The 59608-nt window shown below is 37.8% G+C and overlaps 5 protein-coding genes across 7 annotated transcripts; 2 read left to right on the top strand and 3 right to left on the bottom strand.

Annotated features, from left to right (window-relative positions):
- Window positions 1-17381: 17381 nt before the first annotated feature.
- Window positions 17382-21674, bottom strand: dimt1l (DIM1 dimethyladenosine transferase 1-like (S. cerevisiae)). The gene is made up of 12 exons (XM_056259563.1): window positions 21481-21674; window positions 20909-20982; window positions 20700-20786; window positions 20520-20581; window positions 20339-20432; window positions 19511-19560; window positions 19082-19205; window positions 18795-18887; window positions 18652-18716; window positions 18483-18546; window positions 17958-18064; window positions 17382-17855 (listed from the first exon to the last, which is right to left on the bottom strand). The coding sequence occupies exons 1-12, from the start codon at window positions 21536-21538 to the stop codon at window positions 17813-17815; spliced, it is 921 nt and encodes a 306-aa protein (XP_056115538.1). The 5' UTR covers window positions 21539-21674; the 3' UTR covers window positions 17382-17812.
- Window positions 21675-22031: 357 nt separating this feature from the next.
- On the top strand, window positions 22032-31500 carry pola2 (polymerase (DNA directed), alpha 2). Its single transcript, XM_056259556.1, has 18 exons — window positions 22032-22182; window positions 23153-23277; window positions 23396-23481; window positions 23578-23635; window positions 23875-23984; window positions 24203-24396; window positions 28168-28256; window positions 28377-28529; window positions 28662-28724; window positions 28823-28877; window positions 28959-29083; window positions 29279-29317; window positions 29409-29482; window positions 29573-29681; window positions 30142-30248; window positions 30889-30945; window positions 31077-31203; window positions 31305-31500. Exons 1-18 carry the CDS (start codon window positions 22101-22103, stop codon window positions 31455-31457), a joined length of 1806 nt encoding a protein of 601 aa, XP_056115531.1. The 5' UTR covers window positions 22032-22100; the 3' UTR covers window positions 31458-31500.
- Window positions 31501-32072: 572 nt separating this feature from the next.
- cenph (centromere protein H) lies at window positions 32073-34079 on the bottom strand. Its single transcript, XM_056259565.1, has 10 exons — window positions 33929-34079; window positions 33713-33835; window positions 33485-33540; window positions 33356-33392; window positions 33198-33266; window positions 33059-33115; window positions 32909-32972; window positions 32731-32782; window positions 32374-32531; window positions 32073-32248 (listed from the first exon to the last, which is right to left on the bottom strand). The coding sequence occupies exons 2-10, from the start codon at window positions 33823-33825 to the stop codon at window positions 32162-32164; spliced, it is 693 nt and encodes a 230-aa protein (XP_056115540.1). The 5' UTR covers window positions 33826-33835; window positions 33929-34079; the 3' UTR covers window positions 32073-32161.
- Window positions 34080-34144: 65 nt separating this feature from the next.
- mrps36 (mitochondrial ribosomal protein S36) lies at window positions 34145-36412 on the top strand. Of its 2 annotated transcripts, none has more exons than XM_056259570.1 (5): window positions 34145-34236; window positions 35070-35138; window positions 35506-35569; window positions 35699-35907; window positions 36093-36412. In XM_056259570.1, the coding sequence occupies exons 2-5, from the start codon at window positions 35088-35090 to the stop codon at window positions 36108-36110; spliced, it is 342 nt and encodes a 113-aa protein (XP_056115545.1). In that variant the 5' UTR covers window positions 34145-34236; window positions 35070-35087; the 3' UTR covers window positions 36111-36412. The 2 variants fall into 2 exon arrangements, with proteins under 2 accessions (XP_056115545.1, XP_056115546.1); XM_056259571.1 differs by having other exon boundaries at window positions 34146-34236; window positions 35073-35138.
- Window positions 36413-38550: 2138 nt separating this feature from the next.
- On the bottom strand, window positions 38551-47504 carry mier3b (mesoderm induction early response 1, family member 3 b). Of its 2 annotated transcripts, none has more exons than XM_056259558.1 (13): window positions 47424-47504; window positions 46701-46725; window positions 46201-46346; window positions 45931-46065; window positions 45727-45850; window positions 45400-45473; window positions 43124-43196; window positions 42345-42490; window positions 42146-42227; window positions 41967-42058; window positions 41006-41133; window positions 40769-40920; window positions 38551-39622 (listed from the first exon to the last, which is right to left on the bottom strand). In XM_056259558.1, exons 1-13 carry the CDS (start codon window positions 47430-47432, stop codon window positions 39171-39173), a joined length of 1638 nt encoding a protein of 545 aa, XP_056115533.1. In that variant the 5' UTR covers window positions 47433-47504; the 3' UTR covers window positions 38551-39170. The 2 variants fall into 2 exon arrangements, with proteins under 2 accessions (XP_056115533.1, XP_056115532.1); XM_056259557.1 differs by having other exon boundaries at window positions 41967-42061.
- Between the last annotated feature and the right edge of the window lie 12104 nt (window positions 47505-59608).

Here is a 59608-nt window from a genome sequence, read left to right on the forward strand (position 1 = left end):
AAATATGATGTAATTAAATTACAAGCGGTTACTTAGGAATTTAATAAAACCATTATGAATTAGTCATGTTAGTGACCGAAGGGTAGAGTCAGTGATTACTGCATTTTGCTGTATTATGTTATGCTATTATGTTAGATTATATATAACAACATTTCATTTATATCAGGGACAAATGGGGAAAGATGATGAGCCTTCGGTAAACTTCAATTTTTCAACCTCCACTTTGACCCATGTAAAAAAAAAAAAGATGGCTATGGTTAGATGCGAGTTATTTTTAGTCTGCTGACTCTAGTTTGCGCATTATTCAGGGTGCAGATAGGAGGAGGTGATAATGGTGTCATTTGTGTCAGCGGCTTTATTAGGAGCCATAAAGGGAACCCAGGGGCAGGGTGACTCGGTAGCGTGTTTTTCAGAGAGGTGAGAGTAAAAGCGCAGCAAAATACATTTCCCCAGTTGCCATTTTCTTCACCTGGGTAAAGGACTGAATTGAGTTTGATTGCAGGGCTTATTAGGGGGTAAGGGAGCATCAAACCGAAGCAAGGCACACACGCATGCAGAGAAAATGATCTATTACAGATACAATCAAATTGCACAAAGTAGTTTTTCAAAAACTTCAAAAAATATATAATTAAAGTGGTCCATATAGTGAAGATACAGATGAACGGTTTAGTTATTGATTCATGCATTCATTTGAAAATCAAATGTTTATCATCCTACCTTGGACCCCTAAGTGAGTGCAAGTTTGTGTTGTAATTAGAGTGATTATTGGTTGAACTGCCTCTGTGTAATTGGTTAGACTGGTCTCTGTGGACCTGCGTGCAAACAAGGACAAAGAAAAAGAGAGAACGAGATAGAGTCCAGGGATGTGGCCCATATGGCCTTCATCATACAAGAGTCATTATTTATCATACAACAAAAACAGAAAGAGAAAGAGCACAAAAAAGCACAAAAGAAAAACTAACCATACAGCCAAAGGGGTGAGTTGTGTGCTATTCCAATTGTAATTCCAATTGTAATGAAATTAAAATACATACAAGTGTACTATGGAATCTTCTGATACATGTTTGTTTTTAGAACGTGTGGTTGTAGCTCATTGAATATACTGTATTATATAAAATTAAACATTTAAATAATGTTTATAATATTTTCATAAAATTCTCTCAACGTTAGGTGTGTAATGGATCACAAAATTCACGGTTCTGATCACATTACTGTTTTAAAGTTACGGATCGGGTTATTTCTTGGATCGGCAAAGAAAAGAGAAAAAAGGGGGGGGGGGTTGCGACAAATGTAACTTTGCTTTCCATTTACTACTTAAAACACTTTTCTTCGATACCCCATCAAAAACTACCTAACAAATGAAGTTCAATTTTATTGACAAGACAACTGAACAGTCAGTAATAAAATAAGAACTAGCATAGATAAAAACAATAAAAATCAAAGTTACAAATTCTAACAGTACAAGTATGGTCTAACAGTAGTATTCAGGTATAGAAATATAATAATTAAGTGTAAAATAACACTGCCTATTTGTTGTTTGATTAACATTAAAGCTGCAGTCCGTAGCTTTTTTGGGGTTAAAATTTTTCCAAAATACATATTTGAGAAAATACATAACCAGCCAGTATTCAAAACTATCTGCTTGCCTTAGCTCGATTCAAAACGGTAAGCTTGTAATAATGTGTTTAATTCCAGTGGTACTGGTTGATTTCCGTGGGAGTTCACTTTATTTATCGTTCATGTAAACACCGTGTTCAGATTCATCAATCGGATTGATTTCATTCCGATTGAACCAAAAGGTGTCCATGTAAACGTACCTAGTGACAACTAGAGATTCAACCGTTGTAAAATGCAAAAGACTTCGGAGTGGCTACTACAGAAAAAAAGAGACTGCAACCGGCTCATGCGAAAACAAGGATACATATCGGAAGGACATTACATGTAGTCACGCAATGCTGACGTTGTTATCATTAACAATTTGAGAAAAAAGTATAATTTGCACGGTTTTGCGTCATATGATAAGCGATTATTAGATTTAATCAGTGCGATTTACTGCAATGTCAGAACCAGAACAAAAATGGATGTTTCTTACTTGTTCAGATGACATTTTCCGGTGAAAATTATTATGTTGGTCATACTTCCAAAAAGAATAATCTGTGATTCTGAATGCCATTATCCACACCGGCGCGGTGACTGACAGCCGCACACTCTCCTCAAACATTGAGTTCATCCGCGCTGTGCCGTGTCGAGGGTGTTGAAGTACAACTCACGTAAAGTTGATAATTCCGCGAATAACTGCAATTGCAGATTTTGAATAGAGATGGCGACAAAGAGGAAAAACTGCGGACTGCAGCTTTAATGACAGAGAGCAGCAGGTATTTATGGGCTGCTGTCACTTTAAAGTGTTAGTCCACCCAAAAATGAAAATTCTGTCATTAAAGGAGTAGCTCACTTTAAAATGAAAATTAGCCCATGATTTACTCACCCTCAAGCCATCCTAGGTATATATGACATTCTTCTTTCAGACGAATACAATCGGAGTCATATTAATAAATGCCCTGGCTCTTCCAAGCTTGATAATGGCAGTAGATTGCAATCAAAAGATTGACGCTCAAAAAAAGTGCATCCATGCGTCATAAACAAACTACAAACGTCTCTGGTAGGTTAATAAAGGCATTCTGAAGCAAACCGAGGAGTTTGTGTAAGAAAAATATTCATATTTAACACGTTACAAAGTAAAATTCTAGCTTCCGGCCAAACGCAGTCTACTTACTCCTAATGCGCAACTTATGACGTCGGAAGTAGCGTAGTGCGTCATGGTGTAGCGTAAATATCAGCAGTACGTCGCATTACTCGCATAAGTTGCGCTTTACACTTAAGTCGAATCCGTATGTTCGTTTGGCCGGAAGCTAGTTATTTTACCTTGTAAAGTTTTAAATATGAATATTTTTCTTACACAAACTCATCATTTTGCTTCAAAAGGCCATTATTTAACTCCCTGGAGCCGTTTGGAGTTCGTTTACGATGGATGGATGCACTTTTATGAGCGTCAATCTGTTGGTTGCAATCCACTGCCATTATCAAGCTTGGAAGAGCCGGGACATTTATTAAAATAGATCCGATTGTATTCGTCTGAAAGAAGAAAGTCATACTAGGATGGCTTGAGGGTGAGTAAATCATGGGCTAATTTTCATTTTAAAGTGAACTAATCATTTATTTACTCACCCTCACGTCGTTCCATAACCGTAAGACTTTCATTTATCTTCGGAACACAAATAAAGATCTTTTTAATGAAATCTGAGAGGTTTTTTGTTCCTCCCCTGAAAGCTACACTACTACCACTTTCAAGCCGCAGAAAGGTAGTAAAGACGTAAGTAATCCATGTGACTTCAGTGGTTTAACCTCAATTTTATGAAGTGATGCTTTGTTTGCGAAAAAAACAATTTACCACTTTATTTACAAAATATTAATCTCTGATCCAAGTTCACGAGAGCACCACGATGCGTATTTTGAACATTTTGTAAATAAAGTGGTCATTAAATTTTTTTTTAATTGAATTACTTTTTTTTTTTAAAACAACAACTCAAGAATGGAAAGAGAGTTGGTATTTCAGATGCGTTATGTTATTGTGTGCCTGTGTGTTTTTCATTTATATTTCTTCTGAGGTTGTGCAACATGAGCACCAAAGGACAGTCAATGAGAACAACATGACCAAATAATTACTGATCTTAAGACTAACCAGGAGTCTGTGGTCTTAGTAAGACCACCATAGTGGATGGCTAAATAGTGCCGGAGATAAACTGTAAATGCTTTCTCCCTTTCCACACACACACACACACCTTGAGCATAGTAGTTGAGCAAGAGCGGAAGGCCCAGTGGTTACCTTCATATCTCATGTAAAAGCTATACATCGGCAAATATAAGTAAATGCTTGCTCTTTAGGTTTGACCATATTTTGCTCTGGATCAGTCCCTGCTTAAGAACCATAAATTCACACCAGAGGCTGAATTTGAGAAGATTAGCTGTGTCTGCCGAAAGGCTGACGCTACGAGTCCACTGGTATGGGAGAAATCTGCTCAATTGTGCAAAACATATCAAAGGTCGGCGGTTTCAGTCAAAATTTACTATAGTGGGAGTGTTGACATTTCAGAAAATAAACTGAAAAACTACGTATGCACAATTACAGTTGAAAAAAAATGCACATTGTATATCTGAATTCCCAAAGTATACATATTAAGGATTCAATTGAATACATCTTTTTTAACCCAACCACTGTAACCATGCAAACTGCTTTTGAAATCTGAATTAAATATAATAATATGTAACACTGTAATTTAAGGACTAAATCCACTACACATTTTAAGCACTAACCCACACTACACATTTTGCTGCCCAAACAAATCTTTCTTCATTGACTTCAAATGAATAATTGAATAATAAATCATTCAAAATAAAAGTTTTTGCAAGCAAAATATATACAGCTAATTTTTCATTACATTACAGTAGATTTTTAGCAGTGGCCATTTGTTATGTGCAGCTCTTAAAAGCATGAAATAGATTAATATTTTTCACTGCTCTGATTTGGGATTGTACATGTCCTTGTGGTGTCATCAGCAGTGTCATCCCGTCAGGAGTGAGCAACACTTCAAATTAAATTGAGATTGCATTTATATTTCTGAATCAATTATTAACTTTGAATTGAGGTAGTAAACAGGATGCGGAATTAAAATTCAAAATGAAATGTTAGGACGTAGAAATAAAATGAATTGAAATTCAAATATATTCATAACTTGTTTTATAGTTGTAAAAGACAGACAGTATGACTGACAAACAGACAGATAGGCAGGCAGACAGACAGAATGACAGACAGACAGAAAGAATGACAGATAGACAGATAGATAGTGCAGACAGACAGATTTCCTAGCAGAGTTCCGAGGGCAATGACCGCGACCATCTGGCAGTACTATTTTATCAACCCGCAAATGAAACATTTTATAAGCTTTAAATTTATGTTATGCTGATGCACGTCGCACCTCATTTACAACAAGGGCATTTCAGCGATGAATCAAACCTGAGCGCTGGCTGCATTACTCCAGCTAAAGCCAGGTAAGGAACAAGCACGGGCAGGTCAGTGTGATGGGCACAGAGTGTCTTAAATGGCAAGCGGAAAAAACATGGCCCATTAATTTTCATTCTACATATCAGCTTTACTGGAACTGCTTTTGTCCTTAGCGATAAAAGACTTGATGTCAAAGTCATGGTTTCTGTGTGGTCTCAGTTTCTCAAACACACACTCTCTAATTCTTTTTTCACTTTCTGTCTCCCTCTCTCTCCCTACAGATTAAATGCCATTAACACGCAGCCAATTATGGTTGGAAAGTTGTGAACGAGACTTCACGCACAGACCGGTATCTGCCTCAACCTGCCTGCCCATCCCCACCAGTTTATCTGAGCGCCACGCAAGGCCAGATGTGTTTGTGCTGAGTCTAAGACTCTTAACAACATCAACCATCCCTCTTTCCATTCACTCAAAAAACACTCAGAACAAATTATCTTGACAATGCAAAGACACATATTTTAACACAGTTGGACAAGAACTCATGCAAGACAGCAATGCAAAACTTCTGCCTATATCAAAACCAACCAAGGTTTCCACAAAAAGATGTTTATAGCAGTTTTTTTTTCAATTCAGTTTCAAATCCAGGATTTGAAGTTGACAGCAGGTGAGTATCGGGGGAAGGGAAAGGTGAAGGAGAAGATGAGAGAAGAAAGAGCTCTACAGATGAGACGGTGTGACCTTGGCTTGATGTTCTTGGAGGGGATCCACGCCCACCTCATAAATTCAAGGCTGGGGCCTCCAGATAGTTTTGATGATCAATAAAACATAATTGAATTTCTTCATAGATTTTACTAAATGTGTTATAAAAGCCAATGGAAACAGTAAATTCCTGCTTTAAATGCCAGTCACTGATACCTATACTAAATAAATCTTCCAAAAAATTCTCACTCTTGATATTTTTGATTATTAAAAGTTGCTGAACCTGGATATTGATTTTCCTTCAAGATACTATAATCAATTTCACATAAAGTTCTATACTACCACTAAAACAGATGATCTGAGAAAATCACACAAAGTCTCATGTGACAGCATATAAACAGCAAAAACTTTGTCTTAGCCAATCAGAAAACTTGGCAATCATACACGTTCTGCCTGTTAATCATACTGTGCATTAGGGATTGCTGACGTGTATTTGGTGTGTTTAGCATTCCTGTAGATCAAACGACTCTAGCAACACCAAGGTCATTGGTTCGATTCCCTGGGAACGCTTGAATTGATCAAATGTATAGGTATACCTTGAATGCAATGTATGTGAATGCACTTTGGATAAAAGCTTCTGTCAAATGCATTAATGTAATTGTAACTACATGACTGAAATTAAGCAATATTTTCTATATTGTAGCTGATTTTAGGTAATGTAACTGATTTTTTGCTAAGCCCCACCTTAAAAACACCTTACCGACTATAGAGCTCCGGAGGCTGACGTCACACAATCTAAACTCCGCCACAATCTAAACTTTTGGCAGGCAATCATGTAGTAGACAGGTAAGTAGAGGATCCAGGTGGTACTTTTTCATTCTGCTTGTTATCAGTTGCGATCACTTTAACATGAGGCTTTTCTTGGTTTACTCTGACAAGTGTTATTTTTTTCTCAATACTGATTTGCAGTGTTTGCGATTTTTAATCATGTTACTGCTTAATTCCACAATTTCTCATGAAAATGCCAGATAAAAATGCTTCACAGTTCATTCCAGCCCACAAAAGAATGTAAGATACGATTTTACTACTTCATGAACACTAAATTCACTGTCACAAATCACAAAAAAAAACTGTCAGTTGCTTTTCCTTTCACTACAATCTGCTGATCCCACGTATTAGGCCTCAATGTTTTTTTATAAGAACGGTGCTACAAAAACGATCAGACATCCCCCACCCCACCCCCGACAGTGAGAAAGAGAAAAAGCAGCTCTGGAAATCACATCTGACAGAGTTTGCTGACGGAACACAGTGATCAGAGACAGTAACGACGTCTGCGTGTGGCGGCATGCTTTGTTTTTGCTTGCATGCTTGAGCGTGGGTTGAGACGCGCCTTAATGAAGCACCCCTGTGGGACAGACATCCTTCAGAAATGGCAGCTGTCTGCGTGTCATTAAAAAAAAAAAAGTCAGTGGAGGCAAGAGGAAATTAGCCTGAGGTCAACATCCTCCCCACACACACACACTCACAGACCAATGACGCGCAGTGATGGAGAGTTAACGAGGCGGCTTAGCATGAGTTTGACCTTCAGTCTTTGAACCTACAGAGAAAAACTTTGATACGAGGCTTAGCAACCAAACACCTCTGCTTGACGAACGCCTACCTTTGAACTCCACAGCCTCCCAGACGGCAGGCCTGACTGTAACAGAGTCACCTTGGAGTGATGTTTCTGTAGTCTAAAGGGTTGAACCGGAATAATTTTACATATTTTATACCTTGCATTAAAACTATGATCGAAAAAGGTACCATGTGGGCATACATTTATGCAACTTGAAATGTTAAAACACTTATTTAATTTTAATAAACGCTGTAAAACTATTCTTGATTGTTAGTTGCAATACATAATGCATTAACTAATATTACACACAAACTCTGAAGGGTAAGGTTAATCTGTTAAACGTTAATTTAGTCAACTTTTAGTAATGTGCTAGCATATAAATGGCTTCAATGCTAATATAAAACACATGGAGTAATCTGTGCAATTTACCTGGAACTGGCCCGCTCACGATTTGTGGGACGTGGGAACATGTCCGATTAAAGTAAGCACACACGCCGCAGCTAAAGCAGCCTGACAGTCAATTAAATAACCGAGATTCCCTTCCCCTTGCTCTCCTGGAGACATTATTGCTAACTAACAGCCTATAGGCCTTGGCACTCAGCTCTCCCGGAGTGGATTTAATGGTGTTATTCAAGAAGAGAGTTGACATTCCTTCACACCTGGATTTTAAATTGTCAAGAAGATATGCCTCTCATAGACGAGGAAAAATTACTGCATTTTTGTTTGCTCAAGTACACTTACCTCAAGACAGAAGATTAATATCATAATGAGATGCATAAAATGAACCTTTTACAAGTAAAGTACTATGCTGAGAGAGCTTTATATGCAGAGAATGTTGTAACAGGCCTACAATATCTCTTTCTTTATCTAATATGTTTGTGCTTCTTGTAAAAACGTCTACTAGGGTCAAAGAGAAGATTCACAGCGAATAACAACTTAAACATTAGCCTTTTCTTCACACAAAGCTAAATGACTATTATGTGACCACCAAGTCATACTACTTTTATGTTGCTTAATTGTAATTTTTTGAGCTCGACATCCCCTGGTCATCATTCACTTTGATTGCAAGGAAAAGAGCAGCGTGAACATACTGCATAATTGTCTTTATGTTCAATGGAGAGAAAACAAAACAAAAGTCATACAACAACATGAGGGTGAGTAAATGATGACAATTTTCATTTTCTCATTATTTCTACGAAATAATCTCAATTCTAGATCTCTCAAATCCAACTGTGAAAGATGTGTCCCAGTTTTGGCCGAGCTGGGCACATTAATACGAATATAAAATCATCTCGTCTTTGCCACAGGGGAGAGTTTATCCCCCTTAGTCAGGCATGAAATGCATAGAATTCTCAAACGAATTCATCCACGGTGGCATTCTGCAGCATTCTAGAACATTCTAGACGACAGTTCTAGAACTTGTATCCGGGCGAGTGGGGTTGTTCCGGCTGGCAGAGCGCGGGCTGCTCACCCGCTCCCCAGACGCCTGTCCCATCCCCTCTGGAGGTTCAGAGGCAGCCTGCATTAACCACAGCCGGGGGCAGCTGGGCGTCTAGAGGACAAGCTTTCAAAGCTTCTCGCCATCAAAGAGGGAGCTAATTCATTCAGAACCACAGTGTGAAGAAGAGAAGAGAGAGAGGAATGGAGTTTACATGGCAGGTTCAATTTTATTGCCAATTTTAAAAGCTGAATCCTGATTGACTGGAAGTGGAAATTGTGCAAGTAAAAATTGTGTAAGTAAAATGAATAGTGAACAGAAAAAAGTGCTATGTTGAAGAAAAGTTGATAGCTGCTACTGTAAAATCTTAGTAAATTAAAATGGAATCTCCTTTAAACTTCTAAAGAAGCTTTCAGAATGTATTTTTTATTACAGTGGCAGATTATACCATAGTTTAAGCAATAACTGTAGCATTTATGGTATTTTGACAGAAACTACATATACTCACAAAATGCACACACAAATAGTCATAATTTTGAGTAAACATAGTGGTAAATGGAAACTATAAAAAATAGTATAAAAAAAAAATGCATTTGCCCCGAAAGCAAAAAAAAAAAACAAAAAAAAAATGATAGCATTTCTATGACTTCCCAAAATAGGGGGAAAAAAATATTGCCAGTTTGATTACGGTGGTCAGAAGAGAGAAAATTGACACATTTGGCGGCACTCCCTCAGACATTCTACAAGAAACACTGGCGCTAGTTTTCTGAAATGTAATGCAAAGGTAATGTAACACAAAGTACTGTGTTAGAAATTAACATTGTAAATCTATCTTTACGTTTTTTTATATTTTAATGTAAATAACTCTAAAAAAAAGTCATCAGCCTGTGAAAAGGGTCGATATCCATAACCATATCCATATTATTTTGATATGCTGGCCAGCAAGACTCATAAGTATTGGGAATGGAATCCTAGCAGTAATTTTAGGCTGAACAACTAAACAATAAGCATTATTCCATCTTTCAAATGTCACATGGCCTTATCATGTTACATTATTGCCACCCAGTTATCATCTTCAAAATAAAATAAAATAAAAATAAACTATTTTCTATTTTGAATTCACACTGATCAAACAATTACACTTGATACAAAGATTGCAGTTGTAATGAGTTCTGGAAAAGTGAGGTCAAGTTGAGCACACTGGATTGTGGGAAACAATAAACTGTGCAGTGTTATACATAACACATTGCAAATGCATCTGGGTATTCTAAGCATGAGAAATATTTGCACACTGTGCACAATATGCATACTATGCACTGCAGAAGTAGTAAGTTTGATAGTATGCTATTCCGAACAAAGCCTGAGTTTCTTGTGCCTAAAGGGTACTGATGTTTAAATCATGAAAATGAAAGTTGCAGGGTTGAGAACGAAAACACTATTTCCATGGAGTGTGTGCTCTAACTGATTGAGCTTCACGGTCTCATAAAAAGCGTGCCTGTTATAGTCAGTGAGGCGAACGCAGGAAATACGGCTCTCCATTCAATCTGTCTCTCTCTCTCTCCCCCTCCCCCTCTGAGAGACCGCCATGCCACAGCCTCATGACATCCCTCAAACCTGCTTGAAAGGGGCTGCCCTGACAGGTTGCTGTGGAGAGGCCTGTCACAGCAAGGCTGGCTCTCAAAAACTCCAGATCATCGTCTCCCATGGGGAAAATCTTTCTCTCTCTCACTCTCGCTCTCTCTCACACACACACACCTGTCAGGATCTCTTAACTGGTGTCTGGCTAACCTTGGGCAGCTGAAAAGGCTGAACAGCATTTTTTCTCTCTCTCTCTCATCCCTCCCTGCGGACCATCAATAATGCAGCGTGAATCCCTCCCTTATATGATTTATCAGAAGCAGGAGGGAATGAGGCTGGCCTTTTTGTACGTGAACATCTGCAGACATCAATATCCGACGGGGGGCCCAGGTCAGCCCCCCAGCCGCGCTCCTGTGCCACGTCCCACTGAGCATGCGGGGAATACCTCAACGTACAGTACATGCGATAGACTGAGAGAGCGGGAGAGGAAATATATGAAGAGACGACAGACAGTTACAGGCTTAATCATCAGTGTGAAAAAGCTCTTAAGAAATGAACTTGTCAAAGGGGTATCATTAATTCAAAGGTCCAGTGTGGGATCACATTAAATTAACAAGGGAGTAATGTCAACAGCATTTAATATTTAAAAAAGTGAAATATTTAGAGGGAGAATAAATTCTCACAGTAGTTCAGTACATTGCAAAAAAAATACTTCTTGGTCTAGTTTTTAATTAGTCTTGAGTGACTTGAGTAAAAATTGTAAAAATCCTTAAAACAGGATAAATTTACTTAAGAAGACGAGCTGCATAAGAAATTGCAAACTTGTTCTCATTATTATTGGTGTATTTGTCTTGCTGCGCTGGCAGACTTTTTCACTTGTTTTTAACTAGATTAAAATTAAGCATTAAGACAACATTTAATCATATTAAAGATACATTCTCTGAAAAAAAAAATCTAATTTTATCTTAAAAAAAGTGGACAAAAACTGAAGATCTAGAATCATTTATGTTATGCACAGGGGGGGGGGGGGGGGGGGATTGCCAATATTTTCTTAAGCACAACAACACCTTTAAGAAAGGACAGGAAAGTTATGATGAACTATATGCCATTCTCCACTGACTTTCAATGTGGTTTCAAATAGTTTCTAAAGATGCTGATTTTTAGAAGGCAGCTACTGACTTTGAGATGGGCGAACGGGAACAGTTCTGATACATTGACTTGTAGATGACCCTGTATAATTCACTCTTCCTCTTCTTCTAAGTTTCTGGTTCAAACATATATGACTGAATTAAACCGATATGTCCACTTGCCATTGTGTAGCGTTTACTACAGTTGACCGAGTGGATCAGGTAGTCCAGGCTGGTGTGAGTGAGTGGAGGCGGGGTCTAATTTACATATGGATCCCGTATACTAAATGAAGCAAGGGTGTAGAGTTACATTCAAGCTATTTTAAAGGCCCACTGAAGTGCTTTGAAACGTGCAGCATTATTCAATGTGTTGACGTTATTCCACTGAAACAGGAAGACAGGGCGGGACATCTCGATCAGCCCCTCACCTTTTTTTAAAAAATAGCCAATAGCGTTTCCTTTACATCACAGCTCGGCCAGAGCCGTTGAGCTCAGTAAAGCCGCAGTTTCCCCCTAATCTCTAACCATTTCTTCTACCAATCGCCTCCATATCGCTTTAAATTATAGCATTCTGTGCAGAATACAAATGGGTACGATGCATTTACGTTTACCGATACGATATGTTTTGTGGATGCCCTTGAACTTGACGCACAACGTAATGACGAACGCGGTTGCCCAGTCCCGTTTGTTTAAACCGCGACAGGCCTCAATTGCCGTCATTACGTTGTGCGTCAAGTTCAAGGGTTACTCTTTTGGCTTAAATCGATGCGTAAGGCCGTCTTGCTGGAAGCTAGTTATTTTAGTCGATAGAGTTTTAAATGTGGATATTTTTCTTACACAAACGCATCGCTTCACTTCAGAAGGCCTTTATTAACCCCCGGAGACGTGTGGAGCACTTTAATCATGAATAGATGCGCTTTGATGGACTTCCAAAGACATACAGCCATTCACTGTCATTATCAAGCTTGGAAGAGCCAGGACATTTTTTTATATAACTCTGATTGTATTCGTCTGAAAGAAGAATGTCATATACACCTAGGATGTCTTCAGGGTGAGTAAATCATGGGCTAATTTTCATTTTTGGGTGAACTATCCCTTTAAGCAATTTTCAGAAAAAAAAAATGTTATACAAGATTAAACTCATTTTCTTAATTTAGTGTAATGTAATTTAAGTTGAAATGACTTACACATCCAAGTTGATTGTACTTAAAATTTCAAGGCAGCAACTTTTTTTACAACGTAGAAAATAGTAAATGTGTGAACAAGTGACCGATTTTAGCCGCAGCTTCAGCATCTATTTATAATGTAGGGGGCGGGACTCTTTAGATTCTAGAGAGCATTTGATTGGACAGAAAATCTGATGAGAAGCTGAAGTGCAGCATGATGTCATCAAAATCATTGATCCATTGGCGGAAGTGAGAGACTAAGTTTTGAGTGATTATATCTTCTAAATGCAAATTTTGTCATTGTTTTGGAGCACACTGGCTTATAAATAACAGTAAGGCTAACATATTCACACTAAAAGCCAAAAATATTTCATTTTAATTTCATGGGGATTTTAAGAGGAGAATAAATCATTTTCATTTTGATGATCAAAAATGAGTTTTAAGGGATATAATTATTGACTGTAAGGGGACTTTTGATTCTTGAGAAATATAAGATTTATGCTTAAAACAAGAAAATGATTTGCAAATAACTTGCCAACTTGAAGTCACCCAAATATGAATATATATTTAGTTCACTCAAATGAAAATTCTGTCATGTATTCATTTCGTTCCTAACCTGGAATCGCCTGTGGGACACAAAAGAACTATTTTGAAAAATGTCTGAGAGTGTTTTTGTACTTTTGCCCCCATTTCAACTTTTGTGAGCAAAGCTAGTTTTAATCTGATGCATGTCTTCATCATTCTATGCTCTTCTCCACATCATTTCCTTTTCTCTCTTCCCTCCTAATAATTAAAAGGCCAACTATGAAAAAGAGAATCTAAGACGCAAGATCCATGACGGATGCCAATATGATAGAATAAAATCATCACTGCCAGCCAGGAAACAAATTCAATACTGTGATGGACGTTTCTTAGTGAACCCTATGATGGAGACCCCAGTAAGACAAGCTTATTATGGCATCAGTATCTGGGGGTCGTAAAGACCGGCCCCGCACCATTGACCCTGACAGGCGCTAAATGCTACAGTGAGTATTTATGGGACACAACCACACCAGCCAATCAGAAAAAGCCACTATCATCTGGCCAACAAAACATGAAGGTCAGTGAAGGCAAGAAAAACTTCTACAACTATAATGGTAAGCAATAGTGAAGTTGAGTCATCAAATGAAACCCTTCAACAACTGATGCTTGACCCGCAGGTCAGATATTTCCCATGGCCTCCAGTCGCTCAGAGTTCTGCTTTATTCTCTTTTAGAGAGCGTGATCAAGAGAATCTAAGCGTCTGCCTCAAGTGAACAATTTAACAGGATAAAAGAGACAGATACAGTAGATAGATAGATAAATAAATAATTAAATCTAAAAGTCAAACACGTTTCGCAGGATCAATGTGTAGATACGACTGGCGTGTCCTCCGGGTGTCAGACTCAAAAGCTCTCTCGCTTTACTTCAAAGAAGGAAGACATTTGAATTTCTAATCTCGATCCTATCAGCAGGCCCAAGGCTCAGCGACTGGCAAGAACCTGCGTATACAGGAAAACTAGGACAGTATCTGGGCTACATGAGAGGGATTCACACCTAAAGCCCAATTAATTATCTTCATCAGGACTTTAGTAGCCAAGCAGAAAACAGAGAGTCTGCGCTATAGGATAATGGAGGGTGTGTGACTCAGCCGGAAAGTTTGCAACACCGCTGAAAGCATTTTGCCGTAAGGCCACATACATTTCTCAGACAAGTCAGTCACACCTGCAGACAAGATAAAGCGATACGCTATGAAACAGTTAGACAGGGATCTGTACAAATGAGCAGGTGTGATCCAAAAAAAAAGAAAGCAGTTGCACAGCAGGACGTCCTGCAATAGGAGATACACCTGTTCATGTGACATTTAGCTCTGGAAATGTCAAACATGACTGTTTGTGCTTCATAATTTCATGTTTTATGCATCACGTTAAAATGTCTGCTTTGTGAAAAGTGTTGAGAGTCAATGTGGGAAGTTTCTAGAGTTTCATAAAACTGAATATTCATCTGCATCTCCGTCTATGCACCACTGATTTAAATCAGTGAATTAATCAAAATGTTTTATATAAGAATATTACTGAAATGAATACTTTTAGACATTTCTTATGTTACAAAAGATTTATAATACAAATAAATGATGTTCTTTTGAACTTTCTATTCATCAAAAAATCCCGAATAAAAAGGTATCACGGTTTCCACAAAAATAGTAAGCAGCACATCTGATATTATGATAATTGATAATAAAAGTTTCTTGAGCATCAAATCAACATATCAGAATGATATGTGAAGGATCATGTGACACTGAAGACTGGAGTAATGATGCTGAAAATTCAGCTCTGCCATCACAGGATTAAATTAGATTTTTAAATATTAAAATAGGAAACAGTTATTTATTATAGTAATATTTAACAATGTTACTGTTTTTACTGTATTTTGATTAAATAAATGCAGCCTAGGTGAGCATAAGAGCCTTATTTCACAAACATTTTTTTAATCCTACAAACCCAAAATGTAATGTAGATTAATAAACTACAATTCTGTCTTATCCGTCTATTCTTCCACAGACCCTTACAATGATTGACAGTAGAGGCCATTGTCACTCATGTGAGGCTGTACACTTGTGACGCTCCAAATCTTAAATCAATTTCTTCCTGTTCCCTGTGGAGCAAGACACTTCACCCTATAATACAAGTCCCTGTCAGCTATCAATCAATAGGATCTGTCAATACTTCTACGGTAAGAAACTTCAGCCCAGACATGCAGTGACATTTTGGTGTTGGTAGGAGTGAAAAGAGCCACTTTTGTGAGCGGGAAACATGCAGAATTTAATTTCATTAAGTTCAACAGCAAGTCAAAATCTAATTACCATATGACAAATCTACTTCCCTTTTATCTTTATTTCTTTTCTAAAGACATCACTGTCAGAGAGAAAGAGAGAGAGAAAGAGAGAAAGAGAGAAAGAAAGAAAGAAAGAAAGAAAGAAAGAAAGAAAGAAAGAAAGAAAGAAAGAAAGAAAGAAAGAAAGAAAGAAAGAAAGAAAGAAAGAAAGAAAGAAAGAAAGAAAGAAAGAAAGAAAGAAAGAAAGAAAGAAAGAAAGAAAGAAAGAAAGAAAGAAAGAAAGAAAGAAAGAAAGAAAGAAAGAAAGAAAGAAAGAAAGAAAGAAAGAAAGAAAGAAAGAAAGAAAGAAAGAAAGAAAGAAAGAAAGAAAGAAAGAAAGAAAGAAAGAAAGAAAGAAAGAAAGAAAGAAAGAAAGAAAGAAAGAAAGAAAGAAAGAAAGAAAGAAAGAAAGAAAGAAAGAAAGAAAGAAAGAAAGAAAGAAAGAAAGAAAGAAAGAAAGAAAGAAAGAAAAAGAAAGAGGGATTAGCTGTCATGTACGTTATACTGTACATAAAATATCTGTAATGGTACTCGAGAGCCATCTAGTGGTCAAATAATGTATTGACAAAAAAACAACTTGAAAGAGTCTGAAACAGCCACAGGAATAATCCACTCATTTAATCCAACAACCACCACACAAAACAAATTACACTCGTTTAATCTTGGCATGTGAATGACCACTATTAGCATTTGGCAGTAAATCTATTTAGCATTAGCAGTCTGGAGAGTGTGCTTGACTGAAAGAAAGAAAAAAAATGGGTTTAAACAAGTCGGACCAACTAAAATATGCCCAAAATCCTTTCAAAACTGTCCAACAGACCAAATAAGACCAGGGCCCAGTTTCATAAACATATCCACTATGTTAAGACTGTTTTAAGAAGACTGTTTTACTTTTGGGATTCAAATGAGACCAATCTAGCTTTTTATGGTTTATGCTGTTAGTTTGTTTTTTTCAGCAGGGTACACTCAGTATCTGAGGGATGGTCCACATTAGTATGGTGCACAAAAGGGCCTCATTAAAGTCATTCATTTGTATTCATATACACAACATAACACAGAGTATGTTTATAGTCTCCGTAAAAGGTATTGGTCAGCCTAGCATAACATAATCAAAAGCTTTGAACTTTTTCCTCTGTGAGAACAAGTCACTGCACCAGTAGTGTATTTTACTGTTAACTCAAGTGTTGCTTATCATCATAGAGCAGCAAGAAAAACATTTTACAATTGTTGCTTCAAAGCAAATTTTTCTGTTCAGATTTCTATCTTTAACTTTCTTCCCGCACCAAATCGGGAGGATCTGAAACACTGCTTTACAGAAAATTTGAAAGCAGTTGAGAGCATCTTTGAACAGTTCAAAGTGATTCATAATAGAAAAACACTACTGAAAAGTCACACATACATTTTAAAGCGATTTTACACAAAACACGATTCTTCATGGTTTTATTGAACTTGTGCAGCTAAACCTTCCTAAGAAACATGCCTTAAATGAATCTGAGAATAGGTCAATCACCTATTACATAATTAACTAACATTAACTGTAGGTAGAATGTTAATAAAGATTTATCGGTAACACCTTGACAAGAAGTTTCAACTTATGAATAATACTTTCACACCATTTATTAATTACAATTTTTATACAAGTTAATTTATCATAAACAAACTTGAATTAGCAATTAGTAATTATAAATTAACATTAACCTAAAAATGCTGTAAAAATAGCTGCTCTTTGTTAGTTGATAACAATGAGTTCATGACACTTAATACATTATCTAATGTTAACCAACTGAACTTTATTGTGAAGCAGTTTATTTCTCAATTTGACAGTTCAGTATTGAGCAGTAGTGGGCAGGATAGCGTTTTGTGTGTATACTGCTGAGATTGATGGGGATGAAGACCAATATTCTTTACAACAGCATCAGTTGTATCAAAAGTAAACTGGTGTACTCACAACTGAAGAGTGCATATTAAATGAAAGCTGTAAGAAGCCATTACATATGTCCTCTTCAAAGCTGAGAGGAATAAAACTAAAGTTTTACCTCAGAAAGAAGTCCGGAAATATTTCATCATTCAGCAAAGGCACAAAACATTGCCAGCCTGAGAGATTAAGTGTCCCACTGCATGTCCATTGAAAAGAAATGCCATTCATTTCTTCACATGGATGAAAGCATTAACCAGAATACGAGAAGACTGTGACATCACTTCCTGTCAACCTAGTAGCTGTTCACTGTTCCTTAAGTCTTAGGAGAAGTGTATCCCGGCAGAGTTGAAGGCATGAAGAAGCCTAACATAAAATATGGATGCAGAAAAGATGCTTAATGAAACGCCCTCCCAAAAAACAAACATTTAAAAGCCTTTTTCATTGAGTGAAGTATGTCATACTCACACCATGAAATCATCAATATCCATGGAACGTGCCCTCTTTTCATTAAACTTCGACTCTTGAAGGATGCTATCAATTTTCTGAGTTATGTTGAAATCCTGTTGTACTTCCTGTAGTACAATTTGGAAATGTATTTTAATATAATTGTGTATCACGTCAAGTATAAAGTGTCTAAAACCTTGTTCAGACTGTCAGTCCAAATCCGATTTTTGTGCATATCCATTTCAAGCTAGCTACATATGTGGTTTGAATTCCTATTCAAATCCCATTTCTGGGAATCCGTTTCTGCCAACCGTTCTCGATTTTGCAAAGCTTTTTTTTTGTTGCTTTTGTCACTTTCTCACGCCACATAAAACGTATAAACACATCAGACGTTGTTGCAGAAACACATGGTCATATCATACAAATCAGATCCGAACAGATAGGATACAAAGTGTAGACAGTCAATCATTTAGATCAGATTCCAATTGGATACACAAATAATCGGATTTCGACTGACTGTGGACTTAGTCAAAGTGAAGCACTCACTATATTGTTCACAGAACAGTGGATTCTGTAGTTCTTCTCTAATAATTGCTCAACTGCAGAAGACCTGCGTTGAAAACACAAAAACATCAATCCATTATCAAGACTCGCCAGCTTCTTGAACTTATTACTATTTAAAACTCAACAAAAACACAATTTAGTGACGTCTTACTTGAAAGCAGCACTGAGCGTTTTGTTCTTTCGGACAAATGCAATTCTGACAAGACCATCCCATTCCTTTAAATGTGGGGAAAAAAACTGTTATATTATTTCCAATAACTGCACAGACAGTATACATTTTAATTATACACTTACCTGGAAGTTGACAGGTGGCGGAGGATTTTTGGGCTCTATCCTCACCACGCTGGACTCTACTTTTGGAGGTGGTCTGAAATTGTTCTTTCCCACCTTTATAAGCATAACATTTCAGTATCTCTACATATAACAGTTACAAACTATGCATTCCACACACTTGAGGATTTATCCATTCTCAAGCAGCAGTCATAACTTGTTTTTACATATTTTCATATGCATAAGAACAGTAAATAAATGAATACAGACACCAATAGCAGTCAATTAATGAATGTTGGGACTCTCCAAACCTTCATGAGATGGTCCACGCGGGATAGGAGCTGTGTGTTGATGGACAGTCGGCAGTATAGCTTGTCTCCAGGTTTAGCCACCAAACGCATGGCAAATTCCCTCTGAAACATCAGCACGGCACATCTACAGACAGAATAGATACAAAACTTATCACTATTACTGGCATGGCAATAAACTCATCCTCATCTGGCTCTGATCATGTTTACATCATTTATGTTCCATTGTAATGCAGTGTGTTTTAACTGGTTTGTAAAGTCATAGGGAGTACAAGGGGAGAAGACAAGCCACTACTAGCACAAAAACGTAAATTGTCGAAATCTTAACACTCAATATGACAGCAGTAGGAATTAAAGTCCCATCGTTTGTTTTCTCTATACTGCACTTACATTTAATGAATCAGACAAAAAACAGTTTATCAAATTTCTTACCTAAAAAATGGCCTGTGAAGTAACAGCTTGAACACGAAAGGTGATGATATCTAGAAGGAAAAAAAACAAAATCTCGATTAGATGATTAGCTGTGATTGGGTAACACTTTACAGTAAGGTTCAATTTGTTAACATTAGTTAAAGGTACACTATGTAACTTTTATGTTCAAAACTAACTAAATTTAAATAAGTCAATACAATATCAATCATTCTTCCAAAAAGTGTTTATATTTTAGACCTGTCAGGATGGTTTTAAAGGGAAATTGCTCAGGGTATGGTGTGGGAGTAGCATAGGTTAGTTGTCATAAAAAACGCCAAACAGAGGAGAGTCTGCTGGCAAAGAAAGACCGAGACAGAGCGTGTAATAAAATGAGAATCAACATTGACTTGGCTTTTCAGAAATTGTAAGAACTGAGGGATTTGAAAAGCAAAAGTGATGTGGAGATGGCGTTTTTATTACTAAACAGGTGAGTAAGGTATTTTATTGAACAGATCAATTAAATTGCCATATGCATATAGCTTTCTAACAGAGTTTATTGTAAAGCATTATCTGTTGTGAAGGGTCATTTCATTATGGTTGTTGTAGAGATGTGCTAGAATTTTTTTTTTTAATTTTTATAACTGCTAGAGGGCCAAAAGTTACATAGTGTACCTTAAACTACATTAACATGAAATAAAAATGAAAAATACTTCTAAAGCATTTATTAATCTCAGTTAATGTTAATTTCAACATTTAGAAATACATTATTAACATCAAAAGTTGTATCTGCTAATATTATTTAATGAGCTAACATGTCAGCAACCAAAGAGAAAAATCTCTGAGCAATACCTGATAAGGCAAGTTAGCCACGCACACGTCAAAAAAGGGGAGCTCCGTCTTTAGGACGTCCCCTATGAGGATCTGAAGCTTGTTCTGCATTGGACTGATCGAGAAAACAGATTTTACAATCAAACAGATGTTGAAGTTGTTGCTGGAGTATTGAAAATGATAGCAATGAATCTGTATTTACGTGCACTGGACTCTTTTCTGAAGCTCAGCAACAAGCCTGGTATCCAACTCACATGCAACCACCTTTGAATTATAGTAAATTAAGTAATTAAGTTTTGTTTGGGGGGGAAATAAAAATAATTTTAAAAAAAATCATCACTACTTAAACTCTAGCAATAAACATTCAGTGTAACTTATTTACTTTCTTGGCTTTCTCCAAGAGTTTGACAGTCATGTTACCAGTTCCAGGACCAACTTCCAAAATCACATCTGTTGGTCGTAATGCTGCCTGGAAAGATATTTTTGTATTAAATCAATACAACGATTATAGTGTGCCGTGACAATGTGGTCAAGCAAACAGAAAGCTCATTCAGAAATTTGCCAGAAAAAGTCACATTCCACATTACTGACCTTCTCTATGATGGCATTGACAATCAAAGGGTTTTTCAAAATATGCTGACCAATACCAGTATTGAACATAATTCCTGAAACACATGAAGAAACAGAGAGTTTTTGCGTATATTATTTATGGGTGGACTCTAACAAATTGTATAGATGTGTTAAAACATAATCCCATAAAAGTTTTTTTTTGTTTTGTTTTTTGAAAAATTAAATAAAATTGTGACAGTATTGTCTTTACAATAAAGCACATAAATTATATGTGTGTGAGATATATATATAGTGCGATATATATATTATGAATATACTCATAACATCAAAAGTCAAATGTATTTTACGCGTTATACAGTGATGAGACTGTGGATGAAAATGTGCTTAACTGTCAAGAAAGTAATGTCACAATGTTCTATGGTCAGAAAAATAAGCTTCATTTCAATTATGTGACCTGGACGTGTTGTTGACAGGTTTCTAAAGGCTCTCCCTTAATCCAAATTAGATTTATAACATGTTTACCTTTCACTACAGATCTAGACTTCATTAAATCGTCAGACAGCATGAGTACAAAACATCTCAACGAAACCTACCTTGACTCTTCACCTCCTGATGTTTTCGAGATTTTTTCTCGGTTTTAACCTTCGGCATTTTGATAAGTAATGGCTGAGATTCCAAAGAGTGAAATTTACTGTACAAATATGAGTATACGTTCAGGGTATTATAAACACGTGTAGCACCAACAGGCTTTGGTTCCTTTCAGCTGATCGGATGGAAATTCATGTAACAGTCTCGAGCTCCCTCTGGCGTCTTGGAGGGCGCGTGGGAAAACCGGAAGTGACCCTTCAGTGCTGTTTTGCTGGTACTTTTTCGCGGCAATCCAAACGTGATGCTAAGACTGTTGAGAGGAATATGACAGCTGATTTTTGACGTTAATATAGAAGGTAAACTTTCATATTATTGTATTATCCGTGTTGAAGGTACATTTCTTAATTCGAGCTCTATGTTCAGCTGAATAAAATTGTATTTAGAAAGCAAAATAAGTTATTGTATTTAGCGCCAGTCCAGTGAGAATCTAAAATTTCGTTCTGTTACAATTGCGATTAATGAAATGTGTGAATCGGGACGCGTACATCTTATTGAAGGCGTTTCTCTTTTTTTTTGGTTTACAGATTTTTTTTATATTTGAACATCAGCGGAAACAACAACAACAATGGCATCAGTCACTGCAGAGGACATCAAGTCTGAACTGGACACTTTCAACGTAGCCTTCAACAATGACACTGTGGACAAAAGTAAACGTCAAGTTTCTTATTTTTTGGTTTTTGTATATAAAATTAACATGTTAGCATGACATAATGCTCTAAAAATTAGTATGTGCCGTATTGTGAAAATATAAATGTGTGGAAAAAAACAGTAATATTGTGAAATATGATTACAATTTAATATTATGGGTTTCTATTTTAATATACTTCAAAAATATAATTTATTTCTGTGATGCAATGTTGAATTTTCATCAGTCAATACTCCAGTCTTCAGTGTCACATGATCCTTCAGAAATCATTCTAATATGTTGATTTATTATCAATGTTGGAAACAGTTGTGCTGCTTTATTTTATTTTATTTTTAATATCTGTGATACATTTTTTCAGGATTCATTGAAGAATAAAAAGTATCAAAATAGAAATCTTTTCTAACAATATAAATCTTTACTATCACTTTTTATCAATTTAACACATCCTTGCTAAATAAAAGTATTAATTTCTTAAAAATAAAAAACTGACCCCAAACTTTTGAACGGTAGTGAACATTGTTACCAAAGATTTCCATTTGAAATAAATGCTGTTCTTTTTCTTAACTTTTTATTCATCAAAGAATCCTGAAAAAAGTATCACGTTATAAAAAGATATTAAGCAGCGCACAACTGTTTCCAACATTGATAATAAATCCGCATATTAGAAGGATTCCTGAAGTATCATGTGACACTGAAGACTTGCGTAATGGTTGATTAAAATTCAGCTTTGTATCACAGAAATAAATAGGCTATTTCAAAGTATATTCAAATAGAAAACCATTATTTTAAATAGTAACAATATTACCATATTTTCCGTATTTTTGATCAAATAAAAGCAGGCTGGGTTAGCATAAGAGACTTCTTTCAAAAACATTAAAAATGGTAATGTTTCCAAACTTTTGACCGGTATATATATATATATATACACACACCTTACAGTGATCATATGCTGTAATTATTCTTTCTTGTAGTGTTGGAGCAGTGTTTGTGTCACAGGCTGAAAGGGGATGAGATTGTATTCGAGTGGATTGCTTTCAGCACCTCTAAAAACCAGCTGCTGCTCACTCTTGATAACCTGGACCAGTTTGAACATGAAGTTAGTACAAGGCCATTATAAACGCATACTGCTGCATGTCTCTTGTTCATATGCCTTAATAAATAAGATACCCAATGTTTCCCTGGTTGATTTGCATACTGTTTATGTACTCTTTCAGATACTGAACAAGAAGAAAAAGTCAAAAGGCTCATCAAAGGGAAGCCAGCTTAACAAGACTAGAGACATCAACTCTATCCAGGAACTGTATCCTTTTAGCTCAAACCATCACTAGTTTTAATTTGACATCATTTCAGTTGGTCCCTAAATGTTCACAGTGGTCTTCTTAACAGAATCTCACAGAATTCGAGCAGAAGAGGAAGAGGAGAACCTGTTGGATTCCTATTCAACACCTGCCAAGGTGAGAAAAATGGGATACAGATTAATGGGGGAGACTTACTGGAACAGATAGAAATGCATTATTGGTTCCCAATGAGAAAGTATTGTATAGCTCAGCTCTTAAAATTAAATCAGTCTTAACCCAACTTTTATTTGAACTGCTGTAATTTGCAATATATTGAAATGTGCTTTCTTTGTAACTGGATTGCTAAGAAATTGCAAATGTAATGTATAACTGTCTTCATCTCTGTGTTACCACAGGGCTCTCAGAAGAGAGCATTGACCACCCCAGAACATCCTCAGTCCAAGAGAGGTGTGGCCCGACTCGCCAGTCCCAGTCTAATGCTGTCACCTGCCAGCTTCTCACCAAGGTAACCAATTCACCAAACTTTTACTTAGATAGCTTTAAATATATGAGGTCTTTATAAGGCAAACAAACCATTAACAAAATCACCAAGCCAACCAAAAGTTTGATCTCCCAGTAAGTACCCTAAAGACAACATAGAATAATTACCATGACATGTCTTTTCACTTCAAGATGATACATTACATTTAATCTAATATAAAATTGCTTTATTTGTTTGTGTAGTGCAACACCTTCTCAAAAATATGGCATGCGTGGGGGACGAGGAGAGGTGGTTTCGTCGTTTGGGACAGTGCAGGGTCCTCGCTGGACGGGAAAAGGACAGACCAGTGTGAGGGTGGAAATGCTGGGAGGAGGAGACAATTCACTCATCAGCAGCTACAAATACATGTTCCAGAGACTGAGAGACGTGCGGGACGGTGAGTCCATGTTCTCATTGCTGCCGTCAGCTAGGGATGGAACGATTACCGGTTTCACGATAAACCACGATTAAATGTCCTCGCGGTTAGTATTATCGTTTAAAATTACCAGCATTTCTGTAGTACTGGTAGTCAAGTCAAGATAGCGCTTTTTACAATACAGATTGTTTCAAAGCACCTTTACAGTGAAGCAGCTACAGGTAGCACAGAGTACTGGATATATTCGGCACCCGCTGACAGGCGGCTGCTTTCAGTCGTCTCCGTGTTTATCTAAGCGCAGGGATCCAGACTAACTGACAACAACAAGACTATTTAAATATGAATCCTGGATGTTCTGCGCATCTCTGTGTGAAAGGTGCAGATGCGCGGTTTCAATTACCACACACACAGACACACTGAAGCACGCGTGACGTTCGCTGTGTTATCAGCCTCTTCCACCTCACTATATGAGGACATGAATGCATGCTAACTAACTTCATCTCCAGAGCCGCTCTGGGTCTGATTCACTTCATGAGCATTTTACCGTTTCATTTGAGAAAAAACTATCATATCATACACCCACAGAGGTCTTCACAGCAACCCGTCAAAATAAAGGTTTGGTTTAACTTGAAGAAATTGACAGAAATATATTGGGCTACTGTTGTACTGTAGATTTAGCTATGTCTCAATGTAATAATAATACTAACACTAATTATAATTATTATTATTACTAGGTGTGTGTAGAGGGTTGCTTATGTTTTACTTGATCTTTTTTTATAAACAGTTTACTTTTAAACAGTATGTACCCTTCAAATGTTTATATGTATTATTTACTTATAATGATTACCATCATAAATAATAAACTCATTGAATTTAATATTTTTTTCAATAAAATAGTTAAATAGTTCCAACATATTTTGCTGTGGTACCGAAATTGGTACCGAGAACCGTAAAATTTTAATGGTATTGGTACCGACTACTGGTATTTTGGTATCGTGACAACCCTAGTAGAGAGAGCACTATGAATTATTCTTCACGCGCACAGTAACTGAAATTTACAACTGTTAAAAGAAAAGGCTCAAACTGTTGCATAGATATGATCTAAGCATCAATATCTCTTCCCCTTGTTTTTTTTTTTACTTTTTAATGCGAAGTGCTGCGTGCTGTGACTTCATGTTGCTTCAAGCGCATCATTCTGCGCACGGGATGCACATAAGCGCTTTGCCGCTCTGTATTCGAGCCTTTCATATTAGGCCTATAATACTTTTGCACATTGAAAGATTAAGATTATTAATAATCTTTCTTGTTCTGTCCTATCTATCAAATGTTGTTGCCTCATGAAAGAGCTGTGCTATACATTTAAAATAAATGAATTTTTTTTTTTTATAGTATATGTAGGCTAAATGTATTTATTTGTTTTTCATCAATGTATTTTATAATAATACAAAGTCAAAAGTCAAAGAGCAATTTGGAAATTTTCACTAAAATAACATTTGCTGCTGAATTATCCACTAACCTCATTTATAATAGCATTTTAATGAAACGAGAGCGCGTTCGCGGTGATAGAAGAGATGTGTGCTGTGTTATAATAAATGCGTTGCTATTGACGACGGTCATATAATTTAATGTTCATGGTTTAAAAAAGTGCATAGAGCTGCTAATTTTATTTATTGTTTGTTGATTTCCTTCCAAATATATAAATTGTTGAAATGTTTTCAGTGTGCATATCTTTTCTTTTTGAACATTTTCATCTCTTTTTAACAAAACCGTGATAATATTGATAATCGTGATAATTTTGGTCACTATAATCGTGATATGATATTTTCATACCGATACATCCCTACCGTCAGCACTGACTCAAACCTTCATACAAAACTTTGTTCTTTCCAAGATATGCATTGTCATGATTGTATGATTGTTTTACATGACAATTGCTGAAACACTTCAACCTACAAGTCAGGAATTTTTTTTGTGTGTGTGTGTGTTGTTGCATGACATACAAATGGTCATTTTATGTTTAAGCATTTTTTTTACTTTCTAACTGTTCTGTAACCTAACTGTTTTTTAATCCCTCAATGGCTGCACAGATTTTTATATATATATACACTCACCGGCCACTTTGTTAGGTACACCTGTCCAACTGCTCGTTAACACTTAATTTCTAAGCAGCCAATCACATGGCGGCAACTCAGTGCATTTAGGCATGTAGACATGTTTAAGACAATCTCCTGCAGTTCAAACCGAGCATCAGTATGGGGATGAAAGTTGATTTGAGTGACTTTGAACGTGGCATGATTGTTGGTGCCAGAAGGGCTGGTCTGAGTATTTCAGAAACTGCTAATCTACTGGGATTTTCACGCACAACCATCTCTAGGGTTTACAGAGAATGGTCCGAAAAATAAAAAACATCCAGTGAGCGGCAGTTCTGTGGGCGGAAATGCCTTGTTGATGCCAGAGGTCAGAGGAGAATGGCCAGACTGGTTCGAGCTGATAGAAGGGCAACAGTGACTGAAATAACCACTCGTTACAACCGAGGTATGCAGCAAAGCATTTGTGAAGCCACAACACGCACAACCTTGAGGCGGATGGGCTACAACAGCAGAAGACTCCACCGGGTACCACTCATCTCCACTACAAATAGGAAAAAGAGGCTACAATTTGCAAGAGCTCACCAAAATTGAACAGTTGAAGACTGGAAAAATGTTGCCTGGTCTGATGAGTCTCGATTTCTGTTGAGACATTCAGATGATAGAGTCAGAATTTGGCGTAAACAGAATGAGAACATGGAACCATCATGCCTTGTTACCACTGTGCAGGCTGGTGGTGGTGGTGTAATGGTGTGGGGGATGTTTTCCTGGCACACTTTAGGCCCCTTAGTGCCAATTGGGCATCGTTTAAATGCCACGGCCTACCTGAGCATTGTTTCTGACCATGTCCATCCCTTTATGGCCACCATGTACCCATCCTCTGATGGCTACTTCCACCATGTCACAAAGCTCTAATCATTTCAAATTGGTTTCTTGAACATGACAATGAGTTCACTGTACTAAAATGGCCTCCACAGTCACCAGATCTCAACCCAATAGAGCATCTTTGGGATGTGGTGGAACGGGAGATTCGCATCATGGATGTGCAGCCGACAAATCTGCGGCAACTGTGTGATGCCATCATGTCAATATGGACCAAACTCCCTGAGGAATGCTTCCAGCACCTTGTTGAATCTATGCCACGAAGAATTGAGGCAGTTCTGAAGGCAAAAGGGGGTCCAACCCGTTACTAGCATGGGGTACCTAATAAAGTGGCCGGTGAGTGTGTATATATATATATATATATATATATATATATGTATATGTATATATATATATATATATATATATATATAAATATATATATATATGTGTGTGTGTGTGTGTGTGTGTACTGTATATATGGTTGTGAATACTGATGTTAACTAGTACTGCTATTATCTTTTCTTACATTGGATTGATTATATACATATAAATTGTTATTTTATCTATTTGGTTATCGTATAAAATTATATTAATACTAAGCAATACAATTTTTAACATTAATTTTACTTATCGTATTATTGCATCTAGTGAGGAAACTGCAAGTGAAATTTCGTTGAATGGGTGCAATGACAGTTGTATGCATACAATGACAATTAAGAAATTAAATTCATTTTATATGTTTACAAATTGTATGTATGTTGTAATTGTATGTATATTACATGATACGTACAGACAGTCTCTTTATATATTCTTATACATTTATTTATGTTCTTGTCTGTAGTTCTGACTGAAAAGATTGAAGAGCTTGGAGAGGAATTGCGGAGTCATTTTAACATAGAGGAATTCTCTCCAGTTTCATTGCCAGTTCAGGTAAAAGCACATATATCATCATAATGGCTCAATAATTCAGTTTTATCAAAGTGATAAAAAAAAAAGAACGTATTTATGGCATGGTTTTGCATGTCTGCGTATTCATGATCTCACTCTCAGGATAGCATCACAGTACTGGGGCAGGTGTGTTGTGACAGTAACGGGAAGCTCAATTCCCAGTCTGTGCTGCTGGAGGCCGGACAGGAACAGGGAGGCAGACAGGTGCCTGTGGATCTGTCTGAGCTCAAAGAGTTCTCACTCTTCCCTGGACAGGTGAGATATACACCTATGCACATACTGCTTTTTTCCTCTTTTTTTTTATGTTTGTTTTTAACGTATTGCTATGTAATATTCGATTACTAATCTTTTTTTTGGGGGGGCATACATTCTACATTTGTTTTGTAGGTTGTTGTCATGGATGGGATGAACACCTCTGGGGAGAAGTTTGTAGCTACCAAACTATACGAGGTATCTCACTAATACCCTTTTTAGGTCAGACTTGTTTAGGTTAAGTTTACAATTTGTTTTATGAATTATATTTATTCAGTGATTTGTTTGTCCACTAGGGTATTCCCCTGCCTTTTTACTGCCCTTCTGAAGTGAAACAGGAAATGGATGAAGGTAAGATTGGTGAAAATGTATTAAGAACATTCCTGATGAGATCATGGCTCACATTAAACCCTTCAATACACACTTTTTCAGTGTCTGAGCCTGTGATGATTATGATGGCTTGTGGACCGTACACCCCCTCTGAAAGTCTGACCTATGACCCTCTGATTGACCTCATTACTATCATCAATAAAGATCATCCTGATGTGTGCATTCTGGTGGGTACAGCGTTGTGCCCATTTCTGTGGTGTTTAGGTCCAACAACCAGCTTGTTGTGATAAAACCTAATTTATCTTTGCAGTATGACTGCTTTTCTGGACATTTAAACAAAATATGTTTAAATGTCAAAAAAGACATTTAAAAGAAAAACTGTGACATTTTGGCTAGTAATTAACTATTTATTTATCTCATAGTTTGGGCCATTTGTTGATTCCAAACATGAGCAGATTGAGGTAAACCAGATTTCGTATGCATTTGAAATTCCTGTATTAACAATTTTTCGTCATGGCCACAAATTTAAACACTTTCTGCCTTTTTTAACAGAAAAACCAGGTAACAGAAACATTTCAGTCCATCTTCAAGAGATGTGTGGACAGCATAGTGGAAGGAACCAAAGGGTGTGTGTCTATATATATTTTTTCACAGCTTTATAGAAAGTGCTCACCAATGTATGATTGTGTTTTCAACGCTTGCATTTTTTACTATAGGTCGGGATGCAGGTTGGTGTTTGTGCCATCTCAGAGGGATGTCAATCATCATTACATTTATCCTCAGCCACCCTTCAACCTGACCAACCTCAGCAAAGATGATACAGCGGTGAGATGATTAGCTAAATTCTCTGTTTATTTGAATGTATATGCCTCTCTTTCTTCAGAGAAGAAACACTAGCAAAGATTTTTAGGACAATAATCTGAGCACATATATTGCAAGTGAATGGCTGCTTCTCCATTGATGCTTGAAAAACCACACACTGCGATCGTGACTGACTCATCCACTGCGGTCATATAATGTCCAGTGTTCCTCTACCATTGTTTTGGGAGGACGGCTAAGTCCTTAAAACTTAGTTTGTGTTTTTCTGAAGAAAGAAAGTAATACTTTAGGTATGACATGAGGGTGAGTAAATGAGAGAATTTACATTTTTTAGGTGATCTGTCACTTTAATTAGCAAGACATGATTTTATTAAGTTATATTCTATTATTTGTATATTATCTTATACTGAATAAGTTAAACTATTTCTATTACTTCTCTTGTTCAATACTAATTTTTCGGCATTAGCGAGTGACCTTGGCGAGTGACCCCTGCACGCTCCTCATTGGTAATGTGACTTTTGGCCTGACATCTACAGACATTCTGTTCCATATGGGCGCTGAAGAGATCAGCAGGTAATACCACTGAACCAACTGGTAATTATAGCGTGAACACAGCCTACAACTGACATGTACATTTACACTGTGACTACTTTATGCCGAGTTCATACTAAACGATTTTAGGCCTGATTTTCGCTCGCCAACAGGTTTTGGGAGGTCGCACAACAAATGCCCGAAAACACAGGCAAATTGTTGCTCGTTCACGTGAGTGACAATCACCCAGTGTGAATTATCAAAGACGTGATCTGAGAGAATTGCCGACAAGTCGCCTACGCCCGTGACATTTGGCATGCTAAATATCTGGAGCTGTCGGCGATTCAAATAATCTGTTAATAACTCCTGCATAATCTTGTTTTTTTTTCTTTTTGCTCCAGATCAGCGCACAGACAATTTGGATCGCAAGCTTCTTGCAGGCTATCATTTTTAATAACAATTTCAGTCTCGTAGTCATGCAGTGTGAAAAGAACAGTGACCCGACTACTTTTAAAATCGTGCAGTGTGAACTCGGCATTAGCACAAGAGTAAATGAACTTTTGTATAAAGTGTACTGTTTTCTGATTCATTATGTCATTGACGTTCATTGAATTTGAAAATAAATACTCCTTCAGAGGAATGAGTGCGCAGAAGCACTGATTTGTCATTACCGTTTTTGCAGTGGCACTGGCACAGAGCGTTTCTCACGGATCATGAAACACATGTTGACCCAGAGAAGGTTTGTAGAACATCTCTCATCTTTAAATGAAATGACCTCGGTCTTGGGTAGCAGTAAAATGTTTGTCTTTACCCTTCTTTGCTGCTACAGTGATATCCAGTTTTAAATCTTTAGTTGATTTGTTCTTTTAGCTACTATCCTCTATATCCTCCTGCGGAGGAAGTTAACATGGATTATGAGAAGTTTCAACAATTCAGCCAAATGAACCTCACACCTGATATTCTTATCGTTCCTTCTGAACTTCGGTATTTCATCAAGGTAAATCAGTCATATTTCAGAAAAGTTTATTTATATACCATGTAAAAGAAAAAGTGTTTTATTTCAATTCGGACTGAAACAAATTTGCCATTATTTCCCAGGATGTTATTGGCTGTGTATGTGTCAATCCTGGCCGTCTCACTAAAGGACAGGTGGGCGGGACTTATGGACGTTTACTCGTTCAGCCGAACCCTGTGCTGGTGGATGGGAAGAGAGTGAGCCCATGTATAGCAGGACAGGTGGTGAAAATATGATACAATATACATTTTCTACTGCTTGAACTTTATTAAATCATGTCTGTATGTTTTGTCTGTATTAAATCTTTCCACTTAAAGTGGATGGAAAATAAAATGCTTTGTAAAAGGCTTTTTTGTCCAGTGAATGTCTAGTTACTATGTTAAAAAAAAAAAAAACACAGTGTCAACATAAAATCAAAACTAATCTTGCACATTCTCTATTGTGAACAATTTATCAGTGCATGTTATTCCAAAAGAAATTATCTGTAAAATTGAATGAAAATGTAAAAACTTGCTATTCCTTTTTCCCATTCGGCTGATGTTACGGCAAACCGCACAAGCTATTGAATAATATTTAACCAAAAGCCAACTAGCCATAAAGGCCGTTTTTCTTATTGAATAACTTGTTTCATTCAAATGCATGACGTTACAGAGATAAAACTCGTGAACATGGTTGCATGTTACTTTTATTAAGCATCAGTTTGAAGGTCATTTCATCTGTAAATGGAGTTCATTTAATCTAATATATCTCATTCAGGATGTTTCTAAAATATTCTATACAGATTATATATAAAATGGGCTGTTATGAAAATCTTAAATATACATTGTGCATGTTTCAGTGAAACATCCTTGACATAAATGTACAAGAAACCATTACACTGAACATGGTAACAGGTGAACTATATACATTAATTAGAGAACTGTGTTCAAATAGGTCCTCTTTAGTTAGGTATGTTTTCTAGTCCCATCGCAATGTCTCTTAATTTAGGATCATCCCTCCAGTTGACTTTACTGGCCAGTATAATTCCCTGAAAAACAAGATTTTTATTACAAAGAGGTTCAAAATGCATAGTGATCCTAAAAAAAACAAGGCAAGACATGTTGAAATAAAAATGCAGACAAGTACACAAGCAAACATTGAGATGTCACGTACCCGGAGCACATTTTGTAAAATGGTGGTGACTTTCTGGTATTTCTGTAGAACCGCTTCAGCTCTTTCCTTGGCTCTCTGCTGAACCTCTCCCTGATTTTCCTTCACCTGTTTCAACTCATTTATCTCCAGCATTTTTTTCTTAATTCGTCCTTTAAGCTCTAGGAAAACATGAATGAGATATGGTTTCTACTAACCCGCATACTGAAAACGTGAGAGTAAGCTTTCTTTCTTTTTTAACAATTTGACCCATCAGATGTTACATCAAAATATAATATTAAAGGGCTTTCATTTGATAAATCAGAGCAGAAAATACTGTCTGAAAGGTCTATATGATTCCATCTGGGTCTTGGTAAGTACCAAGTCTTTCCTTTTGAACATCTGTGATCTGGTCCTGAAGCTCTCGTGTTTCCTGGAGGGAAAAAAAGATAAGCAATTAAGTATTCCATGGCCATAAAACCGTTTAAAATTTGAATTATTCATATATATGAAAATGAATTTTTCTAAAAAACCTATAGCAGAACAGGGAATGTCCCACCTTTAAAATTGTCATGGTCTTTTCACAAAGCTCAGTGTTCTGATTGGTCAGTTCCTTTAGTGGCCTGTATGATGAAAGATCACCTTACTGTTGGGACAACTGGATATCGGACTACATAGATTAGATTTATTTAAATTAAGATTCACTCACTCAGCATCTGCATCATTCTGAATCATCTTTTCAATGATGGCATTCCAAATCTGCATTCTAGAACACACAAAAACATTTTAACATGGACACCATCAGAGATTGTATTGCAAAAAGAAGCTTGATACCACAGCATCTTTACCTGTTTAATACCAGTGTTTTGTTGAAGTACGAGAGTCTTGCCTGCTCTATTGCACTTTCATACTTGGATCTACAGATTGGTAAAAAGATGAATGTTGGATTATTTCATAACATACAGTATAAACATACAGATGTATTCATAAATTCAAACACACTTACAAATCTGCATCAGCTTCACATGACTCTTTGTGTTTTCCTAAGAATTAAACACAATTATCATTAGGATAATTATTAGTGGTTAATCTTTACATAAGTGTGTTGTTTATTCACATATAAATGTAAGCTTACCCATGCTGACTTTAACGTTCATTTCAAAACACTGATTTTCCATTATTTCTTTCATTCTTGAAAAAAAAAACAAGACATACAAGAAACAGAATGAGCACAGTAACACTGTTATCTATAACATATGCTGTATATACATAGTACATAAAGTTGTACACTGTTAATTTGTACTCTTCGAATCGGTGCAAGACGATAACAACAAACCATACAAATAAAAGAAAGGAAAATCACTTTAGCAAACGTGTGGGTGTCACTCCATCAGAAGTTGATGATGGATCAGACAGGCCGTTTATTTCAGCAGGGTCAGTATCTGAAGAGGGTCCATCATGGCTACTGGAACTCATCTTTGTGTGTCTGTGCAGGGGGGGGAACATAATCCCATTCAGATATCTGTTGAAGAGACCCCAGACATAAAACGTATATAATTAAATAAATTATATCACTTACTGTCGCTTCCGGTTCTTGCTCTGGATGTTTTTGTTTACTAATATTACTTTTTTTGTAACAAGATTCCAAGCCGCGAACCTACTCCGAAACTGCCGCCAGGAAGTCTTGGCGTCACGTGACAGTCATGTGACTGGGTGATCCACAAAACCCCGCCCATCTGCATCAAACCAAGCATGAGCAGAAATAAAGGATTGGCCGACGGCCGTTCACAGTCACACACAGGCGACTATCTTGACGGTGCTTAGTGTGTCTCGGAGGTCAACATGGAAAAATAAGGTTATATTGCTCAGCTAGATAGCGTATTGATGGTAAGAATATATGTTTATTGTGCTTATTATAAAGCGTGGATCTGTAGATTTGTAAATGTAACGGTATTTTAATAGCAGAGTAACGTTAACGTTAATGAATATTAGCAGGGTGAGCTAGGGTAAGGGTAAGTTACAGTGGATTCATTTTGCGTTTGTTTTTTTCTGCATTAATGTATTATTGATGTGTGATATCAAAGCTCATGAATTCGCATGTATATGATGAATTGACGGACTGTTTCAAGTAACTTACATATGTTGATGCAGCCAATTTGACAGATTATTTGCCACAGACTCGGACATGACGGTTGTTGTTACTTCTGGATAATTAATGCGTTATTTAAACAAGCCTTTTATGATAGTCCTTACACATGCCCTCGTCTGGTTGCCAAATGTAAACTCTTCTTTTGGGTCGAATCTTTTCAGTGACTCATTTGACCCGGTTCGCAAAATTGGTCTGAACAATTCGTTCGCGACTGGTTTGATAGACAGTTGGCTGTAGCAGCATTATTATTCATATTATTATCATAATCATAATTACTACCACTATTATTAATATTAAAACATGTTATTTTATCGTTCAAACAAGTTTAAGCCAAACGATCTCACGTAGTAAAACCAATTGATTTTTGAACCAGTTCTTTGATACGAACTGTTCAAAAGAACCGATTCGCAAAAATGAATCGGACTTCCCATCGCTATTTGTCTGCCGCGTTTGTCCCATAGACTGTAAAAAAAATGTTGTCCTTTAAGTTTTAATACGACAGTGCCCTCCTCAGGTTGCTAATGTATTCACTTACGCGTCTTGTGTCTTGTCTGTGTGTTTGAACCGGAAGCAGTGATCGGATGTCGTCATGGGAAGCAAAGTGAGTGGCAAGATGGCAGCTGCCAGTCGGGTCGTACAGGTAAACACTTGCTTCAGCCTGTATACCGATCATATTGCTTTGACATCTCGCTCATTTGTGCTCATTGTTGAAACGGTGATCTCTTATGCGCATAGTATTCAGTCATTTTGATCTTGGGTGGTTTTACTTCACCAAAATGCATTGATGTCACTGGTTTGGCAGATGCCCTTGTGGACAGACCCAGTTTCGGCTCTGTTTATCGCTTTATTTCACATCTGTAAAGCACAATATCTCAGCAACACGTTAAGCATTGTGTACATTAAATGCAATCCCTAAATATTAAAAGTATGTAAGTGTCTGTGGTTGTAGATATGTCACTGCAGAACTGTTTTGTTTAATTTTTCTCATTACATGTGTTCCTTTGCAGGTTGTACGACCTCATGCTCCTTTAATTAAATTTCCAGATCGAAACGTCGTTCCTAGGCCGAATGGTAAGTTGTGTGCATGTTTAGCCTACTTCCATTGGTTTAGTTTTAAAAATCATAGTAGCAAACTTTAAAGCTGGCGCTACAAGTTTGTTGGTAATTATTATATTATTATTTTTTCTGCTGTATTTCCAGTACAAGAAGCACTGAAGGTGCTTTCAGCCAGTCTCCCACAGATCTCCCCATCCGCACCTCCTCCTGCAACGTCAATATCACCTCCACCCAGACCACCGGCACCCATCAACCGACTGGCGGGAACCCCTGACAGTGTCTCTGTTGTTAAAGATTTCCCTCAGAGATACCGCAGAAGAACCCTTGCATTAGATGAAATGGACTACATCCAGGTTAGTGTTCATTTGTTTGTTCAGATCACCATTTGATTGCATTTCACTTTTAACAATCTTCTATATCTGCACTGTTCTGGAGCTTGGAGAAATATAAACACATTTATAAATGTTGTAATGTTCAGAACAAAAATAGACCAGATTATGAATAAACCACTGACCATAGCTTGTTTTCTCTTTTGCAGCGAGGCGGACCAGAGTGACTCGTCTGGTCCAGTTTATTCAGACTCCTTATTTGTGGAAATCTGACGACTTGCTTTTTTTTTTTTCTCAGTACAAGAGGAGTTCATAATGTCATCTAAATAAATTATAGTTATATTGTACATACAGATTATCATTTGACATTTGCTCTGTATTTACATTAAAATGCAAAACTCTTTGCCTTCCTATTCTTCAATCCATCTGTGTTGTATTGGCCACTCTGTCCAGCACCTCTTCTGACCATCATGAACAGTTGATGAACTTCATTATGTATTCTGGATTCAGAGAAAAGCATTCAGTGCCAGCTGTCTACAGATCCCTGAACAAAATGGATCACAGAGTACTGCAAATCAGAACGATTAAAATATGTACTCATTTTTGAAAGGTTTCAGTTGTCTTTTCTTATTTAATCTAATCATAACCACCATCTTTGTATTTTTTATTTTCCGAGTAGGATGTTTTCAGTCAAATTACCACATTTGTTTCCAGAGCTTTTATTTCTGGAGCTTTTTACACCAAGTAATAAAGTACAACAAAAATACAAAATAATGAAAAACCAGCCACAAAGCAATACAATATGTACATATTTTATAAACAATAGAGATATCTGAATAATTCTGTAATGTTATGATTGTCTGTATATATATGGATATACATTTATAGGATTTGTTGGTTTTATTCACAAGTTTTACCATTGTCCTCCCCTCCATGGTTGAATGTGAAAACCTCTATTTAATAATTCTTTTAAATTTCTAAATTAAATACATAAAACACGCATCCACTTTACCAAACGTTTCTCAATATTTTTAAGATGTAAAACGTTTTACTTCGATAGGTCAGAACAACCTGTACATTCTGGTATTTTAGTTTGTCTTTAAAATGAAACAATAGGCAAAAGGGTGAAACTACTGTCAATGTACTTCAGCAAATCTAGCTGAAGTTCACGGTTTCATTTATAAAAAGTACTAATACAGAATAGTAGGAGCACAGAGATATTTTTAAGTATGAAAATAAAAAAACTTTTTATGAGCACCAAGTACTACATTTGTTGTGCATGATAAAGTTCTCTGCTTGATGTACAGACACTGAAAACATTTTGAACAAAAAAGATTGACAGAGATAAACTCTTTGTAGTGCTTTCTATCCAGTCGAGGAATAATAGCATCTATGGATCCATTTCAATCAGCTTTTGTAATCGTAGCTCCAAACATGCTACCAACGAGTACTTCCCTATGTTTAAACTATGTAGATGCACAAAACTCTTTCAACTCAAATTATAATTGGAACTGCAGTGCATTCAATAGAAAATAGACTCTTCACATTACTATTAGCAGCCGGTAAAGTATTAAGGGTGTAAGAATCACTGTGAACGAATGAAAGCAAAGAGATGAACAAATGGGTTTAAATGGGAGTGTCCAAAAAGCATGTGCCACACAGATTTCCATTTCTACACACCTCTCTCTCTCCAAAAAGAAATAATAATAATGTGGTATTTTTGCAACGACAAACATGAGCATGCATGTTTTTGACAGAAACAAAGGCAACAATAAGATATGGATATTGTAAGACTTACAGAAGAACAACCATCTATACATATCTACATATTGCCATAAATCAAAAACTTTTTTTTTAGCATTTTGGCATTACCCCAATCAAGGGCTTTTAATATACAAATTAATTTTATGGTAAATTGTTTTAAATGCAAATAACAGGAAGGACTCGAGCTCAGAGGCAGTATCGGTTTTGATACAGTGTGGCAAGCTGATTGCTTTTTGGCATTTAGTATTAATCAGCTTGAAATATGTCAAAGGATCAACAAGAGTCCAATCTGCTTCATGCATACGATATACAACAATGGTAAAGAACTTAAGATAGAGAGCTCAACATAAAAAGAGGTCCAGAGTGATAAACAATTAGCTCAATTAACATTCAGGTGTTCTCATTACCCCGGCAGCTACAAAATATACATAATGCATAGCTGGAAAAAAAATAACACTGGTTCAATTGGTACAAAAGCGCCTGCAGTTTAGAGCAGCAGACTTTGTAAAATATGACCTGTATAGGTAATGACTAGCATGTAAATAGCTTTGCATGCTCAAAGGGGAATCATAAATGTCCTGCACACTTCTCACAGTTTAATATTTATACATGATTTTATGCTAATACTGTAGATTGCAGGCAACTGCCCCATAGAGCCAATCGGTCTCATAAAATGTTATTGGAGGTTATATTATTACTAGTGCCAACTCTTGGACCAAAAAAAAAAACTATAGCGGGACTGGAAAAATCTACATGTCTGAGAACGATTCAATTAGTGTTCTTCTCAGCCAATTGTGAAACTTGAGAAAAAAGAAAAATGTAAATAAAAGAAAACTTTCCGGCAAGATTTTGGTAATACATAAAATTGAACAATTCTGCAAAAAGATCAAACCCCCCAAAAAACCAAGTTATTAAATGCTCGGATTACCACAATAAATTGAGTTATTAAAGCTTATACTTAAAACATCCTAACTCGAACACCAACCAATAACGAGATACAAAGTGCTCTGTTTAAACGTAATACTCCTGCTCACTATTTTCACTTACAAAAGCCAGTTTCCTGATATACAAAATGCTACATTTCCCAAGTCTATCTCAGGGGGTGTAAACTCTGGAAAAAAGTACCCATTTTTGAAACAGACACACACATGAAAAGCCTAAAACAACAACAAAAACGCAGTTTTGGCAGCAGCCATTTTTTCGTGAGACGATAAAACAAAGATGCAGGCGTTGGGATGAGAACAGTAAAAGACTTTAGCTCCAGCATTTAGGTTTAACTGTATATCACCGAAGACAAAAAGGATATTAAATATCTGAAGGACCAGAAAAATAAATGGCTATTTAAACTCTTGAGAAATCAAGATTTCTTAGCTCTGTACAATAAAGACATCACTGATGTCATATTCCAAAAACAAAAAAACGACCAAAAGGTATATTCATATATTCATATATATATTTCTTAATTTTAAAAAGAACTAATAGTCAGTGAGCAGATGAGTCAGTGTCTGGGTGGCAGAAAGGAGTCAGTCAGACTGAAGTGCAGTGTGTTGGTGGTGTCGTGAATGAGAGCTGATGAAACCGTTGGCTTCACCGCTCCCTATGCTGCTGAAGTCTGTGACCGACACCGCCATTGTGGTGCCCGTAATGCGATGTGCGCGTCTGCCCTCGAAGTCCACGCCCAGGTTAGTAACAGACACATCGTTCATGAAGGACTCCGAAAGGCCCATCTTGAGCCTCTTGGAGGGCCGTTCGCAGTCTTTGGTGCTGCACACGCTGATCTGACCCAGATCTGAGCGGTAGAAGCCAGAATCCAGCATGTTGAGGCAGCCGCTGTCTCCGTTTGTGGCGTAGCTCAGCTGATCATCATGGTTCATGGCTCCTCTGTGTAAACTCTCCAGAGGAGGGAAATAAGGGGAGTCCATACAGCTCATGTCTCCTGGACCGTTGCACACAGTTGCTACGCTGTTACTAAGGGCTGCAAGAAAAAGAACAAAAAAGCATTTTATACATCAGACTATTTATCATTTTGAATCTTGTCAAAATGCATGACTGCGGTCAAAAGTTTGGAATAATAAAATGTCATGTTTTTGAAAGAAGTTGCCAAGGCTGCATTTATTTGATCAAAACTACAGTAAAAACAGCAATATTATGAAATATTAATACAATTAAAATGAACCATTTTCTATTTAAAATACATTTACAAATATAATTTATTCCAGTGACGCAAAGCTGAATTTTCAGCATCATTACTCCAGTCTTTAGTGTCACATGATCGTTCAGAAATCATGCTAATATGCTGACTTAGTGCTCAAGAAACATTTCTTCTTATTATCAAGGTTGAAAACAGTTGTTCTGCTTCATATTTTGTGGAAACGTGATACACTACCATTTAAAAAGTAATAATTGAGCACCAACATTAATTGATACCTGAGCACTAAATAAGCATATTAGAATGATTTCTTAAATATCATGACACTGAAGACTGGAGTAATACAGCTTTGCCATCACAAGAATCAATTACACATAAAATATGTTAAAATAGACAGTTATTTTAAAATGCAATAATATTTCACAATATTACTGTTTTTGTTGTATTTTTGATCAAATAAATTCAGCCTTGGTTAGCATAAGACTTTTCAAAACACCCCCCAAAAAAAAAAAAAAAAAATTATTCAAAACGTTGACCACCAGTGTACCATTATACACTTGCGTAAAATTTCTGAGGAAAAAAAAGGGATGTATATTAAAGAAATTCTTGCTGACAGGCAGCATTGCAATAGTGTTTTTTCCTACTGAAATATTTGGATAATTTCTTTTAATGTTTTAAAAAAAAGTTTTAAAAAATGTATTAAAATAATCCAAAACAAGAAAGACAGAGGCAAATGTGTTTTAACAACCTTTTGTTATATGAATGATCAATCAGTCAGTAAATTACTCGTATGATTTAGTAGCTGCTCTGATTGATTCAGTTAACTCAGTGAAGGGTGCATCTGATTCAAACTGCTAACAATCATTTTATCACCTTTTTGAGTGATTCATTAAAAGAACCAGAATAAATGACTAATAAATTCCTAAGAATAAATCATTTGTGAATCATGACTATTGTAGCAGTTGAGCTCACCTGTGAGGTCGCTAGCAGTGATGGAGTTGAGCAGTCCGAGCTGTTGCTCTGCTGACGCCTCCATCCTTCCCCCTGCTCCTGCTGAACACACGGATAAAGAGCTGTCCACCGCCAGACCCTCCGCCTCATCCACCAGCCTGTCCATCAGGTCTCTGAGGACACAACCAACACTTACTTTCTTTGAAACACACATTACTCAACAGGCAAAAAGCACCAATTTCGCATCCCAGCACTTACGTCACACCCGGGTAACAACTGTACTTCTTCTTGCCGAATCGGTTCTGTTGAGCAAAGAAGTCAAAACGTTCGGACTTTTTCCACATGTAATAAAAAGCCACACATTCTGCTACAGTCCGTGTCTGAACCTGAAAAAAAAAAAAAAAAGCTATGAGAATATAGCCATGGACAATAGAATGGACGATAGAAAAAATAAAGTGCATAATGTCTGCATAACTGATCAAACAGAGTTACTTTTACAATGTACAGTTATCACTGCATATTAATTTATGCATATTTATTGCATACGCATTAATATAAAAAAATTCCACAATTTAACAAATAAAACGTAACACTTTTTATGCGTTTTGGCTGTTCATTTACACACACAAAAAAACAGCGTTTTGAGGGCCTGAAAACTACAAAAAAACACGAATTTGTGAAAACGGTCACGTCATGCGCATGCTTATGTGTTCATATTGTGTTCTATACAAAGTGACCACACCAACTACTAGCCTGGCATGCATAATACAGCATTTTTAGTCTTATTTGCCGATCCGTGTGAACAGAATCGTTTGACAACATTGTTGTCAGTACGCAAAAAACACAAAGGAAAAAAATGTGTTTTTAGTACATCGTTGTCTTTTATTCAGCAATTACAAATGAAATAGATCCAAAGATACTTTTACATTTTTCAAGTCAGCATATTAGAATGATTTCTGAAGGACCATGTTCACGTGACACTGAACACTGGAGTAATGGGTGCTGAAAATTCAGCTTTAAAAAATAGAAAAATAGAAAACTGCGTTTACTGTATTTTTTTATCAAATAAATGCAGCCTTGGTGAGCATAAAATACTTTTTTCAAAAGCTTCACCAACCACAAGCATTTAATCTTTACTAAACGTTTGAACATTAGTGTAGATAGAAAAAAACAACAACAGTTGATGAGCCCAGTGAAAAAGACAACATACATCACTTGCCTTGTGTTTCTGAATAAGATGGAAGTTTTTCTCATAAATCTGCAGCGCATGTTCAAAGTTTCTACATTCCTCCTCTGACCATGGTGGGGATTCTTCTATCAAAACAACAAAGAAAGTAAACATTTATGCCACTACAGGTACAAAAGCTTTAAAAGCTGGTCCTGTACTAAACAGCCTACCCTTCAAGGTCTTCACATTACTGCAGTATCGCGTCAGTGCCTCACAGGTGTTGTAATTACATTTTAAAAGCTCAAACAAGGCCTAGAAATGAGGTCATTGAGAAAAAAAAGCAATTAAAACCATAGCAGCAGCTCTCACATGGGCGGAAGATTTTTACATGAATTATTTTAATTAATGGGAGCTTTAGAGAGCACATACCTGTTCGTTATCTCGTATGTGTTCGGATGTGGAATCTTGTGTGCCGTCATCTGTAGACTGTGACAGCGCTTCTCTGAGGTAGTCTCTCACTTTACACTCTGACAGCACGTCAGGACACCACAGCAGCTGATCGTCTTCCTCGTACGCTTTAAACAACAATAAACATTCAAATTGGTCTCATTCAGTGATTTATTTGTGATTCAATCATTTATCTAGCTAACTAACAAGTTTATGGCTTTTCTGAGGTAAATGTAACATTACGTGACATTTGAGTGAGCTGTTTTATTGATGTCTTTTCACGGTTAAAACACTGATTGAGTGATTTCATGAGACGTGATACATTTCGGTAAGTAGTACTGTATCTTTCAGCATACCTTCTGATGTTCATTCATGTTTATTTTGTGCTATAACTATAAGTAAAGCAGAAGAGATGATCCTTCCACATGCTTAAACTCTGGGTTAAACAGCGATCTGTCACGCCACATTAAAGAGCGCCAAAATGCCATTTATTGTTTTAATTTCCTGATAAAATTGACAGAATTTGAAAGCTACGACTGTGTTGTATCAAAAGTAACAAGCACAAAACCTATTGCGAGTTTTGTTCACGCATGAACTGAAAACAGCATAGACTCTTGGGATTTAAGAGTCAGTATCGGTCCATCAAAATGAGAATCGATTAAAATCGAGACATCAATATGTTCAAACCAGCCCTAATGATTCATAGTGTTTACTATGGTTTATTTCAGTTAAAAGTCACAATAAGAAATTTAAACACTCACCCTTTTCATCCTCATTATAGTGGCTAAGCCCAATGGGAACTTCTGCTTGATACTGAGACCCAACCATTATTTCCTGAAATAAAAAATAAAAAAATATTTTAAAAATTAAGACTATCAAACTTTTTTACTGGCATGCACCACAACATGCACTATGGTTCAAAAGTTTGGGGTCAGCATGATTTATAATACTATTATTCATCTAGGACGCATTAAATTGTTCAAAAGTGACAGTAAAAACATTTATAATGGTTCAAAGGATTTTCATTACAATTTCTTTTTTTACTTTTGACTTACAAATATAGTAATGGCTGCTGAAATTTAGCTTTGCCATGATGACAGGAAAAATTTGAGTTTTAAAATATATTAAAATTGACAGTTCTTTTAAATTGCAATAATATTTCACAAGATTGCCATGTTTTCGTACTTTTCATCAAATAAATTGAGCCATGGTAAGCATAGAAGATTTCTTTCAAAAATATTTTCAATTAACCTAGCTAGCACACCTGCAAGTTGCTGCAACCACAGTTGCGTAGGAGTCGGACAAAGGCAATTATCAAAACCCAATTCAATAAACTAAAAAAAAGAAATCCCACAAACTATCCCAACTTGAAAAAGTTATCAATTTATTTAGCAACATTTCAATCCTATGACCTTCATCGGGCATTTACACTCAATATACGCAATACTGTCTACTTTACAGATTTTTTAGGTGCAATAATATTTGACTATTTATGTTGTTATTTATTACTAATTTATTTATTACTTATTCTTGCATTGTTTATTCTAGTTATTGATTATGCTATTTATTGATGATTATTTCATATTTTATTTATTTTTATTGGTTAACGTTTTATCTTGTGTTTTGACTGGGACCTTAGTATGTAGTTTTATTCCTTCATGTAACCGTGTATTGAATGACAATACAAATCCTTGAATCCCAAAGAGGAACAAAATTACTTTCAAGGACCTTTACCTTGACTGTTCCAAGCAGGGTGGAATGACCTGCCTAACTCAACTCGAGCTGCTGAGTCTTTAGCTATTTTCAAGAAATGGCTGAAGACACATTTTTTCCGTCAACACTTGACCCATTAATACTAACACTTACTATTCTATATCTACTTCAAAAAACTTGAAACTTGCTATGTGTAGTGTGCTAAAATAACTGGGACTAGTCACAGCACTAGCATATTGTTGCCCTATTGTTGGCTTGATTGCTTCTTTTTCTCTCCTTGTTTATAAGTTGCTTTGGATAAAAGCGTCTACTAGATGATTAAATGTACTAGTACTAGGCTTAAGAGATATAACCAGTTTAGATCTAAACGATTTCAAGCTGATTAGCTAAAGACATTACTGTAGCTATACTCATTAATTGACACGGTACTTCCTTGAAAATAAATTCCAGCATGGCGCTACAACCACCATAATGAAATTACCCTTCACAATAGATAATGCTTTATAAGGAACTGTTAAGAGAGCTACATATGGCAATTTATCAGTTCAATAAAATACCTTACTCACCAGTTGAGTAATAAAAACGCCATCTCCGCCTCACTTTTACATTTCAAAACCCTAAGTTCTCTTCTCACCATCTCCAAAAAGCCAAGGCAATGTCGATTGATTCTGTCTTTATTACAAGCTCTGTCGCGTTCTTTTTTTTGCCAGCAGACTCTCCTCTGTTTGGATGAAGTGAGGTGATTCCCTGGAGGTTCAAGATTTAGTGTGCTCTGTCAACCTTTCTCACTCTTTATGACAACTAACCTATGCCACTCCCACACCATACATGCTGCAAAGTAGCCGGAGCAATTTTTCTCTATTTACGGATATGACGAGACACGCACGGACAGTGACGTATGTTTCAATTTCCAATGAAAACCATCATGACAGGTCTAAAATCTAAACACTTATAATACGCTTACCATAGCGAATCAGGGTAAGACAAAACACATTTTGGAAGAAAAATTAGCCGCATTGACAATTTCGGTGGAAACGCGGCTATGGATGATGTATTGACTCGTTATTTAAATTTTGTTCATTCAGAAAAAAGAAAAGAAAAAAAAGGTGTACCTTTAACTTCATAATATTCAGATATGGGGATTAGCTATGTTATATTTTAAATTTGTTGATCTTGCATTTGAAATAAAGTTTTTTTTTTTAATCGTACTGACCACAAACTTTTGAACATTAGAATATTTGTAAAAAAAAAATCATTTATATTCAAGGATGTATCTATATGTATTAAGAGAATGTGTACAACATTTGAATAATATGATACTAACCTTTCTAGAATCTTCACTGCTCACACCGTCCTCCTCCCCCTCAGATTCTTTATCACCATCATATGTTGCTTTGGCTGGAGCAAATATCACAAATTTAGTACATTAAATATATTTGCATATACCTTTAAAAAGCAAAAAATATGCTTGAAGGGGTCTATACAAGTTTAAGAAATGCAAATATAATTATTATGACCCCTTACCACTTTCTATACGGTCTTATAAGTTTAAAATGAATTAAATGATTAAACTATAAAGCATTCAGAAAAAATAAATTAACATGTAAAAACCCAAAATGTTCTAGTAGAAGATAGTAATGATTCTTCTCACATCTGAGTGTTCTAGGGAAGAAGTCTGTGGCATCGTGGGAGGTAACAGAAGGGGTCAGATCATCAGCAGAGGACTGGGTCTCCTCCTCATAATCTCCTGACAAGAGATCTTTCGCTATCTCCTCCTGCAGCAGAAAACAATTAGTGATTTCATCTTGTTGAAAATTTCCCCTGGCTGGCCCTGAAGCAAAATCATGTCAATTACCTTATCCAGGGTCATGTCAGGCAGATCATCAGCTAGTTCAACAGAAGAACTGTCCATGCTAGATCCTGCCCCTGTACTGACTGACGCCTCATAACGATACATAGACAACAACTCCTCGATCGGCATGTTCCCCTCCTGTTCGTGTTAGAAAATAAATGTATCACAGCAGAAATATGACCCTTATCATCCATTGATTGTAACAGTTAACACAATGCATACACTTTCAAATTAGTTAAAAAGTGGATTGTTATGAATATGAATGCATGTTACCCTCTCCAAGTCTGACAATTCTGCACGGAAATTCTTTTCTCCATCCAAAAGCTCTTCCTCCTCCAAAGTTCTCTCATCATCATACTCATGAATTAACATCTCAGCTGTTGGATCAAAATCGTGATCCTCTGAGGACAAAGAGCCAACTGGGAAAGGAAATGAAACACTGTTACTGATTTTAGCATTTAGTGGAACTTCAGAGAAGAAATAATATATATATATATATATATATTCCAATATCTACCAAAAAACGGTCAATTGATAATGCAAGTTTTCTGATTTTAAGTTTTTCTTAGTTAATATTGTGCAAATATTTGCAGAATGCTCACTTCATTTCAACATTTAAGTTTGTACAAATACATTTTTATATTATTACATGAACTCTCCTGCCCTCTGGATATCAGGATTGGCAACTGAAAAACCCATGTTGGTCAACTATTACTCTTATTAACAATTCTATAATAAGAATAATAAACAATACTGTAAAACAATTAACCTACCAGGGCTCGAACTCCCAAAGGAAGCCTGTACAGACAGATATGAGGAAAGCAGAAAAATAATGGATTATTGCATGATGCAAAATAAATTATAGTACATTGGCAAGCACAAACATTTTACACCCTTCTGCGTGCAAATTTAAAAAAAAAAATTAAAACCCATGACAGCAAATGTACATCAATGTAAATTCAAGACGATGTCCGCTCTTATAAAACATTATAACACTTAACTGTTATATAGTTATTAATGCAACAAAATTACTGACACAAACCAAAAAGCAATCATCTATTAACGGATGCTGTCATCCTCTCCAAACACTGCAAAATCTCATTTTGCTCACACTATAAACAAACCTTCCCTGCACGTTAACAGCCAATATGCATACCCACAATATATTAAAACACGATTAAACCTTAAAAACAGTCCAATGCGTCATGGAAACGATTTTTATATCGAGCAATGTATCAATTACAGGCGACGATTTCTTGTTTGTTTGTTTTTTTCCTGTGAGCTAACGGGGATGAAATTCAGAGGCCTCTCCGATCCTGATAGATCACTCTTCAATTAAACCGGTTTACCATCGTCAGTTTTACACAATTATTACTAAAACTCCAGCCGTATACACATGAGGCTCTAATATATATCAACGAAAGCCATAGCTATCATACCGAATCGTAAAAGAGATGGATTTAAAATCGAATACTTTTTCCAGCTATCCAGCTTACCTCCGCCATATTGGTGTCTTCGGCCTCATAGGTTGGCTGTGTGCTGCAGTACCCGGATGCGCACAGGGAGCCAATGATGCACGCAGAACTTTTGGCACACTTTTCAAACAGATTTACAGCTAACTGGGTTTTAGATTTGGCCTGTTAATGAACCCCCATTAGTCTGCATGGTTTATAGCCTACTAAATAATTGGCATAGTCATTCACACATTCATACGTTTGTCACTTACACATTCTTACAAAGGTGTTTTCTGCAAGCCCCCAGACTAAACAATGCAAAATATAAGGTAAGGTAAATGAGAATTAAATTAGTTAGGCCTATATATTAGTTCTAAATAAAAACAAGCTTTATCATAGGCTACTATTAAAAGATGGAAACGACCTAATACAATCAGAGTACATAGGCTACAAGTTATAATGCAAACTAAGCAAGTCTGTAGTGTGTGTATTATATTATATAGGCCTAGGCCACAGTATGCCATATATATATATATATATATATATATATATATATATATATATATATATATATATATATATATATATATAAATATAAATATATATGCCATAAATTTACTTATGTAGTGCAATAGTACACAATAATAGCATATAAGTTTATTATTTGTAGGCTACTGACAATTAATATAGTTGATTGACCTCTGATGACATCAATCACAAGAATGACCATTCCACAGTATTGTAATGTCTACATTCTTTAAAATTTCAGATTTCTCTTTACACTGCCCAAGTATTCACCGACATAACACTTATAAAACCTTAAATCTGTAAAAAGCCCATTTTCAAAGTTTGTCTTAATGAATCTTTTTGTAGATTTTACTTTACAACATGTTTAATATAGTTAACTTAACCCTATGCCATAAATACATTTCATTAGCCTAAATAAATGTTAACTGAAATAAAACAAATTTTAAAAAAACATTAACTTATTTTTATTTTTCATTTTATTTTTCATTTATTATTTAATGTTCTAAAATAACTAAAACGTAATAAAATAAAAAGTAATAAAAAATGTAAAGGCATATTATTGAATAAAACGAAAAAATGAAGAAGAAAAAACAACAAAATTAATAAAAACTTTAATCTAAATAAAAATGCAAATGGAAAATATAAAAATAAAAACTATTTCATAATATTATTAAAAACTAGTTTAATATAACTCAATTGATAACAAAATCAAACTGCTTTATAATGGTAATTAATATAAGTGTCACAGCAGAATTTTTCCATGGGGTGGCAGTAGTAGCAAACACTCTGAGTTTTTCATGTTTTCATTTTATATTTCATAAGTTCTTCAAGAAGAGAAGCACTTAACGCATTTATTCGTTTGACAGTTGTCCTTTACTAGTTTCTTCATCCACCTAAGATTGCTGATGAGTAAAATAGGAACATTTGTCATCTTGAGAAAGGGTGCAGGTCAAGCTTCACTTCTTGTACAATTGTAATGTTTTAAAATCATACCTCTATAATTAATCTCTGCCAAGACTGTTGTCTGTGATTACTCTGACCCTCAGTGCACAGGAAGGAACTGGCTTGATATGTTATTTTGTTCTGCAATGACGTCAGTCCCAGATTGTATAGTACAAGGTCACGCATACTTAATACAGATTTATTGTTCCGTTGGGCATGAAATGTATTGCTGAAATCACATTCTTATAACTATTTGAATAAAAGCATTATTACATGTACAGTTAGACACAGAAGTGTGTGTCAAAGAGAGTGCATCTAATGAAAATATCCTGGCCAATTCTTCCATTTTGACAGATTTGTATTTCAACCCCAACAAGATTATTGATTAATTGATTAATTGATTAATTGATTAATTGATTGATTCATTCATTCATTCATTCATTCATTCATTCATTCATTCATTCATTCATTCATTCGTTCATTCATCCATTCATACATACAAATTGAAATGCAAGAAATATTCAAATGTTTTCACTTCCTATTTTTTTTATATATTTCAGAATATTTTTGTCGAAACATTCACTGGATCAATTCAGGTTATCCATGGAACTTAAAATGACAAAATCATCTGTATCAATGCTATGATGCCAACAAAATGTCCCGTATCCGCATAAAACATTGACAAGGACAGAAAAAATGATAATCAAGCCCCGGGTATCTGCATATCAGCTTGTGATTTGCTTCAGACATGCTAAATATAGACCATGCCCTCCCTTATCCGTGAGAAACAGGAGGTCTTTATTTTTGCAACATGTTCCTCTCACCGGGTTTAGACACTAATTGCTACTTTTTGTGCACATTTCCTCTCTCAGTATTTGTTTATATAAGCACAACTGTAATTTTAAGCAGAAAATATAAAAGAAATACACTGTTGAAAAGACCAGCATCAACTGCCATGTCAGTCAAGGCTACTTTAGGCTGGTTAGTGCTGTTTTGGTAGCATGAACCATAGCCAAGCTTGTCTTTCTCTGGTTAACAGTTTGATTGACCAAAGGAAGTCTTGCTGAAGAACAAAGCCTGGTGAGGGCACCTGCACATCAGCATCCCAAACACAACATGGTATTGGAGTTTAAAGTCTTTTATGCTCCCCAAGGTTCCATTTATTTGATCAAAAATGTGTTTAATGTTTTTTTTAATTATATTATTTAAAATGTAATTTATTATTTTTATGGCAAAGCTGAATTTTCAGCATAATTACTCCAGTCTTCAGTGTCACATGATCCTTCAGAAATCATGCTGATTTGGTGTTCAAGAAACATTTCTTATTATTATCAATGTTGACAACAACAGTACAGTTGTGTTGCTTAATATTTTTGTGGAAACATGATACTTTTTCAGAGTTCAAATAGAGTGAATGGGAAGGGATCAAAAGCACCGCATTTATTTGAAATAGTATTTTTGTAACCATGTAAAAGGCTTTACTGTCACTTTTGATCAATTAAATTTTAATCACTTGAAAATGTATAAACAGCTTGGCTCACTCTTGTGAATTTCATTTCATTAGTTTATTTATATAGCACATTTAAAGCAACAGCTGTTGCCCAAGGTGCTTCACAATCACTAATAAAACACACAAATAAGAGGAGTACAGACAAAAAATCAAATCAAAAATTTGTTGAAACGCACAAAGCACAGCTGGGTGTTGGTTACATTCCACACCACTGTGCTGTTCCTTGCGGAAGCTATAAGTCTTGCTGCAGTGTATCACACTGTCCTGAGCTCGGACCCCACCGTCTCAGGACACCTCGTCCAGCTTTTGATGAGCAGGGAAATGCAAAAAGACCCCCGCCTCAGCTGAGGTTATCATCACGCATGTCAAAGTGTCACATCTGTTCTGTCAGACTACACCAGCCCCTTTATGTTTCATAATAATAGAAAAACTATTATACTGGTATCCCACCAATATGTCACAAAAGATGTATTATTTATGCATGTACGTATATGTGTAAAAGCGGTAACTATAACGATTACAGTTTTTTACAATCACTTTGCTACTATTTTCAGAACCTTGATGTCATTTTTCAAAACTCTAGACACAAAACTCAAAACGATAATCACTTGTAACACAGGCTGTCTAATGTTCAAAACATTGCATTGTGCATTCACATCTTTAAAGAAATCTTGCACTTGCACAATCATTGGTTCAAAAAACAAATTAACTGTGAAATACCATTGAAACATAACTATAGATCACCCACACACAAGCAACCGATAGTTTCACTGTGTCATTGTTCGTACAATCATTAAATATTGTAGAGCAAAATAGGTGATACAGGTTTCATTATGGTACTACATGTACAGTAAATACATCTCTGTAAAAGTACTGCAGTAGTAGAGAGACTATTACAGACACAGTGGAATCATTGTGAACAAAGTTTGTAATATATTGATGCAAAACACTACACTGTAAAAAATGATTGTGATTTTAACGGTAAAAAATGCTACAGTGAAAAACTGTTAATTGGTTAACAGAAAGTTTCCTTACTATATACGGTAAATAACTGTGATATATGTAATGGTACATTTAATGTAATTTTACTGTAAAATACCGTTAAATTTACAGTTCTTGGAAGTGAAAAAGAACAAGTCATTGTATAATTTACAGTGAAAAAATGTAAATTGACATTCCCACAATTCCCTGCGTGACACTTCACATTTGATGTATTTTGTTTTTAAATAACTGTTTCTTCATAATTTTCTTAGTTTTTTTCTAATCAGTTATGTACATTAGGGTTTTATGTTACATTTAATGTTGTTAAATTAATGCTTATTGCATTTTTTAAATTTCAACATGTTACCATGATGGTGTTTAATGTTTGTGTGAATGACACTGTGCAGCTTCTGTACATTAGTACTAACTTTCTTGTGGAAGAGCTGCTTATGATGAGCTTTGGTTGACCATTTGTCTCTCATCACTGCTGTGATTGTTGGCTGTCAGTGTATTTAAATGGGAAAAAACAGATATTAATACTTCAAAATGTCAGTAAATTAACATTCAGATAATGAAATACGGTTTATTGCTGTAAAATTATATACGGTTAAAAGTCTAAAACGTTGCTAAAACCTAAAACGTTGCTACCGTATTTTTAACAAGAAAACTCTGGTAACCACAGCTGCCAGGGTTTTCCTGTAAATTTAACGTTTTTTTTTTTACAGTGTACAGTACAATCACAACATGGTTTTTTTAATCAAAGCAAAAATAATTAGCTATGAAATAGAAAAGAAAAGACAGTACTGTAAAACATCAAATGCAGTGTTCCTCAACTTGCTGTAAGAAACTAAACAGGAGTGATTACTGTACTTCTACACTGTCATCAACTCTGTGTTGTGGATTTGGCCACAGGTTCTCATCTACATCACAATGGATGTTGGAAAATGACATCTTGGAAAAAACCTTTGGCATGGCGAGTCCAGGCCTGACACTGCTCTGCTGTGATTGGCAGAATTGGACACGCAGTTACAAGGGCCTGCATCTATACAGTACTGTACTGTCAATACTGTACATAGTCTGAAAAGGTGGTACAGTATTAGGCACCATAGACACAGTGTCTGATGAAGCATTACAGTATGATAAAATATTAGGCTACATCCATGGATATTGTAGTCTAATTGGTTCATGCCATGCTAATTGGTGACAATGAATCTCATTATCTTGAAACTTTCATGATTTACTGTAAACATGGAAGATTGTGTGTCTGTTTCCATACAACTATGCATTAAGAGTAATGCAACAGTTACTTATCATTTTGAGCAGTTGTATCAATTGATAGTTAGATCATTGTAAGGAAATGAATAGACACTCATTTGAAATGTAATGTGTGAATTGCCTTTTGAAATAGTAGTACTTTGATGTTAAGTTGTGTCATATTGAACAGGTGATCTTTGTTGAATGAACAAATGATCTAAGTTTTATGTGTATTGTATCCAAGCAATTGAGAAAAGGGTTAGAGTTTTGAAAAATGTGCTTTTTGATCATTGGTTGTGAGTTTTGTGTCTAGAGTTGTGAAAAATGACATCAAGGTTCTGAAAATAGTAACAAAGTGATTGTAAAAAACTGTAAGTGCACACCCCAACCAACAATAAAAGTTTCCTTCTGAATTAGAACAGTTATTAAACTTGCAGTTATAAGCTGTTGCATCCTTGGCGTGAATGGCTCTTACTCATCCCACATTTGTTGTGAATCGCATCTCAATCGTGCAGCTTATTGAGGAGAGATGTTCTATTACTATTATTACTGTATGATTTTCACATGGCAATATAAAACAGGCAATACATCCCGTATACTTTCACTTAAAGATCTACAGTACCAGAATATCATAATAGGCCTTGTGAGTGAGCTCTTTTGACTTGCAGTTCAAAAAATTACCCAGAAATCTAGAAATAAACTAGTTCGATAGTTTTTCAGTCATGTATTTCCATTCCCGTGACATAACAGCATATTAGTAGCAGATGAAAGGAAGTGAGGTACAATTTTACCGCACTTTCTAGTGGCAAGATGACACAATGAGGATTTGTGGCCTTAACACTCTGAGCTTAAAATAGGGTCTACCTCACAGCGAGAAAACATCAACAGATTGTCACTTGCTTCCTGTTTGACAGTTTCCCATCCCTTATCTTCCCAAAGCTGTCTAAATTCATTGTGTTATAAATGCAATGTGGCCTAGATCGAGCTTCTGTGTGACCATTTTGCCCCAGTAATGCTTATAAACAACAGAATTAAGCCTAAAAACATCTCAAAAACAATATGAAAAATACATGCATGTACACAATAACATTTAGACACAGAACAAAAATAGATTAGATAGATAGATAGATAGATAGATAGATAGATAGATAGATAGATAGATAGATAGATAGATAGATAGATTTCCATGTCTGTTTTGCTTTGTTACGCTGTTTGCAATTGACGTCCTCTCTTTGGATTCATCACATGGGGAACTTCCTCCAGGTTTCCGTTCGTCTGTTTCCCGGACAACCGAGGAAGGATGCCACACATATCCTCTGCAGATGCTTCCAGCTTCCTTTACTCCCTGACAGTGTGTGTGTGTGTGTGTGTGTGTGTGTGTGTGTGTGTGTGTGTGTGTGTGTGTGTGCGTGCGTGCGTGCGTGCGTGCGTGCGTGTGTGTGTGTGTGTAAGAAACACACACTTCCTGTCATCAATGCATAAACAATGTCGTACTCGGTTACTAACGTAACCTCGGTTCTCTCTAGAGAGGGAACGAGTACTGCGTAATAGCTTTACGCTAGGGGAAAAACTCTTTTCCACGAGATATTGAAGCCAAAAATTATCCTTAATTTTTTATTAATGTAAAACGCTTTGCAGCAGCAAGCAGACATAGGCGAAACAGCTCACGCGCCTATTGGTTGCTCTTGCGGCAAATGCAGCAGCCTATCGAGAGAGACTCTGCGTGACGTAATGACCAATGGGGGCAATTCGCGCCCATATCGTCACGTCCCGCCAGAAAGGGCGTGGTCTCACTCTATAAATATGCTCGTTAGGCTGGTACAAGCTGGTTTTTATCGCTGAAGCGAACCAGAGCGTATTCCAAGCACGGCAAGATACGCAGTACTCGTTCCCTCTCTAGAGAGAACCGAGGTTACGTTAGTAACCGAGTACGTTCTCTTACGAGAGTATCTCTCGTACTGCGTAATAGCTTTACGCTAGGGGAACACAATGCAACACGCCGTGCGTACAGGGATCCAACACCAAAGTCCCAAGGGCCGAAGCCCAGGGCTCATGTAGTGCATAATCACCATAAACTCACATAGAGTGGAGGAAGAGAGGCTGGAAGCGTCATTCCCTATAAAAAAGCACCCAGCGGGGCTATCATATGACAATAAAACGCGCAGCCAGGGTGAAAGCTTTCAGCCTGATCTGGGTGGCCATACGTGTGTCAACACTCATGGGGCTGCAGTAAACTCAGCATCTGGGCCGCACAGCGGGGCAGATAGCACTGAATTTTAGACCGCCAAAAGCTTAGCTTGTAAGGTGGGTACCTCCAGGTTATAGTATTTTATAAATGTAGACGGCGAGGCCCAGCCCGCGGCCGTACAGATATCTTGCAGGGAAACCCCGCTCGACCAAGCCCACGAAGAGGCCACGCCTCTCGTGGAGTGCGCTCTGACACCCAAGGGGCACTGTAGGCCCTTTGCAGAGTAAGCGAGCGCAATGGCATCCACTATCCATCTGGATAGGCTCTGTTTTGAGGCGGCGAGTCCCTTGGAACGCCCGCCAAACAAAACGAAAAGCTGCTCTGTCTGTCTGAAAACAGACGAGCGTGACACATAAGCTCTCAATGCCCTGACGGGGCAAAGGAGACCCGCGTCCTCCTCCTCACTGAGAACCGGAAGGGCGGACAGGGAAATTACCTGGGCCCTAAGCGGTGTATTGAGGGATTTCGGGACATACCCGTGCTTAGGTTTGAGAATGACCTTCGAGTCATTAGGCCCAAACTCCATACACGACGCGCTTACTGAAAGCGCCTGCAAGTCCCCTATGCGCTTCACTGAAGCGAGAGCCATGAGAAACACTGTTTTGAACGACAGGTGTTTCATGTCCACCAGCTGGATTGGCTCGAACGGGGCGCCTTTCATGGCCTCCAGGACCGTGGAAAGGTCCCACGTCGGGACTGAAGGGGGCCTGGGAGGGTTCAGCCTCCGAGCTCCCCTAAGGAAACGCACGACTAAGTCGTTTTTCCCCAGCGACTGGCCAGACACCGGTTTTGCAAACGTTGCTATGGCCGCCACATATACTTTGAGCGTGGATGGGGTCCTGCCCTTATCCAGTAGCTCTTGAAGGAAGGAAAGCACTTCCGAAACCCCGCATTCCACAGGTGAAAAGCTCTGGGCTTGACACCATGCAGAGAAAACAGACCATTTCGAGGAGTAGAGCCGCCTGGTAGACGGAGCTCTAGCCTGCGCGATCGTGTTTAACACTCCTTCTGGGAGGCTAGCGGGTACCCGTTGATGGCCCATGCGTGCAGGGACCACAACTCCGGGCGAGGGTGCCAAATCGAGCCCTCCGCCTGAGAGAGGAGGTCTCTCCTCAATGGTACAGGCCATGGGGCAGTGCTGGTCAGCTGCATCAGGGCAGGGAACCACGTCTGGTTTGTCCAGAGCGGAGCTACGAGCAGCACTGGGCATCCGTTCTCCCTGATTCGTTCCAACACCTGAGGCAGGAGCGAGACAGGAGGAAAAGCATATAGGGGGCAGCGGGGCCAAACATGAGCCAGCGCGTCCTTGCTTTTCGAGAAAAACTCCGGGCAATGAGCGTTTTCGTGGGACGCGAATAGGTCCACCTGTGCTCTGCCGAACGTTTTCCACAGCAGCTGGACCGTCTGCGGGTGCAGCGACCATTCCCCTGCTGGAACATTGTTCCTGGACAGTCTGTCTGGTCCCACATTCAGGTGACCAGGCACGTGCGCTGCTCTCAGTGAGAGCAGGCTGTGCTGAGCCCAGACCAGGAGGCGTTCCGTCAGCCTGTGAAGGTTTCGTGACCTGACGCCGCCCTGGCGATTTATGTATGCCACCACTGACATGTTGTCCGACCGGACCAAGACGTGGTGGCCTGTTACCTGGGGACAAAAACGCCGTAGCGCTTTGTCGACTGCTATCATCTCCAAGCAGTTTATGTGAAGGAGCTTTTCCCGTTCTGACCACAGGCCAGCTAGCGGTCTGCCCTCGAGCAGCCCTCCCCACCCCGAGGTGGAGGCGTCCGTAGACACCACCTTCACACTCGAAGCGGTCCCCAGACTCACACCTGACTGATACCAGTCGGTTATTTTCCAAGGTTCCAGAGCTGAAACACACTGTAGGTTGACCCTGAGGCGAAACAGACCCGCTGTCCATGCCCTGGGTGGAACCCGCGCTTTCAGCCACATCTGCAGTGGGCGCATGCGGAGCAAGCCCCACTGGAGTACAGAGGCTGCTGAGGCCATCAGCCCCAGCATTTTCTGAAACCTTTTGAGCGGAACTATCGAGCCGTGGCGGAAGGATTTCGCGACGCGCTGAATATTTAGTCCGCGCTCTGGTGACAGGCGTGCCGTCATGGATAGCGAGTCTAACACTGTTCCCAGAAAGGAAATTTTCTGACTGGGAGACAGTGAGCTCTTCGCCCAATTGACTGTGAGGCCCAGCTCCTCGAGGTGCTCGAGTAATGCGGCCCTGTGTTCTATGAGCTCCGATCGTGATCGAGCTAGAATCAGCCAATCGTCCCAGTAGTTCAGGACTCGCATGCCCTGAAGTCTCAGGGGTGCGAGCGCCGCGTCCATGCACTTCGTGAATGTACGAGGTGCTAGGGACAGGCCGAACGGCAGGACTGTGTATTGATATGCCTGGCCCTCGAAAGCGAATCTCAAGAATCGCCTGTGATGGGACGCTATTTGTATTTGGAAATAGGCGTCTTTCAGATCTATTGACATAAACCAGTCCCCGTGGCGCACTTGCGCGAGGATTTTCCTGGTCATAAGCATTCTGAACTGGCGCTTCACAAGCGCTCTGTTCAGCTGTCGCAGATCTAAAATGGGTCTGAGACCTCCATCTTTTTCGGTACCAGAAAATATCTGCTGTGTAGGCCCCCTTTGCTCTGAGCTTGAGATAAAGGTTCTATAGCACCTTTGCTCAGTAGTTTCGCTATCTCGGCTCGAAGTAGATGAGATACTTCGTTTTCCACCGTCGTCTCGACGCGCGCCGTATAACGGCGGGGACGTCGAGCGAACTGTAGCGAATAGCCTCTTTTTATAGTGTTCAGCACCCATTCTGATACCCCAGGAAGCTGTGCCCACACTTTCGCGTGAATAGCTAGGGGTAGAATGAGATCTGGGCTCTGGCCGAGACATAGTGACGGCAAGAGAGCTCCGGCGTGCTGTAACGCAGACACTGTGTTTACAGTGTGTGAGGCGGGGGGCGCGCCGATCGCGGCGGGCAGCCTGGCCGCGCTCAAAACCCTTATAGCAGTTTGCTGAGGGAGAGAGAGCGGGGCGAGCCCCGTGGGGCTTAACATGTCTGTGAGTGAATGTGGGCGCAGGACAGCGGGCACATTTACTGCACTGAAAAACACCGTCGGCCTGAGCTGACTGAATGCGTGTTGGTTTCGTTTTCACAGAACCCGTGGGACATGTGGTGTGTAGTGTTTGTGGGCACTGAGACGTAGGCACATTCACTACATTTAGTGCACAATCGACATGAGGCGATTTTGTTTGTGCGAGCCCTGCATTTTTGCGGGCTGTGTTTGTGTGTAGAAATGAGCCCTGGGTTGTAGGTATTTTCAATACACTCATAACACCATCGGCTGTGGCCGGAATACCAGAAAATACACCATTTATGTGATTTATCTGGGTCGCCGTGGGAACAGCATTTGTGTGCAGGCAAGCGGGCATGGTACTGGCTTGCTTACTGCAAAATACACTGGAACAGTCACATTTTCTGGAACTGAACGAGCGAAAATTTCAGTGGAAGTCTGGCCATGGCGAGACTGAAACACTGTCGATTTCCTAGGAGGCTAGGAAGACTTGTGTTGGTTTCGTTTTACAGAAACCGTGGTAGTGTTTGTGGGCACTGGGTTGTGGGCACATTCACTACATTTAATGCACAATTGACATGCGTCGATTTCATTTGTGCGAGCCCTGTACCGTGGCGGGCTGTGTTTGTGTGTAGAAATGAACACTGGGCTGTGAGCATTTTATTACACTTATAACACCATCGGCTGTGGCCGGAAAACCAGAAATACAATGATTACATGATTTTTCTGGGTCGCCATGGAAACGGCCTTTATGTGCAGGCAAGCGGGCCGTGGTACCAGCTTGTTTACTGCAAAATACACTGGAACAGTCGCATTTTCTGGAACTGAACGAGCGAAAAGTTTCGGTGGAAGTCTGGCCGCGGCGAGACTAAATTTTGTATCTGCTGCGAGAGCCAGGATCGAACACGGGTCTCTCGCGTGAAAGCTTCGGGTTCCGCCACTGGGCCACAGGGAGAACTACACTAGCGCAAGCAGATAAGAGAGCGTCATCACAGTTTTGTGTGTGTCGGCGTTTGTATGCAGGTGTGCGTGTTATACAACAGGCTCATTGCTGCAATAATGACATTTTCAGCCGCTCAAACTAGGAGCTGAGACATGTTTGAGAAATGGAGATTAGTCCGGCCTCGGCGGGGACTAAAACACACTCTTTTCTCATTTGCCGGTGACGCACGCCCATGGGGGGCGGGGTAGATTTCTTATAACGTAAAGAAAGCTAGCCGCGGTTTTTAGGCTCGCGGTCTTGATGCTGGCCCGTTTCCTTGACGACTCGCGGACAGAAGGCGGAGGTCCACAGAGCTCGCCTGTTGCGCGGGCGCCTCCCAATCGAGGCCGATGCTTCCCACGGCCTGAGAGAGCAGACGCATCAGCTCAGTCTCAATGCCGGTTCTCTTACCAGTGGTCTGGCGGGAAACGCTAGCGGAGGGGAGGTCCACGGAGCTCGCCCAATCCTCGCTATCGGATGCCAGAAGAGAACACGCCTCGGTGGGTTCGTCGAACTGGTGGACGGACGCGGCGGCAGGCGGCGGCCGTTGTCCGTCAGTGAGCGACTCGAGCGAAGCCGGCGAAGCTGGCGGGCGAACCGGCGAGCTTTGGCGGGCTGGAGAAAGCTCGGGAGCGCGCTGGGCGCGGCGCTTCTTGCGGCGCGGCACCACGGCGGGCTGTGGTGAAGGCTCGGAGA

This window comes from Rhinichthys klamathensis, unplaced genomic scaffold (assembly GCF_029890125.1).
Source record: "Rhinichthys klamathensis goyatoka isolate OS25496 unplaced genomic scaffold, OSU_Roscu_1.1 h1tg000169l_1, whole genome shotgun sequence".
Lineage (NCBI taxonomy): Eukaryota > Metazoa > Chordata > Actinopteri > Cypriniformes > Leuciscidae > Rhinichthys > Rhinichthys klamathensis.

Excerpts from the sequence above, each read along its gene's own strand:
- mrps36 (XM_056259570.1), top strand. The coding sequence starts at position 35,088 with ATGGGAAGCAAAGTGAGTGGCAAGATGGCAGCTGCCAGTCGGGTCGTA. Across the intron at positions 35,139-35,505 it reads CTGCCAGTCGGGTCGTACAG|GTTGTACGACCTCATGCTCC; the intron begins GTAAACACTTGC and ends GTTCCTTTGCAG. Across the intron at positions 35,570-35,698 it reads CGTCGTTCCTAGGCCGAATG|TACAAGAAGCACTGAAGGTG; the intron begins GTAAGTTGTGTG and ends CTGTATTTCCAG.
- mier3b (XM_056259557.1), bottom strand. Across the intron at positions 42,491-43,123 it reads CTATAATGAGGATGAAAAGG|CGTACGAGGAAGACGATCAG; the intron begins GTGAGTGTTTAA and ends TGTTGTTTAAAG. Across the intron at positions 39,623-40,768 it reads CACTGCTAGCGACCTCACAG|CCCTTAGTAACAGCGTAGCA; the intron begins GTGAGCTCAACT and ends TTTTTCTTGCAG.
- cenph (XM_056259565.1), bottom strand. The coding sequence starts at position 33,825 with ATGAGTTCCAGTAGCCATGATGGACCCTCTTCAGATACTGACCCTGCT. Across the intron at positions 33,393-33,484 it reads GAACGTTAAAGTCAGCATGG|GAAAACACAAAGAGTCATGT; the intron begins GTAAGCTTACAT and ends TTTAATTCTTAG. Across the intron at positions 32,783-32,908 it reads AGACCATGACAATTTTAAAG|GAAACACGAGAGCTTCAGGA; the intron begins GTGGGACATTCC and ends TTTTCCCTCCAG.
- pola2 (XM_056259556.1), top strand. The coding sequence starts at position 22,101 with ATGGCATCAGTCACTGCAGAGGACATCAAGTCTGAACTGGACACTTTC. Across the intron at positions 22,183-23,152 it reads CAATGACACTGTGGACAAAA|TGTTGGAGCAGTGTTTGTGT; the intron begins GTAAACGTCAAG and ends TCTTTCTTGTAG. Across the intron at positions 29,483-29,572 it reads ATAGTGGAAGGAACCAAAGG|GTCGGGATGCAGGTTGGTGT; the intron begins GTGTGTGTCTAT and ends TTTTTACTATAG.
- dimt1l (XM_056259563.1), bottom strand. The coding sequence starts at position 21,538 with ATGCCGAAGGTTAAAACCGAGAAAAAATCTCGAAAACATCAGGAGGTG. Across the intron at positions 19,561-20,338 it reads TGGCTAACTTGCCTTATCAG|ATATCATCACCTTTCGTGTT; the intron begins GTATTGCTCAGA and ends TTTTCCTTCTAG. Across the intron at positions 19,206-19,510 it reads CTTCACAGGCCATTTTTTAG|ATGTGCCGTGCTGATGTTTC; the intron begins GTAAGAAATTTG and ends TTCTGTCTGTAG.